This window comes from Somniosus microcephalus, chromosome 16 (genome assembly GCF_052327205.1).
Source record: "Somniosus microcephalus isolate GS21.2 chromosome 16, FLI_Smic_1.0, whole genome shotgun sequence".
NCBI lineage: Eukaryota > Metazoa > Chordata > Chondrichthyes > Squaliformes > Somniosidae > Somniosus > Somniosus microcephalus.
The window spans coordinates 109,554,931-109,627,019 of NC_141002.1; positions in this window are offsets into that span (position 1 = coordinate 109,554,931).

Consider the following 72,089-nt stretch of genomic DNA (forward strand, 5'->3'; position numbering starts at 1 on the left):
AGCGTTTCCTCTGCCCACCTGGGGCTCTCTTGCCGTGTCGGAGCTCCGAGTAGAGCACTTGTTTTGGGAGTCTTGTATCGGGCATGCGGACAATGTGACCCGTCCATCGGAACTGATCGAGCGTGATCAAAGCTTCGATGCTGCGGATGTTGGCCTGAGTGAGAACACTGACCTTGCTGCGCCTATCCTGCCAATGGATTTGCAGGCTCTTGCGGAGGCAGCGTTGGTGGTACCTCTTCAGTGCTTTGAGGTGCCTGCTGTACATGGTCCATGTCTCTGAGGCATACAGCAGGGCAGGTATCACTGCTGCCCTGTAGACCATGAGCTTAGTGCCGGGTTTGAGGTCCTGGTCTTCAAACACTCTCTTCCTCAGGCGTCCGAAGGCTGCACTGGCACACTGAAGGCGGTGTTGGACTTCGTCATCGACATCTGCCCTTGTTGACAGTAGGCTCCCGAGGTATGGAAAGTGGTCCACGTTGTCCAAGGCCTCGTCGTGGATTTTGATAATCGGGGGACAGTACTGTGTGGTGGGGGCAGGTTGGTAGAGGACCTTTGTCTTACGGATGTTTAGTGTACGCTCCAGTGAAGGTGTTGACGATGGTTTGGAGTTCGACCTCTGAGTGAGCGCAGACGCAAGCGTCGTCTGCATACTGTAATTCGACGACAGAGGATGAGATGACCTTGGATCTGGACTGGAGGCAACGGAGGTTGAACAGTTTCCCGTTTGTTCTGTAAATTAGCTCCACTCCAGCGGGAAGCTTACTGAGGGTGAAATGGAGCATTCCTCTTCCTTCTGTGAGCAGATGTTGTAAATCTGAAATTACAGCATAAAGTGTTAGAAATGCTCAGCAGGTCAGGCAGCATTTTGAGCTGAGACATGAACTCTGTTTCTCTCTCCACGGATATTGCCTGACCTGCTGAGTAGTTGCAGCATTTTCTGTCTTCTCAGAGTCCATCCTTTACCATCCAAGGCCTTGCAAGTGTCCGGCTGCACTCCCTACACACTTAAAACACCTTTAACATCTATTGCAACAAACCACTACTTCAGTAAAATTAAAAAAAACAGTCCGAAAGCTTAAATGCAAACTGACCTGAAAGATGTATGTGTCCCTTTAAAAGGTGCTGACAGTGCCTCTGTGAGTCTGCTTGCACGCTGGTGCTTAGGAGTCAGCAGCACTAGGGTCGCAGTGTACCGTGGCGACGTTAAGTCAGCGTTGCACGCCGACTGACATCACCACTCCGCTATTTTTTTTGCAGGACAATACTTCTTAACGGCAGCGCTACCAGGCCTGGGAAAATGGAAGATGCCGCGGGACCCACCACCAGCTGGTGAAAGAGCGGCAGCCGCCCTTTTCTGCCATGTTTTGCCAGTAACGGGTGACATTAAGCCCCCTAATTTTTAGCCCATAGAATCTTAGAGCACAGGGGGAGGCCATTTGGCCCATCGTGCCTGTGCCGGCTCTTTGAAAGATCTCTCCAATTAGCCCCACTCCCCTGCTCTTTCCCCATAACCCTGCATATTATTTCTCTTCAAGCACATGTCCAATTGTCTTTGAAAGTTCTTATGGAATCTGATTCCAACACCCTATCAGGTAGTGCGTTCCAAAGCTCGCAACCCTCTGCGTGAAAGAATTTCTCAATTCCCCTCTAGTTCTTTTGTCAACTACTTTAAATCTGTGACCTCTGGTTACCGACCCACTTGCCAGAGGAAACAGTTTCTCCCGACTTGCTCTATCAAAACCACTCGTAATATTGAACACCTCTATTAAATCTCCCCTTAGCCTTCTCTGCACCAAGGAGTACAATCCCAGCTTCTCCAATCTCTCCACATAACTGAACTCCCTCATCCCTGGAATCATCCTGGTAAACCTCCTCTGTACCCCCTCCAAGGCCTTGACATCCTTCCGAAAGCGTGACTTCCCTGTTATTGTATTTAATGCCCCTATTTGCAAAGCCAGGTAAACCACATGTTTCCTTAACTAGGGTGACCATATGTCCCCATTTTCCGGAGATAGTCCCCGGCTGAGGTACGGTGTCCCTGGGCAGTGAGTGTCCCCCCTGGGCAGTGATTGTCCCCCCTGGGCAGTGAGTGTATCCCCCTAGACAGTGAGTGTACCCCCCAGGCAGTGAGTGTACCCCTGGGCAGTGAGTGTACCCCAGTGAGTGTACCCCCCTGGGCAGTGAGTGTCTCCCCCCGGGCAGTGTGTGTACCCCTGGGCAGTGAGTGTACCCCTGGGTAGTGAGTGTACCCCTGGGCAGTGTGTGTACCCCTGGGCAGTGTGTGTACCCCCTGGGCAGTGAGTGTACCCCTGGGCAGTGTGTGTACCCCCTGGGCAGTGAGTGTCTCCCCCCGGGCAGTGTGTGTACCCCTGGGCAGTGTGTGTACCCCCTGGGCAGTGAGTGTCTCCCCCCGGGCAGTGTGTGTACCCCTGGGCAGTGTGTGTACCCCCTGGGCAGTGAGTGTACCCCTGGGCAGTGAGTGTACCCCTGGGCAGTGAGTGTACCCCTGGGCAGTGAGTGTACCCCCTGGGTAGTGAGTGTACCCCCTGGGCAGTGAGTGTACCCCCCGGGCAGTGAGTGTACCCCTGGGCAGTGAGTGTACCCCTGGGCAGTGAGTGTACCCCCTGGGTAGTGAGTGTACCCCCTGGGCAGTGAGTGTACCCCCCGGGCAGTGAGTGTAACCCTGGGCAGTGAGTGTACCCCCTGGGCAGTGAGTGTACCCCCCGGGCAGTGAGTGTACCCCCCGGGCAGTGAGTGTAACCCTGGGCAGTGAGTGTCCCCCTGGGCAGTGAGTGTACCCCCTGGGCAGTGAATGTCCCCCCTGGGCAGTGAGTGTCCCCCCTGGGCAGTGAGTGTACCCCCCGGGCAGTGAGTGTACCCCTGGGCAGTGAGTGTACCCCTGGGCAGTGAGTGTACCCCCTGGGTAGTGAGTGTACCCCCTGGGCAGTGAGTGTACCCCCCGGGCAGTGAGTGTAACCCTGGGCAGTGAGTGTACCCCCTGGGCAGTGAGTGTACCCCCCGGGCAGTGAGTGTACCCCCCGGGCAGTGAGTGTAACCCTGGGCAGTGAGTGTCCCCCTGGGCAGTGAGTGTACCCCCTGGGCAGTGAATGTCCCCCCTGGGCAGTGAGTGTCCCCCCTGGGCAGTGAGTGTATCCCCCTGGGCAGTGAGTGTATCCCCCTGGGCAGTGAGTGTACCCCTGGGCAGTGAGTGTCCCACTGGGCAGTGAGTGTACCCCCCGGGCAGTGAGTGTAACCCTGGGCAGTGAGTGTCCCCCCCGGGCAGTGAGTGTCCCCCTAGGCAGTGAGTGTCCCCCTGGGCAGTGAGTGTCCCCTTGGGCAGTGAGTGTACCCCCCAGATTATTATTTGAATGGCAATAAATTGGGAGAAGGGAAAGTGCAAAGAGACCTGGGTGTTCTCGTGCACCAGTCGCTGAAGGTAAGCATGCAGGTGCAGCAGGCGGTTAAGAAGGCAAATGGTATGTTGGCCTTCGTAGCGAGAGGGTTCAAGTACAGGAACAAGGATGTCTTGCTGCAGTTGTACAGGGCCTTGGTGAGACCGCACCTTGAGTATTGTGTGCAGTTCTGGTCGCCTTATTTGAGGAAGGATGTTCTTGCCATGGAAGGAGTGCAGCGAAGATTCACCAGGCTGATACCTGGGATGGCAGGAATGACGTATGAGGAGAGATTGTGTCGATTGGGCTTGTACTCACTGGAGTTTAGAAGATTGAGAGGGGATCTCATCGAAACCTATAAAATTCTGTCAGGCCTGGACAGACTAGATGCAGGAAGGATGTTCCCGATGGCTGGGGAGTCCAGAACTAGGGGTCATAGTCTAAGGATAAGGGGTAAGCCATTTAGGACTGAGATGAGGAGGAATTTCTTCACCCAGAGAGTGGTGAACCTGTGGAATTCTCTGCCACAGAGGGCGGTAGAGGCCAGTTCATTAAATATATTCAAGAAGGAGTTGGATATATTTCTTAAGGCTAAAGGGATCAAGGGATATGGGGAGAAGGCAGGGACAGGGTACTGAATTTGGATGATCAGCCATGATCTCATTGAATGGCGTAGCAGGCTCGAGGGGCCGAATGGCCTACTCCTGCTCCTATCTTCTATGTTTCTATGGCCTAGAAATTGGGTATAGCCCCGCTTGAGGCGTTAGAACTGGCGATGCGCAAAGTTTATAGCCAGATGAGAATTATCTGCGCCTGGTGCGATATTGGGTTGCTTCGCCCCCAAAGGGGATTGAGGCGCTAAATCAGCCGTTGCACGGTGCTCTTAAGGCGCAAAACATCAGGTGCTACTCAATATCGACGCGGACGGGCGCAGCGCAGGTGAACTCAATTACGGCAAAGCACGAGACCTACAGGCGCCGGCCGGCTCTTAAAGGGGTGGGTCAGTCAGACTGAGCTTCAACACCCAACGCTCTGCAGGCCTCAGATTCGGCGCTCGCCCTTGTCTGGCAGTACAAGGTGATCATTATGGAGAAGGTTAGGCAGAGAGCAGAGCGCTTCAGCACTGAGGCTCTGGACCACTTGGTGTCTGCAGTTGAACACCGTCGGGAGGTCCTGTACCCGGATAATGGCAAGAGGCCAAATCAGAAGGCTTACCGACGATCTTGGAGGGAGGTTGCTATGAGGGTGAACTCCAGCAGCATGGCGACCAGGACCCCTGTTCAGTGCAGGAAGAAATTCAACGACCTCACACGGGTCGTTAGGGTGAGTGATGGTTTACCAAACTTGTGCTTCCCTCCATCTGCAGCTGACTTCGGGCACCCTGCTGCAATAATGCGCCAATGGCCATCTGTCAGTATGCACCCATGGCCCTTTCTGGGCACACACATGGACAGATGTCTCAAGGCCTCATGTAAGGGCTCTTGCACCATGGGGGGCATGCGAGAAGGTCTCAAGGCCTCATGTAAGGGCTCTTGCACAATGGGGGCATGCGAGGAGGTCTCAAGGCCTCATGTAAGGGCTCTTGCACCATGGGGGGCATGCGAGAAGGTCTCAAGGCCTCATGTAAGGGCTCTTGCACAATGGGGGCATGCGAGGAGGTATGAAGGCCTCATGTAAGGGCTCTTGCACAATGGGGGGCATGCGAGGATGTCTCAAGGCCTCATGTAACAGAACCTCCCCTTCTTTCCCCTGCAGTCCAAGATGGCGCAGATTCGGAAGGAGCAGCGTCGAACCGGTGACGGACCTGCACAAGTGGTCACTCTAACGGATCTGGAGGAGAGAGTGCACCAAATACTTGGAGGACGTCTGTCTGGTCCTGTGACCACTGCATCTGCCGACCCCATTACCGACAGCGAGGGTAAGACTCTCACCTTTTTCACCTGTTGCCTTCCACTTGGTCCCCCCGCCAGCATGCATCCTCAGTGTGCAGCCATGTCAGAGCCTTGCGCCGACTGGCATGCCTTTCAGCAAACCTGTCCTTCTGCTAAAGCCACTCTTCCACTTCCCACTTTCAGATGAAGCAGCACCAACTCGGGCTCAACGCGCTGAAGCTGCCAGTGCCAGTGCCACCGGAGGCGAGGACCAGGAGGAATCCGGACTAGCCGCTGCAGAATCCGGGGAGCTGAGACATCTGCAGACTGGGGATAGTAGTCCCCTGGAGGGGAGGGGGGGTGGCTCTGAGGATGAACCAGTTGCCGGACCAAGCGGCATGGAGCAACGCAGGGGGGATAGGCAAGTTCGGCCACCGTCTCCCCGCAGGGCAAGGCAGGTCGTCATGACTGCTGCACAGAGTGCAGATGAGGTCCGTCGCCTGGCAGAGATGAGCAAACAGGCCCGGGTCAGACACACGGAGCTGATGGCTGCAGTGGAGAAGATGCCTGAGTCAATAGATTCATTGGCTAGGAGTATGCTGGACTTCGGGGCAACAATGGAGAGGACTCTGCAGGGCTTTGGCGCAACAATGGAGTGGTCTCTCCAGGTGTTCGGGGAAACAATGGACAGGTCTATCCAGGGCTTCAGGGCCACAATGGACAGGACTATCCAGGGCTTCAGCCCAACAATGGAGAGGACTGTCCACGGCTTTAAGTCGGCAATGGAAAGGACTGTTCAGGGCTTCGGACAATCCCTGGAAAGGTCTGTGCAGGGCTTGTCCGAGGCAGTGGAGTGGTCGGCTCCTGCCTTGTCCGAAGCCATGGGAAGAACTGTCCAGGCGTTCTCCGAAGCACTGGCACCTGGCACACAGGTCCTCACTGTTGCCACACAGTCACTTGCTGGGCTCCTCCACAGCCAGATTGACGCAACGCGATGTCTGACTGCAGCCACCCTCTCTGCATCAGATAGGATCACCCCGGGCCCTTCCACTCCCGTACAATGCCAGGAATCCGTGGAGCCTGCGATTGTGGCGGATGAGCCGAGCCGCTCCCCTCAGATAGCCAGTGTGTCGTCCGACCATGGTGCAGGTGTCCTCTCTCGTCAGGAGACCATTGCACATGCCAGCGCTGGGACGCCTGCATTGCAGCTGCCACCACCTGCAGCCCACACTGCTTCCAGCCATGCTCAAAGCAAGCATCCTGCGTCCGCACCCTCCAAGCCCAGAGGTCGGCCAGGCTGTACCTCAGGGGCTTCTGCGCATCCAGACAGTCAGCAAGCGTCCCCCAGCCTTGAGCCCGCCACTGGGGTGCAATTACGTAGGAGCAGCAGGGAGGGAAGGGGCCGGGCACGCAAGAGAAGTCGTTCTCCCTCAAGGGGCCAGTTGTAGAGGGAGGTGCTGAGACGTTTGTTTGTCCAAATTGAAGGACACCCTCAGCTGCTGTTATAGTTGCAGATTTTTGTTCAGTTTTGCGGCTTGGCCGAACAGGTCACATTTATTTTGTAAGTTATGGTTTCTGCTCACTTTACGTTGTTTAGCTGTAATGAAAGACTTTTGTGTCAATAAACAGAAGTTTCAATGTTGCTTGGTGCATGTGACTACTTTCAGTGATGCTGGCGTGCAGAGGCCCTCAAACATCCAAAGTGCGCATGAGGTAAGACTCTCATCATTCCGCCACAGGGGTGTCGAGACGAGTCCAGAGGAGCCTCTGACGTATGGACCTTCCACTTTCAGCAGCCCTTCCATCTTCCTCCTCCTCCTCCGCCTGCTCTTCCTCCTCCTCCTCCTGCTCATACTCCTCCTCCTCCTCCGCCTGCTTGTGCAGGGTCCGAGGGAAGGTAATGAATGGACGCGTTCGCCTATAAGGGCCTCTGTCACTTGCCGGATGCAACAGCGGACTGCAGCCTGAGCGTCAGTCGCATTGTCCCCAATGGCTGACTGAAAGGATCCGTTTGCATAAAAATGGAGGCCATCAGTCAGTGTAGCCATCCCGGACAGAGAGGTTCTGCAGCGTTCACGCGGCTGCAGATCCTGACCAAGCAGGTGGCACAGATCAGTAACAATGTCCCTCCAGATTCGGAGCCTTCGCAAACACTGCTCCTCCAAAATGTCAAGGCTTGTCTCCTGCTGCCTAAAGACCCTCGCAGCATCCTGTCGGATTGGACGACCTCGATTGCCCCTCCTCCTTCTGGCCAATCCCTGCCCTCTCTCCCGCCGTCTCTCTGCCCCTTCACAGTGTTGGGCGATGAGGCCGTCACCTTCCGAACAAGCTCCCATTCCGATGCCAGTTGGTCAAAAGGCTTTTAGGTGTAGTGCTGCAAGTGCTTCGGACAGGGTTGAGGGTCCCAAGTACTGTAAAGCTAAATTCCCAGAACTCCGCTCCACATTAGCTCGCCAACTCTCTCCAGCAGCGATCGCAATGAGCAGGCCAAGTGGCAGAAGATTCTGCACTAGAGCTGTCCCCTTTAAATAGCGCCGCCCTACTCCGAGAAGGGCCTGTTAGCCATCCCTCGAACTGTCACTAATAGCGCTGGGCGCTAAGGCTCTGGGCGCCACCCAATATGCGCTCAGGCGCTCCTAAAAGGCGTTGCACACTGAAATGACGTCATGAGCTGCTTGCGCTCGCAGGCGCGCGCAAACACTTAACGCAGGCGCTAAATGTATAGTCAATTTCTGAGTTGGCGCTATCTTCATAGCGTCCGCCCCAACATAGGGCTTCGCCCCAATTCTAGGTCTCTTTAGGCGCTCAGCGCCGGCGCTACCAACCCAATTTCTAGGCCTATGTTTCTATGTGTAATCCCCTGGGCAGTGAGTGTACCCCTGGGCAGGGAGTGTCCCCCCTGGGCATTGAGTGTCCCCCGGGCAGTGAGTGAGCCCCCTGGGCAGCGAGTGACCCCCCTGGGCAGAGGGTGTACCCCCTGGGCAGTGAGTGTCCCCCCTGGGCAGTGAGTGTCCCCCGTGGGCAGAGAGTGTCCCCCCTGGGCAAAGAGTGTACCCCCTGGGTAGTGAATGTACCCCCTGGGCAGTGAGTGTCCCCCCTGGGCAGTGAGTGTCCCCCCTGGGCAGTGAGTGTCCCCCGTGGGCAGAGAGTGTCCCCCCTGGGCAGAGAGTGTACCCCCTGGGTAGTGAATGTACCCCCTGGGCAGTGAGTGTCCCCCCTGGGCAGTGAGTGTCCCCCCCTGGGCAGTGAGTGAACCCCCCCGGGCAGTGAGTGTCCCCCTGGGCAGTGAGTGTCCCCCTGGGCAGTGAGTGTCCCCCCTGGGCAGAGAGTGTCCCCCTGGGCAGTGAGTGTCCCCCCCTGGGCAGTGAGTGTACCCCTGGGCAGTGAGTGAACCCCCCTGGGCAGTGAGTGTCCCCCCTGGGCAGAGAGTGTCCCCCTGGGCAGTGAGTGTACCCCCCTGGGCAGTGAGTGTCCCCCCCTGGGCAGTGAGTGTCCCCCTGGGGAGTGAGTGTCCCCCCTGGGCAGTGAGTGTACCCCAGGGCAGTGAGTGAACCCCCCGGGGCAGTGAGTGTCCCCCTGGGGAGTGAGTGTCCCCCCTGGGCAGTGAGTGTACCCCCCTGGGCAGTGAGTGTCCCCCTGGGCAGTGAGTGAACCCCTGGGCAGTGAGTGTCCCCCTGGGCAGTGAGTGTACCCCCTGGGCAGTGAGTGTACCCCCTGGGCAGTGAGTGTCCCCCCTGGGCAGTGAGTGTACCCCCCTGGGCAGTGAGTGTACCCCCCTGGGCAGTGAGTGAACCCCCCCGGGCGGTGAATGTCCCCCTGGGGAGTGAGTGTCCCCCCTGGGCAGTGAGTGTACCCCAGGGCAGTGAGTGAACCCCCCGGGGCAGTGAGTGTCCCCCTGGGGAGTGAGTGTCCCCCCTGGGCAGTGAGTGTACCCCCCTGGGCAGTGAGTGTACCCCCCTGGGCAGTGAGTGTACCCCTGGGCAGTGAGTGAACCCCCCCGGGCGGTGAGTGTCCCCCTGGGGAGTGAGTGTCCCCCCTGGGCAGTGAGTGTACTCCAGGGCAGTGAGTGAACCTCCCGGGGCAGTGAGTGTCCCCCTGGGGAGTGAGTGTCCCCCCTGGGCAGTGAGTGTACCCCTGGGCAGTGTGTGTACCCCCGGGCAGTGAGTGAGCCCCTGGGCAGTGAGTGTCCCCCCTGGGCAGTGAGTGTACCCCCTGGGCAGTGACTGTACCAATCTGGGCAGTGAGTGTAACCCCTGTGCCGTGAGTGCACACACTGGGCAGTGCGAGTAAACCCTGGGCAATGACTGTACCCCCCTGGACAGTGAGTGACATGAATCAACTGAGCGGCCTGAGGGTGGAGAGAGAGAGAGAGAGAGACTGGAGAGAGCGAGAGAGAGAGAGACTGGAGAGAGCGAGAGAGAGAAAGGCTGGAGAGGGCGAGAGAGAGAGAGACTGGAGAGGGGGACAGAGAGAGAGAGACTGGAGAGGGCAAGAGAGAGAGAGACTGGAGAGAGTGAGAGAGAGAGAGACTGGAGAGAGTGAGAGAGAGAGAGACTGGAGAGAGCGAGAGAGAGAGAGACTGGAGAGAGCGAGAGCGAGAGCGAGAGAGAGAAAGACTGGAGAGAGCGAGAGAGAGAGACTGGAGAGAGCGAGAGAGAGACTGGAGAGAGCGAGAGAGAGAGAGAGACTGGCGAGAGCGAGAGAGAGAGAGACTGGAGAGAGTGAGAGAGAGAGAGACTGCAGAGAGCGAGAAAGAGAGAGAGAGTGGAGAGAGACTGGAGAGAGAGAGAGACTGGAGAGAGAGAGAGAGAGACTGGAGAGAGAGAGAGCGAGAGACTGGAGAGAGAGAGAGCTAGAGAGAGAGAGAGCGAGAGACTGGAGAGAGTGAGAGGGAGAGAGACTGGAGAGAGCGAGAGAGAGAGAGACTGGAGAGAGCGAGAGAGAGACTGAGAGCGAGAGAGAGCGACACTGGAGAGAGTGAGAGAGAGAGTAGAGAGAGAGACTGGAGAGAGACTGGAGAGAGAGAGAGAGAGAGACTGGAGAGAGAGAGAAAGAGAGAGAGAGAGCGAGAGACTGGAGAGAGAGATCTAGCGAGAGAGAGTGAGAGACTGGAGAGAGAGTGAGCGAGCAAGACTGGAGAGAGAGAGAGAGAGAGAGTGGAGAGAGAGTGGTGAGAGAGAGTGAGACTGGAGAGAGAGACTGGAGAGAGAGAGAGAGGGAGACAGACTGGAGACAATCTACAGCACCCGGCCTCACCCTATATGAATCCAAGGTTAAATTCCTCCTCTATGCAGATGACCTGGTTCTGCTGTCACCAACTAAGGAGGGTCTACAGCAGAACCTGGATCTGCTAGAGTCATTCTGTCAGAGCTGGGCCCTGACAATAAACCCCAAAAAAACCAAAGTCCTTGTGTTCCAGCAAAGATCCAGACATCAGGGACCCAGAATAAATTTAACACTAGGAACAACTAAAATTGAACAAACCACTAACTACACATACTTGGGCTTAAAAATCAGTTCTATGGGAAATTTTCACCTGGCTGTGAATGAACTGAAAGAGAAAGCAAGAAGGGCTTTCTATACCATTAAAAAATCAATCAAATAGAAATTCCAATTAGCATTTGGCTCAAAATTTTTAAATCAGTAATTGAACCAATTGCACTCTATGGCAGTGAGGTGTGGGGATCGCTAACACAACAAGAATTCGCAAAATGGGACAAACACCCCATTGAGGTCCTACATGCAGAATTCTGTAAAAGTATCCTCTGGACCCAAAGGAAAACCATAAACAATGCATGCAGGGCAGAACTAGGCCAATATCCATTAATAATTACTATCGAAAAAACAGCCACCAAATTTTGGAAACACCTAAAAATGAGCAACCCCCACTGCTATCATTACGAAGCCCTGAAATGCCAAGAGAGGACCATAAAGAAGAATACCCTCAGTCAACTCGTCCTGGGACTCAGTGAAGTAACTACTAACACTACTAACAATAACCAGCCCCAGGACAGTGATATCGTAGCACAGAAAACTCGACCCAACACAATTGTCGCTAAGCAAAAGGAAAAATACCTGTCATATTGGGCAGAAACAACAAAAACCCAAAACAAACTCAATTGCTACTTGGCCCTAAACAGACAATACAACATGGCTGAATACCCAACCATGGTAAAGGATAGCAAACTGAGAAAAACCTTGACAATGTACAGACTTAGTGAACATAGCCTGGCCATCACAAAAGGCAGACACAGGCAGACCCGGCTGCCAAGAGAGGACAGGATATGCTATCACTGCAGTCAGGGAATGGTGGAGACAGAGATGCACTTCCTCACAGTTTGTGGAAAATATCAGGGCATCAGGGAGAATTTCTACCCAAAATTCACAAAAATATGCCCTGAATTCAGAAATTTGAATGACGACCAAAAACTCCCATACCTACCAGGGGAACAGAGAAATTGTGTAAACTTAGCGGCACACTATGTTACAGCTTGCCATAAACAGAGGGACAACCATTAAATATGAAAAAAAGAGTATATACAAATTATATGAATGTATATTTATACACTCAGGGATATATCTGTTTATACACTGTATGGATAGATCTGCTTTTATGTGTTCAACCATAAATGTTTTTCGATGCTTTGGCAACATAAGATGTACCTTGTCATGCCAATAAAGCGATTTGAATTGAATTGAATTGAATTGAGAGAGAGAGAGAAGAGAGACTGGAGAGGGAGAGAGAGAGAGAGACTGGAGAGAGCGAGAGAGAGAGAGACTGGAGAGAGTGAGAGAGAGAGAGAGAGAGACCGGAGAGAGCGAGAGAGAGAGACTGGAGCGAGCGAGAGAGAGAGAGACTGGAGGGAGCGAGAGAGAGGAGAGACTGGAGAGAGCGAGCGAGAGAGAGACTGGAAACAGCGAGAGAGAGAGACTGGAGAGAGCGAGAGAGAGAGAGACTGGAGAGAGAGAGAGACTGGAGAGAGCGAGAGAGAGAGAGACTGGAGAGAGCGAGAGAGAGAGAGACTGGAGAGAGTGAGAGAGAGAATGGAGAGAGCGAGAGAGAGAGAGAGAGACTGGAGAGAGCGAGAGAGAGAGAGAGAGACTGGAGAGAGAGAGAGAGACTGAAGAGAGCGAGAGAGAGACTGGAGAGAGGTGGAGAAAGAGACTGGAGAGAGAGCGAGCGAGAGAGAGACTGGAGACAGCGAGCCTGGAGAGAGCGAGCAAGAGAGAGTCTGGAGAGAGCGAGTGAGAGGCTGGAGAGAGCGAGTGAAAGAGAGACTGGAGAGAGCGAGAGAGAGAGAGACTGGAGAGAGCGAGAGAGAGAGAGACTGGAGAGACCGAGAGAGAGAGAGAGAATGGAGAGAATGAGAGAGAGAGAGACTGGAGAGACTGAGAGAAAGAGAGACTGGAGAGAGCGAGAGAGAGAGAGAGAGACTGGAGAGAGCGAGCGAGAGAGTGAGACTGGAGAGAGCGAGAGAGAGAGAGACTGGAGAGAGCGAGAGAGAGAGACTAGAGAGAGAGAGAGAGAGACTGGAGCGAGAGAGAGAGACTGGGGAGAGAGAGAGAGCGAGAGAGACTGGATAGAACGAGAGAGAGAGAGACTGGAGAGAGTGAGAGAGAGAGAGACTGGAGAGAGTGAGAGAGAGAGAGAGACTGGAGAGAGCGAGAGAGAGACTGGAGAGAGGTGGAGAAAGAGACTGGAGTGAGCGAGCCTGGAGAGAGCGAGCGAGAGAGAGTCTGGAGAGAGCGAGCGAGAGAGAGACTGGAGAGAGCGAGAGAGAGAGAGACTGGAGAGAGTGAGAGAGAGAGAGACTGGAGAGAGCGAGAGAGAGAGAGAGACAGGAGAGAGCGAGAGAGAGAGAGACTGGAGAGAGCGAGAGAGGGACTGGAGAGAGGTGGAGAAAGAGACTGGAGTGAGAGCGAGCGAGAGAGAGACTGGAGAGAGTGAGAGAGAGAGAGACTGGAGAGAGAGAGAGAGAGACTGGTGAGAGAGAGAGAGACTGGAGAGAGAGAGAGAGAGAGACTGGAGAGAGAGAGAGAGAGACTGGAGAGAGCGAGAGAGAGAGAGACTGGAGAGAGCGAGAGAGAGAGAGACTGGAGAGAGCGAGAGAGAGAGACTGGAGAGAGCGAGAGAAAGAGAGACTGGAGAGAGCGAGAGAGAGAGAGAGTCTGGAGAGAGCGAGAGAGAGAGAGAGACTGGAGAGAGCGAGAGAGAGCGAGACTGGAGAGAGCAAGAGAGAGAGACTGGAGAGAGTGAGAGAGAGAGAGAGTGGAGAGAGCGAGGGAGACAGAGAGACTGGAGAGAGCGAGAGAGACAGAGTTTGGAGAGAGCGAGAGAGAGACTGGCGAGATCGAGAGAGATAGAGAGACTGGAGAGAGGGAGAGAGAGAGAGACTGGAGAGAGCAAGAGAGAGAGAGACTGGAGAGAGCAAGAGAGAGAGACTGGAGAGAGCGAGAGAGAGAGAGACTGCAGAGAGCTGTAATGATCAATAACATGTCATTCTGGAGTGGTACACTAGATGGAGCCGTAGAGCTGTATAGAGCTGTATATTTAGTTGTATTTGTTTAAGACTACACTACTCACGATGCACTAGGCTACCCAGGAGGCAGTAGTCAAGATGGCTGCCGGCACACAGAAGCACACATGCTGCATCTCTACAGATGCTGTACCTAGAGAACGTGAACTGAATAAATGAGTAGCTAGAAGCTATCTGTGTTCATAATAAGAATGTTTAGTTATCAATGGACATAACATGGTACCAGGATTGGTGAAGATCTGCTAAAAAATTGTGAAACGTGACATGGAGTCTTTGAAGCCACCAGGAGGTTTGAATCTCATGGGAAATGTCGACTACAATTGGCGGACTTTCAAACAACAATTCGAACTGCATTGCTGCCATCGGGTTCGGTACAAAGCCAGATGCAAGGAAAGTAACGTTGCTGCTTACGGTTGCAGGCCCACAGGCGATAGAGGCATTTAATACATTTATATTTAATCCAGAAGAGAACAGAGAAAAATTAGACGATCTGCTAAAGAAATTTGATACACATTGTTCTCCCAAAACGAACGAAACCTATGAGGGGTATATTTTCTGTTCTCGGACACAGCAGCAAAATAAGGCTTTTGATAGCTTTGTGACTGATCTGAAACTGAAAGCACAGACATGTAATTTCCCTGAGCTGAAAGCATCCATGATTCGTGACCAGATTGTGTTTGGTATTCATGATAAAAAGGTCAGGGAATGTCTGTTGAGAGAAACCGAACTAACATTGGAAAATACTGTGACAATATGCCAAGCCAGCGAGCTAGCTCATAAGCATTTGAAGACTTTCAGTGAAATCAATAATGATGCGATTGTAGTAAGTGCTGCTGTCGGTGCTGTGTCCTACAAAGGGAAGAAACATGGGCAGAACAGAAATGAAAAGCAATCGGAGGAAGGAATTTTTAATTGTAAACGCTGTGGTTACAAACACTAGTTAAAACAATGCCCAGCGTTTGGAAAAATATGCACAAAATGTCATGGAAACAATCACTTTGCCAAACAATGCTTTTCAAAAGTAAAAACAAAGAAAGGGCAACAAGTCCAAGTCAATGTGATTGAGGACACTGATTTAAGTGAGACATTTTTGTACGAATGGTGTCATGTGACAATGTCAAAAATGATACAGAAAATGTGCAGCCCTCAGATATGGACAATGCTGAACATAAAATTAATGCAGTAAAAGAGGACAAATGGATGCTCCCACTGCAGGTAAATGGAGCATTAGTTACATTGAAACTAGACACTGGGGCAAAAGCAAACTTAATCAGTATGAGTGACATTAAAAATATGAAAGAAAAGCCCAAAATACAAAAAAAGTCAGTACTACTGAAGAACTATAATGGACAGAAAATAGAGAGCTTAGGTGTATGCAGACTTAAAGTGACAGTCAAAGACAAAGTGCATCATCTCATGTTTTCTGTTGTGGCTGAAGGACTTGATTCACTACTGGGTGACAAAGCTTGTGAGGACTTAAAACTGGTCAAGTGAGTATACCGTATAAACTGTGCCATAAACAGACCAGATGACTCAGTGGATTCTGTAGTAAATAATTTCCAGGATGTGTTCAAAGGATTTGGAGTTCTACCATTCACTTACAAGATCCAGCTAAAGGAGGATGCTCAGCCAGTGGTACATGCTCCACGGAGAGTTCCAGCACCCCTGCGTGACTGGCTCAATAAAGAACTGGACAGAATGACCACACTAGGAGTCATCAGGAAAGTCGAAGAGCCAACAGACTGGGTTAACTCCATGGTATGTGTAAAAAAAAAGAGCAATGATCTAAGAATATGCATGGATCCAAAGGACTTAAATGCAAACGTAAAACGTGAACACTACCAGATTCCCAAGCGAGAAGAAATCACCAGTGAAATGTCAGGTGCCAGATACTTTACAAAGCTCGATGCCTCAGAAGGATTTTGGCAACTAAAACTGGATGAAGAGAGCACCAAATACTGTACCTTCAACACACCATTTGGCAGGTATTGTTTCCTCAGAATGCCTTTCGGGATAATATCTGCATCTGAAATCTTTCATAGAGCAATGGCACACATAATTGAAGGACTGGAAGGAGTTCGGGTCTATGTTGATGACATTATCATCTGGGGCTCCACACTGAAAGAACACAATGAGAGACTGACTAAAGTGCTACAGAGCATACGCCGGAATGGACTGAAGCTCAACAAAGCCAAGTGTCAGTTTGGTGTCCAGGAAGTCACTTTCCTAGGAGATAATCTATCTGGTAAAGGAATAGAGCCAGATATGGAAAAAGTAAGCGCCATACTCAACATGCCCCGACCCACTGATAAAAAAGGAGTGCTATGCATCATGGGGATGATAAACTTCATTGGAAAGTTCATTCCTAACTTGTCAGCCAAGACAACCTGTCTGCGAGACCTGCTACATAGAACAAATGAGTTCGCATGGACAGAAAAACATGAACAAGAGTGGATGAACCTCAAAACAGTGCTGACAACCACACCTGTACTCACTTTCATGGACCCGACAAAGAGAATCAAAGTGTCAACGGATGCATCAAAGGATGGCTGAGGCACGGTCTTGCTACAAGCAGAGGGTGAAGATTGGAAGCCTGTTGCCTATGCCTCCAGGTCTATGACTGATACTGAGTGTCAATACGCCCAGATTGAAAAGGAATGTCTAGGCTTAGTAGTTGGATTAGAAAAGTTCCATGGCTACATATATGGACTTCCCACCTTCACAGTTGAGACAGACCACAGCCCACTGGTTGCCATCATAAAAAATAATCTGAATGAGATGTCTCCAAGGATTCAACGACTCATGGTGAAGCTGCAAAGATATGACTTTGAACTGATCTACACACCAGGCAAAGACATAGGGCCAGAAATTCAGTAGGCGTTGCGCCCAGTTTTCGCCCAAAGAGGGCTTTTGCGCCACTTGATGAGGTTGCGCCGATATTCAGCGCTGCGGTAATGGCGACGTTAGCCAGTAGCGCTGCGCTGCCGCCGATGACGTCATCGGTGTGCGCAGTGCCCCGCTACCGCCCCGATACCAGCCCGACCGCCATATTGAGTGCGGCCGCCTCTTCCGTAGCGGCCGCAAACAACGTTCAGAGACCGGGGCCGTCCTGCAGCCTTAGTGGGGCGAGTTAAGGTGGAGGTGCGGCCGGCCGCTTTTTCGGCGGCCGCCTGCCCGCACCTCCTTCCCCGGCCTCCTCCACCCCCCCCCCCGCGGCATTGCCGGCTGTTTTCCGGGAGCCCGGCACTTCTCCGTGGTGCCAGGCTCATTTGCCGGCACTAGCGAGCGGCGATCTCGCTGTTGCAGGCACCTCCCCCTTAAGAGAGGGAGGAAGGCCTGCAGTACCGCAGCCTGCCGCTCCGCAGCGGGTGGCGCTGCGGCAACTAGCGCGCCGAAATTCAGTTTCAGCGCCCCAAGCGGGGGCGGCCACACCCTTGAACAGCGGCCGTCTTCGACTTGGGGCACTGAAACTGAATATCCGACGGGCGCGAGTGGCTCCGCGCCCAGCGGTAACTTCTGGGCGCAAGCGAGCTGTCGGGGCCTAACTGAATTTCTAGCCCATAGTGTTAGCAGATGCACTATCCCGAGCACTCACAATGAGTCATGTGAGCTCTACTGAAGAAGACATGGATGTTCATGTGAGTATGGTCACTGTTGCGCTGCCCGTGTCAGACACAAAATCAAAGCAAATAGCAGAAGAAACAGTAAATGATACAGTATTACAAACAGTAATAGAGAACATTCATCATGGTTGGCCAAAAGGTTCCTGTCCAAAATATTTTCACATAAGGTCAGAATTGAGTGTCGCAAGTGGACTATTACTAAAACAGAACAGAATAGTCATTCCACAGGCTCTACGTCAAGACATGCTCAAAAGGATTCATGAGGGACACCTCGGAATTGAAAAATGCAAAAGGAGAGCAAGAGACACTGGCCTAGAAATTCACTAGCCTTAGCGCCGCTTTTGAGGCGCTAGAGGGACTAGCGCCAGAGTTATGGCCAGTTTAAAAATTCCCTGGGGCCCTAAATCGGCGTTGCACCGGTAGCGCTGCGCCGGCACCGATGACGTCATCGGTGTGCGCAGCGTCCCGGTTGCCGTGGTAACCCGCCCGAACTCCGAAATTGAGTTGCGGCCGCCTCGCCCGTGGCAGCCGCAAGCAACGTTCTGGCAGAGGTGCCTTACTTCAGTTTGCGCCGGCGCATTAAAGGCCCCGCGGCGGCCGGCCACTTTCCCGCCGGCCGCCTGCCCGCAGCTCCCTCCCCGGACTTCTACCCCCCACCCCCCCCCCCGGAACAGATGCAAGCCCGGCACTTGTCCGAGGTGCCGGGCTCATTTTTAAGCTGATTTGCGCGGGCCGCGGCCGGGTGCAGGCAGCTCCTCCTTAACGGGAGGAGGAGGCCTGCACGTCCCCAGCCTGCCGCACCGCATCGGGTGCCGCAGCGCCGGAATTGTGGCGCGAAACAGCAGTTAGCGCCGATGTACCGCCGCAAAGACCCTTCAGTAGCGCCGGCAGCCGTTTGGGCGCGGCGCCACTGAATTTTTGGCGCGCGCAGGGGACTTAGCGCCGGCACTAACTTCCGGCGCTAAAGCCCTGGCTAAGCCAAAACCCAATTTCTAGGCCACTGTTTATTGGCCTGGCATAAATAAGGACATTGAAAACATGATAGGCAAATGTGAGACATGTCAACCACCACCAGAACAATCTCATGAAAACACATCAGACTTACCCGTGTTAAGAAGATCCACACGTGACGTAAAAAAGCCTGATAGACTTAATCTTTGAGTACAAAGAAACATTATATTGAAAATGTATTGACAGTTGTGAAAATGTTTATGTTTATAGAGCACTAACAAAAGTGTTACTGATATAATCTTTATCGTTTTTCTTGAAAGTTGATTGATATTAATTTTGTTAACCTCAAAGAAAGGGGGGTGTAATGATCAATAACATGTCATTCTGGTGTGGTACACTAGATGGAGCCGTAGAGCTGTATAGAGCTGTATATTTAGTTCTATGTGTTTAAGACTACACTACCCACGATGCACTAGGCTACCCAGGAGGCAGTAGTTAAGATGGCTGCCTGCACACAGAAGCACACATGCTGAATCTCTACAGATGCTGTACCTAGAGAACGTGAACTGAATAAATGACTAGCTAGAAGCTAGCTGTGTTCATAATAAGAATGTCTAGTTATTAATGAACATAACAAGAGCGAGAGAGAGAGAGACTGGAGAGAGGTAGAGAAAGAGACTGGAGAGAGAGCGAGCGAGAGAGAGACTGGAGAGAGCGAGACTGGAGAGTGCAAGCGAAAGAGAGGCTAGAGCAAGCAAGCGAGCGAGAGACTGGAGAGAGCGAGCAAGAGAGGGACTGGAGAGAGCGAGAGAGAGAGAGACTGGAGAAAGCGAGAGAGAGAGAGACTGGAGAAAGCGAGAGAGAGAGAGACTGGAGAGAGCGAGAGAGAGAGAGACTGGAGAGAGCGAGAGAGAGAGACTGGAGAGAGCGAGAGAGAGAGAGACTGGAGAGAGCGAGAGAGTGAGAGAGAGTGGAGGGAGAGACTGGAGAGAGACTGGAGAGAGAGAGAGAGAGAGAGAGACTGGAGAGAGAGAGAGAGAGATGAGAGAGACTGGAGAGAGAGAGCTAGAGAGTGAGAGCGAGAGACTGGAGAGAGTGAGAGAGAGAGAGACTGGAGAGAGCGACAGAGGGGGAGACTGGAGAGAGAGAGAGACTGAAGAGAGAGAGAGAGACTGGAGAGAGCGAGAGAGAGAGTTGAGAGAGAGACTGGAGAGAGACTGGAGAGAGAGAGAGACTGGAGAGAGAGAGAGAGAGGGAGAGAGAGCGAGAGACTGGAGAGAGAGGGCTAGAGAAAGAGCGAGAGTCTGGAGAGAGAGCGAGTGAGCGAGACAGGAGAGAGTGAGAGAGAGAGAGTGGAGAGAGAGTGGAGAGCGAGAGAGAGTGGGGAGCGAGAGAGAGAGAGTGGAGAGAGAGAGAGAGAGTAGAGAGAGAGAGAGAGTGGAGAGAGAGAGAGAGTGGAGAGAGAGAGAGAGTGGAGAGAGAGAACAGGACCACCCCCAGCCAAGCAGAGGGAGAGGTGCTCAGGGCGTACGCAATACCACAGACAGAGACAATCCATTAAGAGACATAATGCAGACGATCAGCAGCATCTACTCCCGCCTTATGGATCAGAAAAAAATAAGGACTAGTTGTTAGAAAGAGTTGTAACCAATTATCCTCAGCATTTATAGACAATTGAAATGTTCTTTTTTCCCCATTTAGACACGACAAACACATATCACTATTTATCATATTTTAACCCATCACAGTAAAAGATCAATTTTAGCATGAAATCCTTATATATCTCAACCTGGAATATCCAAGGTCTACGCTCTTCTATGCTTGGCATGAAGAGTGGGACCCCAGAGTTCCTAGATGAAATTAAAGATCTGGATATTATCTTTTTACAGGAAACCTGGTGTAGAGGAGAAGGGCACACTGGCTGTCCCCATGGATACACAGAGCTGGTGGTCCCCTCCAATAAACTGCCAGGAGTAACCCAGGGCAGAGAATCTGGAGGCATACTGATTTGGCTCAAAGCAGAGCTTAGGAATTACATTAAATTTATAAAAAGGGCGAAAACCACTTATGGCTCAAAATTAAGAGGGGCATCATCTCTAGCAGGCAAGATGTTTTCATTTGCACACTCTATATCCCCCCGACAGAATCCCCGTACTTCAAAGAGGACACCTTCTCCAACATAGAGAGGGAGATTATCCAATTCCAGGCCCAGGGAAATCTGTTGACCTGTGGTGACCTCAACTCAAGAACTGGCGAAGAACCAGACTTCACCGATAATCAGGGGAATAATTACATATTTGGGAATAACCACTTTGATCTCCCTTTCCATCCACACAGGCACAACTGTGACAAACAGACAAATGCTAATGGAAAACAGCTCCTGCAGCTCTGTCGAAGCCTGGGTCTGTACATTGTCAATGGTAGGTTCATGGGAGACTACCTAGGAAGATCCACCTATTGCTCACCTCTTGGCTTCAGCACTGTAGACTATATGATTACGGATCTGGACCCATCCTCTTTCAAAGCATTCAAAGTCAAACCACAAACAACACTGTCAGATCACAGTCAAATTACCGCATATCTTAAAAGAACAGAAACAACCAACACAGAAACACAACCCAGTAAGCTGTACAACATTAAAAAATCCTACAGATGGGCCAAAAACAGCACGGAAAAATACCAGAAAGCAATTAACAATCAATCAACTCAAGCTCTCTTGGACACCTTTCTGGAAAATACACACACACAATGAAGAAGGCGTAAACCGGGCAGTGAATAACCTAAATAATATTTTTGATAATTTGGCATCAATGTCAAACTTGAAAGTTCGCAAGAATAAACCCAAAACAAAAAACTACGAAAAATGGTTTGACTCAGATTGCCAGAACATGAGGAAAAAACTCAGAAAATATCAAACCAAAAACACAGACAGCCAGAAAATGAGGAATTATGCCTTACTTATTGTCAGGCACTAACACAATACAAAAAAACACTCAGAACCAAGAAAGAGCAGTATATTAAGAATACACTCAGCTCAATTGAGGAATCCATTGATTCCAATTGTTTCTGGGACAACTGGAATACATTACACAAAAAACAACATGACGAATTGGCCATTCAAAACGGAGGCACATGGGAAAATCATTTTGAAAAATTATACCAGAAAACACACTAAGCCCAGAGCAATACCAAATATGCAAAAAACTGGAAAAGCTCGAATTGGCTGAAAAGATAACCAAAACCCGCTAGACCCCATAATAACTGGAAAAGAGCTAGTTGAAAAACTCAAGGACCTGCGACCAGGAAAAGCTTGCAGTGCAGACGGCATCCTAAGCGAGATGATTAAACACACGGACGATAAAATGAAATTGGCTATCCTAAAACTCTTCAACTTGGTTCTGAGTGTCGGTTACTTCCCTGAAATCTGGAACAAAGGAATCATAACGCCCATATACAAAAGTGGAGACAAAGCTGACCGAAATAACTATCGGGGCATCTGTGTAAACAGTAACCTGGGGAAGGTATTCTGTAGAATCATAAACCAAAGACTTATAAACTTCCTTGAGGAGCACAATGTCTTGAGCAAAAGCCAAATTGGATTCCTACCAAACTATAGAACATCAGATCATATCTTCACCCTACAGACCCTAATTGACAAACATGTTCATCAAAACAAAAGCAAAAATTATTGCCTGCTTTATAGATTTCCAGAAGGCTTTCGATTCCATTTGGCATGACGGTCTATTCTTGAAACTTATTGAAAGTGGTGTAGGGGGAAAAACATATTGTGGTAAACCACTGTTTGTATTCCACTGTGTACATGCCTGGACATGCCTCAGCTGACTCCTCCCACAAGTCCTAGTATAAAGGTGACTGCTCCCCAGCCCTTTGTATTTCTGGACCGGTCGACCACTCGAGGCAGACCTTCATTCTTTTGTTAATAAAAGCCTTTAGTTACTCTCTTAACTCTCAGTCTTTTATGAGTAATTGATAGCGCATCAATTTTATTAACAAAATTTTTATAATGGAGAAGATCCTCACACCAGCATTCCTGGACTTAGATCATCGGGAGGCGGACTCATCCACCAAGTTTACTCACTGGCTTAAGTGTTTCGAAAAATTCCTGACCGCCTCCGCAGCAATCAAATCGGACGAGGACAAACTGGATGTCCTGACCTCCAAAGTGAACCACCGAGTGTACTCGGTCATCCAAGACGCGACCTCGTACGCGGACGCTATCAAGCTCCTCAAGGACCAGTACACGCGCCCAGTGAACGAAGTGTACGCCAGGCACCTTCTGGGGAGTCGTAAACAACAACCTGGGGAATCGACCGTGGAATACCTTCAGGCACTGTCTGTGCTTGGCCGGGCCTGTGGTTGTAAGAATGTAAAGGCCGCCGTGTACACAGAGGAACTTATCTGGGACGCTTTTGTAGCGGGCCACAGATCCAATTACACCCGACAGCGACTGTTGGAGCAGAGTGACCTCGACCTCAACAAGGCCTCTGAACTCGCACTATCATTGGATGCAGCCTGCATGGATGCCTACTCCTCTGCACTGTGGACGCCGCGGGGAATGACAGTCTGGGACACGGTAGGACCGCCTCATAGTGCCGTGCCACTCCAGCCACACCCCAGCAACGGCCCAACTACCGCAGCAGTGTCCCAAGGCCAGACAGCAGTGCCCCAAGGCCAGAAATGCTACTTCTGTGGCCAGGCAAAACACCCCAGAGCGCGCTGCCCGGCGAAAAACGCGATCTGCTCGGGCTGCAGGAAGAAGGGACACTACGCTAACGTCTGCAGGGCCAAAGCCACCCCGAACCCCAGCAGCGCCGCGTGTGGGCCATGCGGGCCGCCATCTTGGGCCTCCCCGGCCATGTGCGAACCACCGGTACAGCAGCCATTTTGGATGCCTCCAGCCACATGGGGATCATGGACGCCGCCATCTTGGACGACAGCCGGAACGCAGCAGGCCCCCAACACTGCCTCATCTGATACCCGCAGCGACACACTGACCCCTACGCTGGCATCCGTTACACTGGACCAAGCGAGACCGCACCAGCTGGCCAGTTCCACAATGGACATTAAGGTGAATGGCCACGATACAATCTGCCTTTTTGACTCTGGGAGCACGGAGAGCTTCATCCACCCCGACACGGTGCGGCGTTGCTCTCTCCCAGTCCTGCCTGCGCACCAGCGGATTTCTATGGCCTCCGAGTCCCAGTCGGCGGACATTGGTGGCTACTGCGTAGTGACACTCGTAGTAGACGGGACCGTGTACGATCATTTTAAACTTCTGGTCCTGCCCGACCTCTGCGCTGCCGTCCTGCTGGGGTTAGATTTTCAGTGCCACCTTAAAAGTGTTACGATGGCGTACGGTGGACCCCTACCCCCACTCACAGTCCGCAGCCAGCAGCTCCCAAATTGCCCGCCGCGCACCAGGTGCAACCTCTCCACACTCAGAGTCACCCCCCCCCCCACTGTTTGCTAACCTCACCCCCGACTGTAAGCCCATCGCCACAAAGAGCAGGCGATACAGTGCCGGGGACAGGGTTTTCATTAAAACCGAAGTGGAGCGGCTCCTGAAGGAAGGGATTATTGAGGGCAGCACCAGCCCCTGGCGAGCCCAGGTTATGGTCGTTAAGACCGGCGAGAAGCAGCGCCTGGTCATCGACTACAGCCAGACAATAAATCGCTACACCCTGCTGGACGCCTACCCACTCCCCCGCATAGCTGATGTGGTCAACCAGATCGCGCAGTACCGCGTCTTCTCGACCATTGACCTGAAATCAGCGTACCACCAGCTCCCTATCCGCCCTGAGGACCGCCAGTATACTGCCTTTTAGGCAAACGGCCGCCTCTACCACTTCCTTAGGGTTCCCTTTGGCATCACCAACGGGGTCTCCGTCTTCCAAAGGGAGATGGACCGGATGGTAGATCAAAATGCGTTGCAGGCCACTTTCCCATATCTGGACAATGTGACCATCTGCGGCCGTGACTTGCAGGACCATGACACAAACCTCGAAAAATTCCTCCGCACCGCCCAACTCCTGAACCTGACATATAACAAGGAGAAGTGCATATTCCGCACAAACCGCCTCGCCATCCTTGGCTGTGTTGTGGAACACGGAGTCATCGGCCCTGACCCCGACCGGATGCGTCCCCTTATGGAACTCCCACTGCCCCACTGCCTCAAGGCCCTGAAGAGGTGCCTAGGGTTTTTCTCCTATTATGCCCAGTGGGTCCCCTACTATGCGGACAAGGCCCATCCGCTGATCAAGTCCACCTCTTTTCCCTTGACGGCAAGGAAGACATTGCCAAAGCCACCATGCACGCAGTGGACGAATCCATCCCCTTCCAGGTGGAAAGCGACGCGTCCGACTTTGCCCTGGCCGCTACCCTCAATCAGGCGGGGAGACCCATGGCCTTCTTTTCACGAACCCTCCAAGGCCCGGAGACCAGACACTCCGCTGTTGAGAAGGAGGACCAGGCGATTGTGGAGGCTGTGCGTCATTGGAGGCACTACCTGGCCGGAAAACGATTTACCCTGCTCACTGACCAACGTTCAGTTGCTTTCATGTTTAACAACAAGCAGAGGGGCAAAATCAAAAATGACAAGATCTTGAGGTGGAGAATCGAACTTTCCACCTACAATTACGAGATCTTGTACCGGCCCGGGAAGCTCAATGAACCCTCGGATGCGCTATCGCGTGGCACCTGCGCCAGCGCGCAGATCGATAGACTGCGGGCCCTCCACAATGACCTCTGCCACCCGGGGGTCACCAGGTTCTTCCACTTCATCAAGGTCCGCAACCTGCCTTACTCTATTGAGGAGGTCAGGACCATGACCAGGAACTGCCAAGTCTGCGCTGAGTGCAAACCGCACTTTTATAGACCAGACAGGGCCCACCTGATAAAAGCCACTCGCCCCTTCGAGCGCCTGAGCGTTGATTTTAAAGGGCCTCTCCCCTCCTCCGACCGCAATGTGTACTTCCTCAATATTATTGATGAGTACTCCCGTTTCCCGTTCGCCATCCCCTGCCCGGACATGACCAGTGCCACGGTCATTAAATGTCTGAACGACCTCTTCACCCTGTTCGGTTTCCCCAGCTATATCCATAGCGACCGGGGCTCATCGTTTATGAGCGACGAACTCCGTCAGTACCTGCTAACTAGGGGTATTGCCACAAGCAGGACCACCAGTTACAACCCCCGGGGGAACGGACAGGTGGAAAGAGAAAATGCAACAGTTTGGAAGGCCGCCCTGCTAGCCTTAAAGTCTAGGGGCCTTCCAACCTCCCGCTGGCAGGATGTGCTCCCCGATGCACTCCACTCTATTCGGTCACTGCTCTGCACTGCCACTAACGCCACCCCTCATGAGAAAATGTTTGTCTTCCCAAGGAAGTCCACATCGGGGACATCGCTACCGCCATGGCTGACGTCCCCAGGGCCGGTCCTACTGAGAAGGCACGTGAGGACCCATAAAACGGACCCCCTGGTCGAGAGGGTCGACCTCCTCCACGCCAACCCCCAGTATGCTTACATTGCATACCCAGACGGGCGGGAGGACACAGTCTCCATAAGAGACCTTGCACCCTCGGGGGCAGCAGTAACCCACTACTCACTACCACCCCCCCCCCCACGATCCGATATCCAGCCCCAGCAGACGGCAGGCCTGGGCCCCGCGACCCGCTCGACATCTACGAGGACGACACGCCTGTGCCACAGCACACGCAGGACTCGACGCCAGAAGCTCCACTACCCCTGCCGTCGCCACGCCGATCACAGCGGCAGACAAGACCTCCGGAGAGACTCCAATACACTAACTTTTAATACACTTCACCCCGCCGGACTCAATTTTAAACAAGGGGTGAATGTGGTAAACCACTGTTTGTATTCCACTGTGTACATGCCTGGACATGCCTCGGCTGACTCCTCCCACAAGTCCTAGTATAAAGGTGACTGCTCCCCAGCCCTTTGTATTTCTGGACCGGTCGACCACTCGAGGCAGACCTTCATTCTTTTGTTAATAAAAGCCTTTAGTTACTCTCTTAACTCTCAGTCTTTTATGAGTAATTGATAGCGCATCACATATGATGTAATTAAATCAATGTATACAAACAATAAATGTGCAGTTAAAATTGGAGACAAACAAACAAAATACTTCCCACAGGGGCGTGGTGTGACGCAGGGCTCGCCCATCTCACCGACACTCTTTAATATTTACATAAATGAATTGGGGAAACTACTTGAACAATCTACAGCACCCGGCCTCACCCTATATGAATCCAAGGTTAAATTCCTCCTCTATGCAGATGACCTGGTTCTGCTGTCACCAACTAAGGAGGGTCTACAGCAGAACCTGGATCTGCTAGAGTTGTTCTGTCAAACCTGGGCCCTGACAATAAACCCCCAAAAAACCAAAGTCCTTGTGTTCCAGCAAAGATCCAGACATCAGGGACCCAAAATAAATTTCACACTAGGAACAACTAAAATTGAACAAACCATTAACTACACATACTTGGGCTTCAAAATCAGTTCTACGGGAAATTTTCATCTGGCTGTGAATGAACTGAAAGAGAAAGCTAGAAGGGCTTTCAATGCCATTAAAAAATCAATCCAAATAGAAATCCCAATTAGCATTCGGCTCAAAATTTTTAAATCAGTAATTGAACCAATTGCACTCTATGGCAGCGAGGTGTGGGGACCGCTATCACAACAAGAATTTGCAAAATGGGACAAACATCCAATTGAGATCCTACATGCAGAATTCTGTAAAAGTATCCTCTGGAATCAAAGGAAAACCGTAAACAATGCATGCAGGGCAGAACTAGGCCAATATCCATTAATAATTACTATCGAAAAAAGAGCCACCAAATTTTGGAAACACCTAAAAATGAGCAACCCCCACTGCTATCATTACGAAGCCCTGAAATGCCAAGAGAGGACCATAAAGAAGAATACCCTCAGTCAACTAGTCCTGGGACTCAGTGAAGTAACTACTAACACTACTAACAATAATCAGCCCCAGGACAGTGACATCGTAGCACAGAGAATTCGACCCAACACAATTGTCACTAAGCAAAAGCAAAAACATCTGCCATATTGGGCAGAAACAACAAAAACCCAAAACAAACTCAATTGCTACTTGGCCCTAAACAGGCAATGCAACATGGCTGAATACCTGACCATGGTAAAGTATAGCAAACTGAGAAAAACCTTGACAATGTACAGACTTAGTGAACATAGCCTGGCCATTGAAAAAGGCAGACACAGACAGACCCGTCTGCCAAGAGAGGAGAGGATATGCTCTCACTGCAGTCAGGGAGTGGTGGAGACAGAGATGCACTTCCTCACAGCTTGTGGAAAATATCAGGGCATCAGGGAGAATTTCTACCCAAAATTCACAAAAATATGCCCTGAATTCAGAAATTTGAATGACGACCAAAAACTCCCATACCTACTAGGGGAACAGAGAAATTGTGTAACCTTAGCGACACACTATGTTACAGCTTGCCATAAACAGAGGGACAACCAGTAAACCTAAGAAAAGAGTATATATAAATAATGCGAATGTATATTTATACACTCAGGGATATATCTGTTTATACACTGTATGAATAGATCTGCGTTTATATGTTCAACCATAAATGTATTTTGATGCTTTGGCAACATAAGATGTACCTTATCATGCCAATAAAGCGATTTGAATTTGAATTTGAATTTGAATTTGAGACTGGAGAGGGAGAGAGAGACTGGAGAGAGAGAGAGAGAAGAGAGTGGAGAGAGAGATAGAGAGAGTGGAGAGAGAGAGAGTGGAGAGAGAGAGAGAGTGAAGAGAGAGAGAGAGTGGAGAGAGAGAGATGGAGTGGAGAGAGAGAGAGAGAGAGAGAGTGGAGAGAGAGAGAGAGCAGCATCTACTCCCGACTTATGGACCAGAAAAAATAAGGACTAGTTGTTAGAAAAATTTGTAACCAATTATCCTCAGCATTTATAGACAATTGAAATGTTCTTTTTTCCCCATTTAGACACGACAAACACATTTTACTATTTATCATATTTTAACCGATCACAGAAAAAAAAACAAATCAAGTTTAGCATGAAATCTTTATATATATCAACCTGGAATATCCAAGGTCTACGCTCTTCTACGCTTGGCATGAAGAGTGAGACCCCAGAGTTCCTAGATGAGATTAAAAATCTAGACATTATCTTTCTACAGGAAACCTGGTGTAGAGGAGAAGGACACACTGGCTGTCCCAGTGGGTACACAGAGCTGGTGGTCCCCTCCAATAAATTGCCAGGAGTAACCCAGGGCAGAGAATCTGGAGGCATACTGATTTGGATCAAAGCAGAACTTAGGAGTTGCATTGAATTTGTGGAAAAGGGCGAAAACCACTTATGGCTAAAAATTAAGAGGGGCATCATCTCCAGCAGGAGAGGTATTTTCATTTGCACACTCTATATCCCCCCGACAGATTCCCTGTACTTCAAAGAGGACACCTTCTCCAACATAGAGAGGGAGATTATCCAATTCCAGGCCAAGGGAAATGTGTTGATATGTGGGGACCTCAACTCAAGAGCGGGAGAAGAACCAGACTTCACCAACAATCACGGGAATAATTACATATTTGGGAATAACCATTTTGATCTCCCTTCCCATCCACACAGGCATAACTGCGACAAACAGACAAATACTAACGGAAAACAGCTACTGCAGCTCTGTCGAAGCCTGGGTCTGTACATTGTCAATGGTAGGTTATTGGGAGACTTCCTAGGAAGACCCACCTATTGCTCACCTCTTGGCTTCAGCACTGTAGACTATATGATTACAGATCTAGACCCATCCTCTTTCAGAACATTCACCGTCAAACCGCAAACAACATTGTCAGACCACAGTCAAATTACTGCATATCTTGAAAGGACAGAAACAACCAACACAGAAACACAACCCAGTAAACTGTACAACATTAAAAAATCCTACAGATGGGCCAAAAACAGCACGGAAATATACCAGAAAGCAATTAGCAACCAAACAACTCAAGCTCTCTTGGACACCTTTCTGGAAAATACATACACACACAATAAAGAAGGCGTAAACCGGGCAGTGAATAAACTAAATAATATTTTTGATAATCTGGCATCAATGTCCAACTTGAAAGTTCGAAAGAACAAACCCAAAACAAAAAACTACGAAAAATGGTTTGACTCCGATTGCCAGGACATGAGGAAAAAACTCAGAAAAATATCAAACCAAAAACACAGACAACCAGAAAACGAGGAATTACACCTTGCTTATTGTCAGGCACTAACACAATACAAACGCACACTCAGAACCAAGAAAGAGCAGTATATTAAGAATACACTCATCTCCATTGAGGAATCCATTAATTCCAATTGTTTCTGGGACAACTGGAATACATTACACAAAAAACAACACGATGAATTGGACATTCTAAACGGTGACACATGGGAAAACCATTTTGAAAAATTATACCAGAAAAACACACAAAGCCCAGAGCAATACCAAATATGCAAAAAACTGGCAAAGCTAGAATCTGCCATAAAAGATAACCAAAACCCGATAGACACCATAATATCTGAAAAAGAGCTAATTGAAAAACTCAAGGACCTGCGACCAGGAAAGGCTTGCGGGGCAGACGGCATCCTGAGCGAGATGATTAAACACACGGACGATAAAATGAGATTGGCTATACTGAAACTCTTCAACTTGGTTCTGAGTGTTGGTTACTTCCCTGATATCTGGAACAAAGGACTCATAACGCCCGTATACAAAAGTGGGGATAAAGGAGACCCAAATAACTATCGAGGCATCTGTGTAAACAGTAACATGGGAAAGGTTTTCTGTAGTATCATAAACAAAAGACTTATAAACTTCCTTGAGGAGCACAATGTCTTGAGTAAAAGCCAAATTGGATTCCTGCCAAACTATAGAACATCAGATCATATCTTCACCCTACAGACCCTAATTGACAAACACGTCCATCAAAACAAAAGCAAAATCTACGCATGCTTTATAGATTTCCAGAAGGCTTTCGATTCCATCTGGCACGACGGTCTATTCCTGAAACTTATCGAAAGCGGGGTAGGGGGAAAAACATATGATGTAATTAAATCAATGTATACAAACAACAAATGTGCAGTTAAAATTGGAGACAAACAAACAAAATACTTCCCACAGGGGCGGGGGGTGACGCAGGGCTCGCCAATCTCACCGACACTCTTTAATATTTACATAAATGAATTAGCAAAACTACTTGAACAATCTACAGCACCCGGCCTCACCCTATATGAATCCAAGGTTAAATTCCTCCTCTATGCAGACGACCTGGTTCTACTGTCACCAACTAAGGAGGGTCTACAGCAGAACCTGGATCTGCTGGAATCAGTCTGTCAGACCTGGGCCCTGACAATAAACCTCCAAAAAACCAAAGTCCTTGTGTTCCAACAAAGATCCAGACATCAGGGACCCAAAATAAATCTCACACTAGGAAATACTAAAATCGAACAAACCACTAACTACACATACTTGGGCATAAAAATCAGCTCTACGGGAAATTTCAAACTGGCTGTGAATGAACTGAAAGAGAAAGCAAGAAGGGCTTTCTACGCCATTAAAAGATCAATCCAAATAGAAATCCCAATTAGCATTTGGCTCAAAATTTTCAAATCAGTAATTGAACCAATTGCACTCTATGGCAGTGAAGTGTGGGGACTGCTAACACAACAAGAATTTGCAAAATGGGACAAACACCCAATTGAGATCCTACATGCAGAATTCTGTAAAAGTATCCTCCGGACTCAAAGGAAAACCGTAAACAATGCATACAGGGCAGAACTAGGCCAATTTCCACTAATAATTACTATCCAAAAAAGAGCCACCAAATTTTGGAAACACCTAAAAATGAGCAACCCCCACTGCTATCATTACGAAGCCTTGAAATGCCAAGAGAGGACCATAAAGAATAACTCCCTCAGTCAACTAGTCCTGGGACTCAGTGAAGCAACCACTAACACTACTAACAATAACCAGCCCCAGGACAGTGACATCGTAGCAGAGAGAATTCGACCCAACACAATTGTCACTAAACAAAAGGAAAAATATCTGTCATATTGGGCAGAAACAACAAAAACCCAAAGCAAACTCAATTGCTACTTGACCCTAAACAGACAATACAACATGGCTGAGTACCTGACCATGGTAAAGGATAACAAACTGAGAAAAACCTTGACAAGGTACAGACTTAGCGAACATAGCCTAGCGATCGAAAAAGGCAGACACAGGCAGACCAGGCTGCCAAGAGAGGACAGGATATGCTCTCACTGCAGTCAGGGAGTAGTGGAGACAGAGATGCACTTCCTCACAGCCTGTGGAAAATATCAGGGCATCAGGGAGAATTTCTATCAAAAATTCTCACAAATATGCCCTGAATTCAGAAATCTGAATGACAACCAAAAACTCCCATACCTACTGGGGGAGGAGAGAAGCTGTGTAGCACTGGCGGCACACTATGTTACAGCTTGCCATGAACAGAGGGACAACCAGTAAACTAAGAAAAGAGTATATATAAATAATGCGAATGTATATTTATACACTCAGGGATATACCTGTTTATACACTGTATGAATAGAACTGCGTTTATGTGTTCAACCATAAATGTATTTTGATGCTTTGGCAACATAAGATGTACCTTATCATGCCAATAAAGCGATTTGAATTGAATTGAATTGAATTGAATTGAGAGAGCAAGACTGGAGAGAACGAGAGAGAGAGAGAGACTGGAGAGAGCGAGAGAGAGAGAGACTGGAGAGAGCAAGAGAGACAGAGACTGGAGAGAGCGAGAGAGAGAGAGACTGGAGAGAGCGAGAGAGAGAGAGACTGGAGAGAGCGAGAGAGAGAGAGACTGGAGAGGGAGGAGCTAGAGAGAGAGAGCGAGAGACTGGACAGAGAGAGAGACTGGAGACAGCGCAAGAGAGACAGACTGGAGAGAGCGAGAGAGAGAGAGAGATTGGCGAGAGAGAGAGAGAGATAGACTGGAGAGAGCGAGAGCGAGAAAGACTGGAGAGAGCGAGAGAGAGAGAGAGTGTGGAGAGAGCGAGAGAGGGAGAGAGAGTGGAGAGAGAGACTGGAGAGAGAGAGAGAGAAAAAGACTGGAGAGAGAGAGAGAGAGAGAGACTGGAGAGAGTGAGCGAGAGAGAGACTGGAGAGAGCAAGAGAGAGAGAGACTGGAGAGAGCGAGAGAGAGAGAGACTGGAGAGAGCGAGAGAGAGAGAGACTGGGGAGAGCGAGAGAGAGAGAGACTGGAGAGAGCGAGAGAGAGAGACTGGAGAGAGTGAGAGAGAGAGAGACTGGAGAGAGCGAGAGAGAGAGAGACTGGAGAGAACAAGAGAGAGAGAGACTGGAGAGAGCAGGAGAGAGAGAGACTGGAGAGAGCGAGAGAGAGAGAGACTGGAGAGAGCGAGAGAGAGAGAGACTGGAGAGAGCGAGAGAGAGAGAGACTGGAGAGGGATGAGCTAGAGAGAGAGAGCGAGAGACTGGACAGAGAGAGAGACTGGAGACAGCGCAAGAGAGACAGACTGGAGAGAGCGAGAGAGAGAGAGAGATTGGCGAGAGAGAGAGAGAGATAGACTGGAGAGAGCGAGAGCGAGAAAGACTGGAGAGAGCGAGAGAGAGAGAGAGAGTGTGGAGAGAGCGAGAGAGGGAGAGAGAGTGGAGAGAGAGACTGGAGAGAGAGAGAGAGAAAAAGACTGGAGAGAGAGAGAGAGAGAGAGAGGCTGGAGAGAGTGAGCGAGAGAGAGACTGGAGAGAGCAAGAGAGAGAGAGACTGGAGAGAGCGAGAGAGAGAGAGACTGGAGAGAGCGAGAGAGAGAGAGACTGGGGAGAGCGAGAGAGAGAGAGACTGGAGAGAGCGAGAGAGAGAGACTGGAGAGAATGAGAGAGAGAGAGACTGGAGAGAGCGAGAGAGAGAGAGACTGGAGAGAACAAGAGAGAGAGAGACTGGAGAGAGCAGGAGAGAGAGAAACTGGAGAGAGCGAGCGAGAGAGTGACTGGAGAGGGAGACTGGAGAGAGAGAGAGAGAGAGAGAGACTGGAGAGTGAGAGAGAGAGGGAGAGACTGGAGAGTGAAAGAGAGAGAGAGAGAGTGAGAGACTGGATAGAGAGAACTAGGGAGAGATAGCGAGAGACTGGAGCGAGCAAGAGAGAGAGAGACTGGAGAGAGAGAGAGAGAGAGAGAGAGAGACTGGAGAGAGTGAGAGAGAAGAGAGAGGGCGAGAGTGGAGAGAGAGTGAGTGGAGAGAGAGAGAGAGTGGAGAGAGAGAGAGTGGAGAGAGAGAGAGTGGAGAGAGAGTGGAGAGAGAGAGAGTGGCGAGAGAGGGGAGAGAGAGAGAGAGAGAGAGAGCGTGGAGAGAGAGAGAGTGGAGAGAGAGAGAGAGTGGAGAGAGAGAGAGACTGGAGAGAGAGAGAGAGAGTGGAGAGAGAGAGAGCGTGGAGAGAGAGAGAGTGGCAGACTACCTCACGACCATCAGAGACACAAAACAGAGACAGACCCTCACCAGGTACAGACTAAGCGACCACCAACTGGAAATTGAAAAAGGCAGATACAAGAAATCCTGGCAGCCTAGAGAGAATAGAATATGCGATCAATGTCTGGCCGGCGAGGTTGAAACAGAGATGCATTTCCTCCTAAAATGCGAAAAATTCAACACATCAAGAAACATATTATTCAACAAGCTAAGCCAAACAACCCCAGATTTCAAGGAATTGGATGACCTGTCAAAATTGAGATTAGTCCTAGGAGAAGGAGACAGACCATACCTTGGGGCCAAATATGTAACAACATGTCACAACCTGAGGACTGTTTAAAATTAAGACTGTTTAAAATTAATATTAAACGTACCAAATGAAGTACAAAGACTGTTTAAAATTAATATTGTTTAAAAGTAATATTGTATGTACCCAACAAATGTCAAATCGATTGACACCTACAGAATGTTGGAAAACTGTACCTTTTTGCTATGTAAGCTTTGGCAATATGGTTCTCTGTAAACTTTCATGCCAATAAAGCATTTGAATTGGAATTGGAATTGGATTGGGAGTGAGAGAGAGAGAGAGATTGGGAGTGAGAGAGAGAGAGCGATTGGAGTGTGAGAGAGAGAGAGATTGGGAGTGTGAGAGAGAGATTGGGAGTGTGAGAGAGAGAGAGAGATTGGAGTGTGAGAGAGAGAGAGATTGGGAGTGTGAGAGAGAGAGAGATTGGGAGTGTGAGAGAGATTCGGAGTGTGAGAGAGATTGGGAGTGTGAGAGAGATTGGGAGTGTATATAAACTGGCAGACTACCTCACGACCATCAGAGACACAAAACAGAGACAGACCCTCACCAGGTACAGACTAAGCAACCACCAACTGGAAATTGAAAAAGGCAGATACAAGAAATCCTGGCAGCCTAGAGAGAATAGAATATGCGATCAATGTCTGGCTGGCGAGGTTGAAACAGAAATGCATTTCCTCCTAAAATGCGAAAAATTCAACACATCAAGAAACATATTATTCAACAAGCTAAGCCAAACAACCCCAGATTTCAAGGAATTGGATGATCTGTCAAAATTGAGATTAGTCCTAGGAGAAGGAGACAGACCATACCTTGGGGCCAAATATGTAACAACATGTCACAACCTGAGGACTGTTTAAAAGTAAGAATGTTTAAAATTAATATTGAACGTACCAAATGAAGTAGAAAGACTGTTTAAAATTAATATTGTTTAAAAGTAATATTGTATGTACCCAACAAATGTCAAATCGATTGACACCTCCAGAATGTTGGAAAACTGTACCTTTTTGCTATGTAAGCTTTGGCAATATGGTTCTCTGTAAACTTTCATGCCAATAAAGCATTTGAACTGAACTGAACTGAACTGAGTGGAGAGAGAGAGAGTGGAGAGAGAGAGAGAGAGTGGAGAGAGAGAGAGAGAGTGGAGAGAGAGAGAGTGGAGAGAGAGAGAGACTGGAGAGAGAGAGAGAGTGGAGAGAGAGAGAGAGAGAGTGGAGAGGGAGAGGGACTGGAGAGAGAGAGAGAGAGTGGAGAGAGAGAGAGACTGGAGAGAGAGAGAGAGAGAGGAGAGAGAGAGAGAGAGAGACTGGAGAGAGAGAGAGAGAAAGAGAGACTGGAGAGAGTGAGAGACTGGAGAGAGAGAGGGTGACTGGAGTGATGGAGAGAGTGGAGAGAGAGAGAGTGGAGAGAGAGAGAGAGTGGAGAGAGAGAGAGAGTGGAGAGCGAGAGAGACTGGAGAGCGAGAGAGACTGGAGAGAGCGAGCGAGAGAGAGACTGGAGAGAGCAAGAGAGAGAGAGACTGGAGAGAGCGAGAGAGAGAGAGACTGGAGAGAGCCAGAGAGAGAGAGAATGGAGAGAGAGACTGGAGAGAGAGAGAGAGAGAGAGAGAGTGAGAGACTGGATAGAGAGAACTAGGGAGAGCTAGCGAGAGACTGGAGAGAGCGAGAGAGAGAGAGAGACTGGAGAGAGCCAGAGAGAGAGAGAGAGAATGGAGAGAGAGACTGGAGAGAGAGAGAGAGAGAGAGAGAGAGTGAGAGACTGGATAGAGAGAACTAGGGAGAGCTAGCGAGAGACTGGAGAGAGCGAGAGAGAGACTGGAGAGAGTGAGAGAGAGAGAGACTGGAGAGAGCGAGAGAGAGAGAGTAGAGAGAGAGAGAGTGGAGAGAGAGGGGAGAGAGAGAGAGAGAGTGGAGATAGGGAGAGGGTGGAGAAGGCGAGAGAGCGGAGAGAGAGAGTGGAGAGAGAGAGAGAGGGGAGAGGGAGAGAGAGTGGAGAGAGAGAGAGAGTGGAGAGAGAGAGAGTGTGGAGAGAGAGAGAGTGGAGAGAGAGCGAGAGTGGAGAGAGAGAGTGGAGAGAGAGAGATATTGGAGAGAGAGCGAGAGAGTGGAGAGAGAGAGTGGAGAGAGAGAGTGGAGAGAGAGAGAGAGACTGGAGAGAGAGAGAGAGAAAGAGAGACTGGAGAGAGTGAGAGACTGGAGAGAGAGAGGGTGACTGGAGAGATGGAGAGAGAGACTGGAGAGAGAGAGACTGGAGAGAGCGAGTGAAAGAGAGACTGGAGAGAGCGAGCGAGAGAGAGAGACTGGAGAGAGACTGGAGAGAGAGAGAGAGAGAGAGAAACATAGAAACATAGAGATAGGAACAGGAGTAGGCCGTTCGGCCCTTCGAGCCTGCTCCGCCATTCAATGAGATCATGGCTGATCTTTGTCTGAGATCATAGCTGATCTCACCAGTTCAGTACCCCGTCCCCGCCTTTTCTCCGTAACCCTTAATCCCCTTAGCCTTCAGAAATATATCCAATTCTCTCTTGAAAATATTTATTGAATTAGCCTTCACAGCCCTCTGTGGCAGGGAATTCCACAGGCTCACCACTCTTTGAGTGAAGAAATTCTTCCTCATCTCTGTTTTAAATGATTTGCCCGCTATTTTTAGACTGTGGCCCCTGGTTCTGTGCTCCCCTGCCATTGGAAACATTCTCTCTGAATTCAGCCTGTCCAGGCCTGCCATAATTTTATATGTTTCGATGAGATCCCCTCTCAATCTTCTAAACTCCAGTGAGTACAAGCCCAAACTATTCAATCTCTCCTCGTAGGTCATTCCCGCCATTCCAGGTATCAGCCTGGTGAATCGCCGCTGCACTCTTTCCATGGCAAGAACATCCTTCCGCAGATGGGGCGACCAAAACTGTACACAATACTCCAGATGCGGTCTCACCAGCACCTTGTACAGCTGTAGTAAGGTATCCCTATTCCTATACTCAAACCCCCTTGATATGAAGGCCAACATACCATTTGCCTTCTTAATCGCCTGTTGCACCTGCATGCTCTCCTTCAGTGACTGGTGCACAAGAACACCCAGGTCCCTCTGCACTTCCCCATCTCCCAATCTATTGCCATTTAGATAATAATCCACCCTCCTGTTTTTACCCCCAAAGTGGATAACCTCGCATTTATCCACATTATAGTGCATCTGCCACGTATCCGCCCATTCCCCCAACCTGTCCAAATCGCACTGTAGCCTCCTGACATCCTCATCAGAGCCCACCCCTCCTCCTAGTTTAGTGTCGTCAGCGAATTTGGAAATATTGCATCCAATTCCCTGATCCAGATCATTTATATATATTGTGAACAGCTGGGGTCCCAGGACAGATCCTTGCGGCACCCCGCTGGTCACTGCCTGCCACTCCGAAAACGAGCCGTTTATTCCAACTCTCTGTTTTCTATCCGCCAGCCAGTTCTCTATCCACGTTAATACTTTGCCCCCAATCCCATGAGCCTTAATTTTGCATGATAATCTTTTGTGTGGAACCTTATCGAAGGCTTTCTGGAAGTCAAGGTACACCACATCCACTGGCTCTCCCCCATCTATTTTACCAGTTACTTCCTCAAAAAATTCCAGCAGATTAGTCAAACACGATTTACCCTTTGTAAATCCATGTTGACTCTGTCCGATCCTTTCCCCATTTGTCAAGTGCTCCGCTATTTTATCCTTAATAATGGACTCTAGCATTTTGCCCACAACCGATGTAAGGCTTACTGGTCTATAATTCCCTGCTTTCTCTCTACCCCCCTTTTTAAATATTGGGGTAACATTAGCTACCCTCCAATCCACGGGTACTGTTCCCGAGTCAATGGAGTTCCGGAAGATGATCCTTAGAGCATCTGCTATCTCCAGGGCCACCTCCTTAAGTACCCTAGGATGTAGTTTATCAGGCCCCGGGGATTTGTCGGCCTTCAGTCCCCTCAACTTACCCAACACCATATCCCTAGAGATACTAATTTCTGTCAGCTCCTCCCTCTCATTAGTCCCTATGTTTGTCGATATTCCTGGGAGGTTATTTGTGTCCTCCTTTGTGAATACAGAACCAAAGTATGAGTTTAATTGGTCTGCCATTTCCTTATTCTCCATTATATATTCTCCCGAATCGGACTGCAAGGGACCGACTTGGGATTTTACCAGTCTTTTCCTCCTGATATACCGATAAAAGCTTTTGCAGTCTGTCTTTATGTTTGCTGCAAGTTTACTTTCGTATTCTATTTTCCCCTTCCTGATTAATCCCTTTGTCCTCTTTTGCTGTATCCTGTACTGCCCCCAATCTTCCGGTCTGGTGCTTTTTTTTGCCAGTTGATATGCCCTTTTTTTTGATTTTATGCTGTCCCTAATTTCCCTCGTTATCCATGGTTGAGTCACCTTTTTAGGTTTATTTTTATGCCAAACCGGTATAAACATGTTCTGCAATTCTTCCATTCTATCTTTGAATGCTTGCCATTGTCTATCCACTGTCAATCCCCCCAGAAACACCACCCAATCAATCTTACCCAATTCCCGTCTCATACCCTCGTAATTCCCTTTATTTAAGTTCTGGACCTTAGTCTCTGATTCAATTTCCTCACTCTCCATCTCGACTGAGAGCTCGATCATATTATGATCGCTCTGACCCAAGGGGCCTCGTACAAGAAGATTGCTGATAAGTCCCTTCTCATTGCACAATACCCAGTCTAAAATGGCCTGATCTCGAGTCGGCTCCTCGACATATTGGTCCAGATAACCGTCCCGAAAACATTCCAGGAATTCCTCCTCCTCAGAATTTTTACTAATTTGGGTAGTCCAATCAATATGTAAATTAAAGTCACCCATGATGACAGCTGTGCTCTTATCGCACGCTTCTCTAATTTCCCTTTTTATGCCTTCCCTCACCTCCATATTACTATTTGGAGGCCTATATATCACACCCACTAACGTTTTCCTCCCCTTGCTATTTCTCATTTCTACCCATACAGATTCCGTTTCATCCGAGTTAACATCCTTCCTTTCCATTGCATTAATCCCCTCCTTTACCAGCAATGCTACCCCACCTCCCCTACCTTTTTGCCGATCCTTCCTAAATATTGTATATCCCTGGATGTTAAGTTCCCAGCCTTGCCCACCCTGCAGCCACGTTTCTGTAATCCCAATCAAATCATACTTGTTTACCTCTATTTCCACAACTAATTCATCCACCTTGTTCCTAATGCTTCTAGCATTAAGATACAAAGCCTTCAGGCTTGCTTTTTTCACACTCTCATTATGAATTAGTTTGGCCCTTTGTGTTTCTCTCCTTTGCTTATTGCTTCTCACCTTTCTACCATCTATTTCTAACTTCATATGACTTCCCTCTTTTCCACTACCTAGGTTCCCATCCCCCTGCCAAATTAGTTTAAATCCTCCCGAACCGCCCTAGAAAATATTACCCCGAGGACATCGGCTCCCTCACAGTTCAGGTGTAGACCGTCCCCTTGGTACAGGTCACTCCTCCCCAAGAACTGGTTCCAATGCCTCAAGAATTTAAATCCCTCTCCCTTGCACCACTGCTCAAGCCACGTATTTAGCTTATCTATCTTACTCTCTCTAAACTTATTAGCTCGTGGCACTGGTAGCAATCCAGAGATTACTACCTTTGAGGTCCTACTTTTCAATTTAGCTCCTAACTCCCTAAATTCAGCTTGTAGGACCTCCTCCCTCTTTTTACCTACATCGTTGGTACCTACATGTACCACGACAACTGGCTGATCCCCCTCCCCCTTCAGAATGCTCTGCACCCGCTCCGAGACATCCTTGACCCTTGCACCAGGGAGGCAACATACCATCTTGGAGTCTCGGTCTCGGCCACAGAAACTCCTATCTATCCCCCTTACAATTGAATCCCCTATCACTATAGCCCTATCCCTCTTTTTCCCGCCCTTCTGTGCAGCAGAGCCAGTCATGGTGCCCTGAACCTGGCTGCTGGTGCCTTCCCCTGATAAGTCATCTCCCCCAACAGTACCCAAAACGGTAAACCTGTTTTGGAGGGAGATGACCGCAGGTGACTCCTGCACTACCTTCCTGCCTTTACCCTGCCTTTTGGTCACCCATTTACTGTCTGAGCTAGCCTTTACCTGCGGTGTGACCAACTCACTGAATGTGCTATCCACAACATCCTCAGCATCGCGTATGCTCCAGAGTGAGTCCATTCGCAGCTCCAGCGCCGCCATGCGGTCCGCTAGGAGCTGCAGCTGGACACACTTCCTGCACACATAGTTGTCAGGGACAGTGTCCCTGATTTCCCACATGGCACAGGAGAAGCATGACACGGGTCCGAGCTGCCCTTCCATGACTTAACCCTTACAATACCCTTTTATTTACTACGATTTAGCTTAATTATTGAATTCTACTTAGAATACGTTTGTGAAAGTGGAGAGACCGAGAGAGAGAGAGACTGGAGAGAGCGAGAGAGAGAGAGACTGGAGAGAGCGAGAGAGAGAGAGACTGGAGAGAGCAAGAGAGAGAGAGACTGGAGAGAGCGAGAGAGAGAGAGACTGGAGAGAGCGAGAGAGAGAGTGACTGGAGAGAGCGAGAGAGAGAGAGAGAATGGAAAAGGAGACTGGAGAGAGGCTGGAGAGCGAGATAGAGAGACTGGAGAGAGAGAGAGAGAGAGACAGAGACTGGAGCGAGCGAGCGAGAGCGAGAGAGTGAAGAGAGAGACTGGAGAGAGACTGGAGAGAGAGAGAGAGAGAGACTGGAGAGAGAGAGAGAGAGAGGGGGAGAGGGAGCAAGGGACTGGAGAGAGAGAGAGCTAGAGAGAGAGCGAGAGATTGGAGAGAGAGTGAGTGAGCGAGATTGGAGAGAGTGAGACAGAGAGAGAGTGGAGAGAGAGTGCTTCACCTCTTGGCATCAGCACCATAGACTATATGATTACAGATCTGGACCCATCCTCTTTCAGAGCATTCACAGTCAAACCACTAACACCACTGTCACATCACAGCCAAATTACTGCGTATCTTAAAAGGACAGAAACAACCAACACAGAAACACAGCCCAGTAAGCTGTACAACATTAAAAAATCCTACAGATGGGCCCAAAACAGTACGGAAAAACACCAGAAAGCAATTAGCAGCCAATCAACTCAATCCCTCTTGGACAAGTTCCTGGAATACACATACACTCACAATAAAGAAGGCGTAAACCAGGCAGTGAATAACCTAAATAATATTTTTGATAATTTGGCAACAATGTCGAACTTGATATCTCGCAAGAGTAAACCCAAAACACAAAACCACGAAAAATGGTTTGATTCAGACTGTCATAACATGAGGAAAAAACTCAGAAAAATATCAAACCAAAGACACAGACAACCAGAAAATGAGGAGCTATGCCTTGCTTATTGTCAGGCACTAACACAATATAAAAACACACTCAGAGCCAAGAAAGAACAGTATATTAAGAATAAACTCAGCTCCATTGAGGAATCTATCGATTCTAATTGTTTCTGGGACAACTGGAATACATTACACAAAAAGCAATGCGAAGAATTGCCCATTCAAAATGGAGACATATGGGAAAACCATTTTGAAAAATTATACCAGAAAAACAAACTAAGCCCAGAGCAAGAACTAATATGCAAAGAATTGGAAAAGCTCGAACTGGCCATAAAAGACCAACAAAACCCATTAGGCCACCCAATAACTGAAAAAGAGCTACTTGAAAAATTCAAGGACCTGCGACCAAGAAAAGCTTCCGGTGCAGATGGCATCCTAAACGAGATGATTAAACACACTGACGATAAAATGAAATTGGCTATCCTAAAACTCTTCAACTTGGCTCTGAGTGTCGGTTACTTCCCTGATATCTGGAACAAAGGACTCATACAAAAGTGGAGACAAAGTTGACCCAAATAACTATCGAGGCATCTGTGTGAACAGTAACCTGGGGAAGATATTCTGTAGTATCATAAACCAAAGACTTATAAATTTCCTTGAGGAGCACGATGTCTTGAGTAAAAGCCAAATAGAATTCTTACCAAATTATAGAACATCGGACCATATTTTCACCCTACACACCCTAATTGACAAACATGTTCACCAAAATAAAAGCAAAATTTTTGCCTGCTTTATAGATTTCCAGAAGGCTTTCGATTCTATTTGGCACGACGGTCTATTCTTGAAAGTTATGGAAAATGGGGTAGGGGGAGAAACATATGATGTAATTAAATCAATGTATACAAACAATAAATGTGCAGTTAAAATTGGAGACAAACAAACAAAATATTTCTCACAGGGGTGTGGAGTGGCACAGGGCTCGCCTGTCTCACCGACCCTCTTTAATATTTACATAAATGAATTGGCAAAACTACTTGAACAATCTACAGCACCTGGCCTCACCCTATATGACTCCAAGGTTAAATTCCTCCTCTATGCAGATGACCTGGTTCTGCTCTCACCAACTGAGGAGGGTCTACAGCGGAACCTGGATCTGCTAGAGTCGTTCTGTCAGACCTGGGCCCTGACAATAAACCCCCCAAAAAAGAAAGTTCTGGTGTTCCAGCAAAGATCCAGATATCAGGGACACAGAATAAACTTCACACTAGGAGCAACTAAAATCAAACAAACTGCAAATTACACATACCTAGGCCTAAAAATCAGTTCTACGGGAAACTTTCATTTGGCTGTGAATGAACTGAAAGAGAAAGCAAGAAGGGCTTTCTATGCCATTAAGAAGTCAACCCAAATAGAAATTCCAATTGTCATTTGGCTCAAAATTTTAAAATCAGTAATTGAACCAATTGCACTCTATGGCAGTGAGGTGTGGGGTCCGCTAACACAACAAGAATTTGCAAAATGGGACAAACACCCAATTGAAATCCTGCATGCAGAATTCTGTAAATGTATCCTCCGGACTCAGAGGAAAACCACAAACAATGCACGCAGGGCAGAACTAGGCCAATATCCACTACTAATTAATATCCAAAAACGAGCCATCAAATTTTGGAAACACCTAAAAATGAGCAACCCCCACTGCTATCATTACGATGCCTTGAAATGCCAAGAGATGATCATAGAGAAGAGCCCCTCAGTCAACTAGTCCTGGGACTCAGTGAAGTAACTACCAACACTAATAATAACCAGCCCCAGGACAGTGACACCCTAGCACAGAGAATTCAACCCAACACAATTATCACTAAACAAAAGGAAAAATATTTGACCTATTGGACAGAAACGACAAAAACCCAAAACAAACTCGAGTGCTATTTGGCCCTAAACAGACAATACACCATGGCTGAATACCTGACCATGGTAAAGGATAGCAAACTGAGAAAAATCTTGACAATGTACAGACTTAGCGAACATAGCCTGGCCATCGAAAAAGGCAGACACAGGCAGACCCGGCTGCCCAGAGAGGACAGGATATGCTCTCACTGCAGTCAGGGAGTGGTAGAGACAGAGATGCACTTCCTCACAACTTGTCTAAAATATCAGGACATGAGGGAGAATTTCTACCCAAAATTCACAAAAATATGCCCTGAATTCAAAAATTTGAATGACCTCCAAAAACTCCCATATCTATTGGGGGAACAGAGAAAATGTGTAACTATAGCGGCAAACTATGTCACAGCTTGCCACAAGCAGAGGGACAACCAGTGACACATTAAATCTAAGAAAAGATTATATGCATATTATATGTACATATATCTATGTATACATGGGTATACTTGTCTATACACTGTATGTCTAGATCGGTGTTTATCTGGTCAATCATACATGTATTTCTGTGCTTTGGCAACATAAGATGTATCCTGTCATGCCAATAAAGCAATTTGAATTGAATTGAATTGAGTGGAGAGAGAGAGAGAGTGTGGAGAGTGAGAGAGTGGAGATTGAGAGAGAGAGTGGAGAGAGAGAGTGGAGAGAGAGAGAGAGAGAGAGGAGAGAGAGAGTGGAGAGAGAGAGAGTGGAGAGAGAGAGAGAGAGTAGAGAGAGAGAGAGAGAGTGGAGAGAGAGAGAGAGAGTGGAGAGAGAGAGTGGAGAGAGAGAGAGAGTGGAGAGAGAGAGTGGAGCGAGAGTGAGAGAGTGGCGTGAGAGAGAGTGGAGAGAGAGAGAGAGAGAGAGACTGGAGAGAGAGAGAGAGAGAGCACTTCCTCACAACTTGTGGAAACTATTAGGACATAAGGGGCAATTTCTACCCAAAATTCATAAAAATATGCCTTGAATTCAAAAATTTGAATGACCACCAAAAACTCCCATATCTATTAGGGGAACAGAGAAATTGCATAACTTTAGCGGCAAACTATGTTACAGCTTGCCATAAGCAGAGGATCAACCATTAAATCTCAGAAAAGATTATATGCTTATTATGTGTGTGTATATTTATATATACAGGGATATATCTGTCTATACACTGTGGCCTAGAAATTCAGTTAAGGCCCGCCAGCAGGCTAACGCCCAAAAGTTAGCGCTGCGCGTGGAGCCACGTGCGCCTGCCGGAAATTCAGTTTCAGCGCCCCAACTCGAAGGCGGCTGCTATTCAACGGTTTCGGCGCCCCCGCTTGGGGCGCTGAAACTGAATATCGGCACGGTAGGTGCCGCAGCGCCACCCGCTGCGGAGCGGCAGGCTGCGGTACTGCAGGCCTCCTCCTTCTCTTAAGGGGGAGGTGCCTGCAACAGCGAGATCGCCGCTGGATTGTGCCGGCAAATGAGCCCGGCACCACGGAGAAGTGCCGGGCTCGCGGAAAGCAGCCGGCAATGCCGCGGGGGGGGTGGTGTGGAGGAGGCCGGGGAAGGAGGTGTGGGCAGGCGGCCGCCGAAAAAGCGGCCGGCCGCACCTCCACCTTAAAGCGCCCCAGTAGCACAGCAGTACGGCCCCGTTTTTCCAGCGCTGTTTGCGGCCGCTGCAGAAGAGGCGGCCGCAACTAAATATGGGGTTTGGGCCGGAAGCGGGGCGGAACCGGGGCACTGCGCACACCGATGACGTCATCGGTGTCGGCGCAGCGCTACCGGCTACCGCCGCCATTACCGCAGAGCTGAATATCAGCGCACCCTCTTACACTGGCACAGAAACCCTATTTGGGCGGTAACTGGGCGCAAAGCCCACTGAATTTCTAGGCCTGTATGTCTAGATCTGCGTTTACGTGTTCAATCATACATGTTTTTCTGTGCTTTGGCAACATAAGATGTACCTTGTCATCATGCCAATAAAGCAATTTAAATTGAATTGAATTGACTGGAGAGAGACAGAGAGAGAGACTGGAGAGAGAGAGAGAGAGAGACTGGAGTGAGAGAGAGAGACTGGAGAGATGGAGAGAGAGACTGGAAAGAGAGAGACTGGAGAGAGCGAGCGAGAGGGAGACCGGAGAGAGCGAGCGATAGAGAGACTGGAGAGAGCAAGCGGGAGAGAGACTGGAGAGAGCGAGAGAGAGAGAGACTGGAGAGAGCGAGAGAGAGAGACTGGAGAGAGCGAGAGAGAGAGAGAAACTGGAGAGAGCGAGAGGAAGAGAGACTGGAGAGAGCGAGAGAGAGAGAGACTGGAGAGAGCGAGAGAGAGAGAGACTGGAGAGAGCGAGAGAGAGAGACTGGAGAGAGCGAGAGAGAGAGAGAAACTGGAGAGAGCGAGAGAGAGAGAGAGAGACTGGAGAGAGCGAGAGAGAGAGTGACTGGACAGAGTGAGAGAGAGAGAGACTGGAGAGAGCGAGAGAGAGAGGGACTGGAGAGAGCGAGAGACAGAGAGAGAGTGGAGGGAGAGACTGGAGAGAGACTGGAGAGAGAGAGAGAGAGAGAGAGACTGGAGAGAGAGAGAGAGAGAGACTGGAGAGAGAGAGAGAGAGAGAAAGCAAGAGACAGGAGAGAGAGAGCTAGAGAGAGAGAGCGAGAGACTGGAGAGAGCGAGAAAGAGAGTGACTGGAGAGAGTGAGAGAGAGAGAGACTGGAGAGAGCGAGAGTGAGAGAGACTGGAGAGAGCGAGAGAGAGAGAGAGAGACTGGAGAGAGCGAGAGAGAGAGTGACTGGACAGAGTGAGAGAGAGAGAGACTGGAGAGAGCGAGAGAGAGAGAGGGACTGGAGAGAGCGAGAGACAGAGAGAGAGTGGAGGGAGAGACTGGAGAGAGACTGGAGAGAGAGAGAGAGAGAGACTGGAGAGAGAGAGAGAGAGAGACTGGAGAGAGAGAGAGAGAGAAAGCAAGAGACAGGAGAGAGAGAGCTAGAGAGAGAGAGCGAGAGACTGGAGAGAGCGAGAGAGAGAGTGACTGGAGAGAGTGAGAGAGAGAGAGACTGGAGAGAGCGAGAGAGAGAGAGAGACTGGAGAGAGCGAGAGACAGAGAGAGAGTGGAGAGTGTATTGATTTCTTTGTGGGTTCAATGATGAGACATTTATGAAAGAGAATTGTAAAGTCTGTGGGTTGTACGGTTAATAACGACACAGACTTCAGGAGTAACAAACAAACAGGTCTTTACTATTCGAAGGTCAGGGCGAATCTGCCCCAGCAATCCGGTCACAACACTTATATACTGGTGTGGTCACTATCGGTATTACAGTATACAGAAGCCAAACAAATAGTGCCACACCTAAAGTAGTTCTCTTAAAGGTGAACGGTTACATTCAATAGTTCCCTTAAAGGTAGACGGGTACATACACTACAATCCTCCCTTTTTAGCTTATTACTTACAGAGTCCCCGATAAACATACATATCTTCAACTTCCTATAAAACAAATTACAGATATAATCTCGGTGGAGTCAATGTCATATAAAACAATTTACAGATATAATCTCGGTGGGAACAGTTCACAGGTTCAGTCTCTGCGGGAACAGTTCATAGATTCAGTCTCTGATCTTGACTCGTTCCGAACAACATTTCTTTGGTGTAGCCGGTTCACCTGGCTAGCGTGACTCCTCCATAGCCTTTTTCTTGACGTAACAGCTTGAACTTTCGTCCTGTTGAACCAGCAGTGCGGACTTTTACAACCAACTGGCTGTCTTGACATTTTCCAGTTTTTCAACTAATTTAGCTCCTTTCGTAGTGTCCCGCCTGAGATGGTAGAAGTGCTAATATTTTAGACAGTTATTATCTTCTGCTTCTTCTTTTTCTTTTCTGCCTTTTTGAAACTCTCGGAGCTCCTTTCTCGGCTGCCAGCTGTAGCGCCACCAACTCTCTACGTTCCTTAGACCTTAAGTGCTTCATCCGGATTTCAGCACTTTGGGAGTTTTCATCACAAGCTGGGCAGACCACATCCTCGTAATATTCAGTGTCACTCAACAGGTCATGGTAATATTCGGGTTCGTCCTGAGTTAGGCCAGCGAGAGAGCCTTCTTCTTCCTCCTCACCCGTCTGTACGTTAGCTGACGGTGGTTCCTTCCCTAGACATCTTTCTTGAAAAGACTTCCTCATGCATTCATATTCATCCCGCTCTTCCTGGGTTATCTGCCATTCCTTCACGACGGACCTCATTTGTGAGTTCAATACCTTCCCTTCCATCGGGAATTGCGTTATCAGGCTATTTACTCCTTCTACTGAAGTAACAGTTTCCACATTCTTCTGTTCACCTCGACATGATTCAACGTACTTTTGGCATCCTTGTAAAATTTGTGTTGCCACCTCAGCTATCTCCGTGACTTTTGAGAGCTCCGAACTCGTTCCCCCTGAAGATTGAAGCTCGTGTTCAGATTGTTCCCCTTGCAGAGTCTTGTCCTTCAGCATATGAAGGAGTTGGCTGACCGTTAACTCTTCCCTGGGAACACGGTGGATCAGAGTCTTCTCCATTTCATCCACCTTTTCCTCCAATACTTCCACCTTCTGTTCCTCTTGAACTTTGGCTTTCAGCGCTCGGAAAAGTTGCGCCCTGATGCTCTCTAGTTCATGTTTAGGGGCCATTCTTACAGTCTCTGAGTTTCTTACAGTTTCCTTTTCTTCCACTGAAAGGATTCCCAGTTGAATCTGTTCTTCAAGTTGTTGAACCTCGGTCATTGCCGCCTCATATTTGTCTTGGGTGTCCTTCAATGTTTTTATGAGTTCTTGGACATCCTGTCTTTCATGCCCTGCCATGTTTTTCACCTCTAATTTCTCATCTATGGATGGAACTTCTACCGATGAGTCTGTCTTGGCCTTGAGCTCATCAAGAATTTCCTGCAGCCTTTGGACTTCTTGCTCATGTTCAACCTTTAGTTGTTCATATGCTTCTACTGAAACTAGCTTTTCGGAGGTTGCCGAGTTAACCCCCTCCAGAATTGTAGCCTGGGCCTGTTCATATTGTTCTTTCAACTTCTCACACTCTGCTTGTAAGGAGTCGTAGAGAAGAACTGGAATAAAATCCTGGCTTCCTGAAGATTCCTCTTCCTTTGGTTCGTTCTGTAAATATTCTAGTTCCTGAACAGCATCAGGGGAATGTGATTGGTATTTGGCCACGATGGCTCTATGGTCGCTCTCTGCTTGAGCTAGCTGTCTCTGTTGTCTTTCCAGGTTCTCCCATTCGGTGTCCCAGAACTTTTCCATATTTTTCATCTCTTGTACGAGACGGTCACTCAATTGTTCTAATTGCTGTCATACTTTGACATAAGTTTGCGTCCGAGCTTGGTGTTCTTCCATCGTGGATGAATCCTTTGCTTGAACAGGCTCAGAATTCTCTGTCAACCTGGAGTTCTGCTCTGCAGCTTTATTCTTCTTGGTACCATAAGTCCTTCTGCATGTCTTCGTTTTCTTCCCCATCATCGGCAAGTCCCTTTTAGCCTTGTCTTCCATATTCGAATTGGTCTTATCATCATCCATTTCAGAATCTGAGCTAATAGCTTGCACCGAGTCCTCCCTCATTATGGCTTTTAGGTAATGCCATTCCATGTCTATTTTCTTAATCCACTCCCATCCTAGAAGTGGTGGTCCTCCCTCAGGCAATACGTACAAGTTCATTCTTGGGTGTTCTTTACCCCTATCTCTCACCTTGACTCTTATTTTCCCCACGGGGTATACGTTATGCCCCGTGTATGTCTGTAATACGAACTTGGTATTTCTTAAAGGTATGTGAGAGAATAGCCGGTGGTAGTCCCTTCGGTTGATGACTGATAGAGCTGATCCAGTGTCCAGCTCCATTCTTACTTGGACTCCAGCTATTTTTAGTATGACCCAGATGGTCTGTAGATCCGTTTCTTTACCCACATTGTGGATTCTCAGACTACCCAGCTCCTGGTTGTTTGGGTCTGAGTCTGAATTCTGTTCGTCTGAACTCTTCTCAGCCACCTTGTGTACCTTGTTGTACTTTTCTTGTGGTGGCTTCCTTTGATTGTTGGTCTTTTTCCCGGACCGGCATACCTTCGCGATGTGACCCAGTTTGCCACATTTCCTACACTCTTGGTTCTTAAACCAGCATTGATTCTGGTCATGCGTTGTCTTCCCACAACGGTAGCATTTTGTTGTGCTTGAAGTAATTTGGTCCACCCCGAGTGCCGCCGCCTTTAGTTGCATTTCCGCCGTTCCTTTCGCTGCGGCTTCGTGCGATGCAGCTATAAGGACAGCCCTGTCCAGTGTGAGGTCGTTCTCTTCCAGTAGTCGCTTCTGCGTCCCTTCTTTGGACAATCCGCATACGAACTTGTCCCGCAGCGCTTCTGTCAGATTTCCTCCGAACTGGCAGTATTTCGCTAGCCTACGCAGTTCGACCAAGTATTCCGCATTGCTTTCGTCTTTCCTCTGCGTTCTTGCGTAGAATTTGAATCGTTCAGCCAACATCAATGGTGTGGGGTTCAAGTGGTCCTTCAGCACAGCCACAATCTCTTCGAAGGTCTGATCCGCTGGTTTATTTGGTGCTATTAGATGCTTCAAGAGCCCGTATGTTTTTGCCCCCATTGAGTTTAGCAATGTTATCGCCTTGTCGTCTTCCTCTATTTTGTTGGCTTCGCAATAGATCTCTATGCGTTCCACGTACGTGGCCCAGTCTTCTATTTCAGAATTAAAGTCATTAATATTCCCTCGCTTAGGCATCTTTCTTCCCTTGGGAGCAGCACCAGTATTTCTTATTTATTTATTTGTTTCTAAGATGGCGGTTTTCCCGCGAAATCGGCGGTTTCCCGCTCTTTCCTTCTCTCCCCGCCCACTTCAATGGCGGTATGTCAGTTAAGATGGCGGTTTTCCCGCGAAAATGGCGGTTTCCCGCTCTTCCTTTCTCTCCCCGCCCACTTCAATGGTGGTTTCCCGCTTTTGTCGTCTCCTCCGCCTAACGGCGGCTTCCCGCGTTTCTTCCTGGTGGAAGGGGTACGCTTTCCCCACAGCGGACAGGTTCAGCCGCTGGGCTGGCTCTCGCACAGCTCCCCTTACTCGGCTCTGTCTTTTCCTCCCGCCCGCACGGCTCTACCGGCGCTGGGTACACCCCGTTAACGGAGGACTGTTCAGCCGCTGGACTGGCTCTCGCGCAGTCTCTCTCTCCGTACCCGGCTCTGTCGCTCTCTCTCCCGCACGTTCGGTTCTACCGGCCCTGGGTACCCCGTTGGTGGAGAACAGTTCAGCCGCTGGACTGGCTCTCGCACAGTCTCTCTCCCCTTGTTCGGCTCTGTCTCTCCCTCTCCTGCACGTTCGGTTCTACCGGCTCTGGTTACCCCGTTGGTGGAGGACAGCTCAGCCGCTGGACTGGCTCTCGCACAGTCTCTCTCCCCTTGCTCGGCTCTGTCTCTCTCTCCCACCCGCACAGTTCCTGTTCGCCTCCCAGCCCTCTCGCAGACCGGTGTTTCCCTCCCCGGCTGCGGCTGGGTTTCTCTTCCCGCGCCTACTCCCAGTCTCAGCGCTTCGTGGCTTCGGTCGCTGCCCGGCTTTTCCCGCCGATCGAGGTCCGACTGTCTCACGACGCCGTTGGACCCGACTTTCTGACCGGCTCCGTTCCCCCTCGACCATGGTCGAGTGCACAGCCCGTATCCTCCGGATATTCTCTACACCTTCCCCTACTCACAGTCTCCGCGGCCGCCTTGTTTCCAGCTGATCGGCTCACTCCGCACCGTGGTAGAAGGGTAGTCAGTGCCTGTTGTTGCTGGAAGCTTTTGTTGCTAAAGTCTTCCTCCTTCCTCCTGCTGCAGCCTCGTGTTTTCTTTCAGCAGCACGACGAGGGCGGTTGCCTCTCTTTGACACTCTTCGTTGCTTTGGTAGTCTTGCCACAGGGTACGATCGGACTCGTCGCCACTGTAAAGTCTGTGGGTTGTATGGTTAATAACGACACAGACTTCAGGAGTAACAAACAAACAGGTCTTTACTATTCGAAGGTCAGGGCGAATCTGCCCCAGCAATCCGGTCACAACACTTATATACTGGTGTGGTCACTATCGGTATTACAGTATACAGAAGCCAAACAAATAGTGCCACACCTAAAGTAGTTCTCTTAAAGGTGAACGGTTACATTCAATAGTTCCCTTAAAGGTAGATGGGTACATACACTACAAGAATGAGTTTTAATCTAAAGTCTGTTCAACTCTTTATACAGCTTTTCAGGAGACACGATGCTGTGATGCATCTAGAACGAAACTGAAACTAAACTAAACTGCCTTGCTTGTCTCGGTCACATGACCTCTGCTGGTCAGGCATAAGTAATCAATCAGGCAACTATGCTGGTAAGACATGATAATCAAACAGGCAAATAACATCACTATTTGCTGATATCATTACAGAGAGAGAGACTGGAGAGAGACTAGAGAGAGAGAGAGAGAGAGACTGGAGAGAGAGAGAGAGAGAGAGACTCGAGAGAGAGAGAGAGAGTAAGAGACAGGAGAGAGAGAGCTAGAGAGAGAGAGCGAGAGACTGGAGAGAGCGAGAGAGAGAGAGAGACTGGAGAGAGCGAGAGAGAGAGAGAGAGAGTGGAGAGGGAGACTGGAGAGAGACTGGAGAGAGAGAGAGACTGGAGAGAGAGAGAGAGAGAGAGTGAGAGAGAGCGAGAGACTGGAGAGAGAGAGCTAGAGAGAGAGCGAGCGACTGGAGAGAGTGCGAGTGAGCGAGACTGGAGAGAGTGAGAGAGAGAGAGAGTGCAGAGAGAGAGAGAGTGGAGAGAGTGAGAGTGGAGAGAGAGAGTGGAGAGGGAGAGTGTGGAGAGAGAGAGAGAGTGGAGAGAGAGACAAAGAGAGAGTGGAGAGAGAGAGAGACTGGAGAGAGAGAGAGTGGAGAGAGAGAGAGTGGAGAGAGAGAGAGTGGAGAGAGAGTGAGTGGAGAGAGTGAGAGAGAGTGGAGAGAGAGAGAGTGGAGCGAGAGAGTGGAGAGAGAGAGTGGAGAGAGAGAGATAGAGTGGAGAGAGAGAAAGAGAGAGAGTGGAGAGAGAGAGGCTGGAGAGAGAGAGAGAGAGAGTGGAGAGAGAGAGAGTAGAGAGAAAGTGGAGAGAGAGAGAGAGTGGAGAGAGTGAAGAGAGAGAGAGTGGAGAGAGAGAGAGAGAGTGGAGAGAGAGGGAGAGAGGGAGAGACTGGAGAGAGATAGAGAGACTGGAGAGAGAGAGAGAGAGAGAGACTGGAGAGGGAGAAAGAGCAGAGAGAGAACGAGAGAAGGGAGAGAGCGAGAGTGGAGAGAGAGAGAGTGGAGAGAGAGAGAGAGAGAGACTGGAGAGGGAGAAAGAGCAGAGAGAGAACGAGAGAAGGGAGAGAGCGAGAGTGGAGAGAGAGAGAGTGGAGAGAGAGAGAGAGTGGGGAGAGAGAGAGTGGAGAGAGAGAGAGAGAGTGGAGAGAGAGAGAGAGTGGAGAGAGAGAGAGAACTGGAATACATTACACAAAAAGCAACGTGAAGAATTGCCCATTCAAAATGGAGACATATGGGAAAACCATTTTGAAAAATTATACCAGAAAAACACACTAAGCCCAGAGCAAGATCTAATATGCAAAGAATTGGAAAAGCTCGAACTGGCCATAAAAGACCAACAAAACCCATTAGACCACCCAATAACTGAAAAAGAGCTATTTGAAAAGCTCAAGGACCTGCGACCAAGAAAAGCTTGCGGTGCAGATGGCATCCTAAACGAGACGATTAAACACACGGACGATAAAATGAAATTGGCTAGCCTAAAACTCTTCAACTTGGCTCTGAGTGTCGGTTACTTCCCTGATATCTGGAACAAGGGACTCATAATGCCCATATACAAAAGTGGAGACAAAGTTGACCCAAATAACTATCGAGGCATCTGTGTGAACAGTAACCTGGGGAAGATATTCTGTAGTATCATAAACCAAAGACTTATAAATTTCCTTGAGGCGCACGATGTCTTGAGTAAAAGCCAAATAGGATTCTTACCAAATTATAGAACATCGGACCATATTTGCACCCTACACAACCTAATTGACAAACATGTCCACCAAAACAAAAGCAAAATTTTTGCCTGCTTTATAGATTTCCAGAAGGCTTTCGATTCTATTTGGCACAACGGTCTATTCTTGAAACTTATTGAAAGTGGGGTAGGGGGAGAAACATATGATGTAATTAAATCAATGTATACAAACAATAAATGTGCAGTTAAAATTGGAGACAAACAAACAAAATATTTCTCACAGGGGCGTGGAGTGGCACAGGGCTCGCCTATCTCACCGACACTCTTTAATATTTACATAAATGAATTGGCAAAACTACTTGAACAATCTACAGAACCTGGCCTCGCCCTATATGACGCCAAGGTTAAATTCCTCCTATATGCAGATGACCTGGTTGTGCTTTCACCAACTGAGGAGGGTCTACAGCGGAACCTGGATCTGCTAGAGTCGTTCTGTCAGACCTGGGCCCTGACAATAAACCCCAAAAAAAACAAAGTTCCGATGTTCCAGCAAAGATCAAGACATCAGAGACCCAGAATAAACTTCACAATAGGAGCAACTAAAATCGAACAAACTACAAATTACACATACCTAGGCCTAAAATTCAGTTCTATGGGAAACTTTCATTTGGCTGTGAATGAACTGAAGGAGAAAGCAAGAAGAGCTTTCTATGCCATTAAGAATTCAATGCAAATAGAAATTCCAATTGTCATTTGGCTCAAAATTTTTAAATCAGTAATTGAACCAATTGCACTCTATGGCAGTGAGGTGTGGGGTCCACGAACACAACAAGAATTCGCAAAATGGGACAAACACCCAATTGAAATCCTGCATGCAGAATTCTGTAAAAGTTTCCTCCGAACTCAGAGGAAAACCACAAACAATGCATGCAGGGCAGAACTAGGCCAATATCCACTACTAATTAATATCCAAAAACAAGCCATCAAAATTTGGAAACACCTAAAAATGAGCAACCCCCACTGCTATCATTACGATGCCTTGAAATGCCAAGAAATTATCATAGCGAAGAGTCCCCTCAGTCAACTAGTTCTGGGTCTCAGTGAAGTAACTACCAACATTAATAATAATAACCAGCCCCAGGACAGTGACACCCTAGCACAGAGAATTCAACCCAACACAATTATTACTAAAAAAAAGGAAAAATATTTGGCCTTTTGGACAGAAATGACAAAAACCCAAAACAAACTCGATTGCTATTTGGCCCTAAACAGACAATACACCATGGCTGAATAGCTGCCCATGGTAAAGGATAGCAAACTGAGAAAAACCTTGAAAATGTACAGACTTAGTGAACATAGCCTGGCCATCGAAAAAGGCAGACACAGGCAGACCTGGCTTACAAGAGAGGACAGGATATGCTCTCACTACAGTCAGGGAGTGGTGGAGACAGAGATGCACTTCCTCACAACTTGCAGAAACTATCAGGACATGAGGGAGAATTTCTACCCAAAATTCACAAAAATATGCCCTGAATTCAAAAATTTGAATGACCTCCAAAAACTCCCATATCTATTGGGGGAACAGAGAATATGTGTAACTATAACGGCAAACTATGTTACAGCTTGCCACAAGCAGAGGGACAACCAGTGACACATTAAATCTAAGAAAAGATTCTATGCATTTTATATGTGTATATATCTATGTATGCATGGGTATACTTGCCTATACACTGTATGTCTAGATCGGTGTTTATGTGGTCAATCATACATGTATTTCTGTGCTTTGGCAACATAAGATGTATCTTGTCATGCCAATAAAGCAATTTGAATTGAATTGAAAATTGAGTGGAGAGAGAGAGAGAGAGTAGAGAGAGAGAGAGCGGAGAGAGAGAGAGGGAGTGGAGAGAGTGTGGATTGAGAGAGAGAGTGGAGAGAGAGAGAGAGAGTGGAGAGAGAGAGAGTGGAGAGAGAGAGAGAGTGGAGAGAGAGAGAGAGGGAATAGACAGATAGAGAGAGAGGGAATAGACAGATAGAGAGAGAGGGAATAGACAGATAGAGAGAGAGGGAATAGACAGATAGAGAGAGAGGGAATAGACAGATAGAGAGAGGGAATAGACAGATCGATAGAGGGAATAGACAGATAGAGAGCGAAAAAAGACAGAGAGAGAGCGAGAAAAGACAGAGAGAGAGAGAGAGAATAGACAGAGAGAGAGAGAATAGACAGAGAGAGAGAATAGACAGAGAGAGAGAATAGACAGAGAGACAGAGGGAAAATAGACAGATAGAGAGAGGGAATAGACAGAGAGAGATTAAATAGACAGATAGATAGAGAATAGACAGATAGAGAGAGAATAGAGAGAGAGAATAGACAGATAGAGAGAGGGAATAGACAGCTAGAGAGAGGGAATAGACAGCTGGAGAGAGGGAATAGACAGCTAGAGAGAGGGAATAGACAGCTGGAGAGAGGGAACAGACAGCTAGAGAGAGGGAACAGACAGCTAGAGAGAGGGAACAGACAGCTAGAGAGAGGGAATAGACAGCTGGAGAGAGGGAATAGACAGCTAGAGAGAGGGAATAGACAGCTAGAGAGAGGGAATAGACAGCTAGAGAGAGGGAAAAGACAGCTAGAGAGAGGGAATAGACAGCTGGAGAGAGGGAATAGACAGCTAGAGAGAGGGAATGGACAGCTAGAGAGAGGGAATAGACAGCTAGAGAGAGGGAATAGACAGCTAGAGAGAGGGAAAAGACAGCTAGAGAGAGGGAATAGACAGCTGGAGAGAGGGAATAGACAGCTAGAGAGAGGGAATAGACAGCTAGAGAGAGGGAAAAGACAGCTAGAGAGAGGGAATAGACAGCTGGAGAGAGGGAATAGACAGCTAGAGAGAGGGAATGGACAGCTAGAGAGAGGGAATAGACAGCTAGAGAGAGGGAATAGACAGCTAGAGAGAGGGAATAGACAGCTGGAGAGAGGGAACAGACAGCTAGAGAGAGGGAACAGACAGCTAGAGAGAGGGAACAGACAGCTAGAGAGAGGGAATAGACAGCTGGAGAGAGGGAATAGACAGCTAGAGAGAGGGAATAGACAACTAGAGAGAGGGAATAGACAGCTAGAGAGAGGGAAAAGACAGCTAGAGAGAGGGAATAGACAGCTGGAGAGAGGGAATAGACAGCTAGAGAGAGGGAATGGACAGCTAGAGAGAGGGAATAGACAGCTAGAGAGAGGGAATAGACAGCTAGAGAGAGGGAAAAGACAGCTAGAGAGAGGGAATAGACAGCTGGAGAGAGGGAATAGACAGCTAGAGAGAGGGAATGGACAGCTAGAGTGAGGGAATAGACAGCTAGAGAGAGGGAATAGACAGCTGGAGAGAGGGAATAGACAGCTGGAGAGAGGGAATAGACAGCTGGAGAGAGGGAATAGACAGCTGGTGAGAGGGAATAGACAGCTGGAGAGAGGGAATAGACAGCTGGAGAGAGGGAATAGACAGCTAGAGAGAGAGAATAGACTGACAGAGAGAATAGACTGATAGAGAGAGAGGGAATAGATAGATAGAGAGAGAGAATACAAAGACAAAGGTAATAGACAGATAGAGAGGGAGAGGGAATAGACAGATAGCGAGAGAGGGAATAGACAGATAGCGAGAGAGGGAATAGACAGATAGAGAGAGAGAGAATAGACACCTACAGAATCTTGGAAACCTGTACTTTTTTGTTATGTAAGCTTTGGCAATATGGTTCCCTGTAAACTTTCATGCCAATAAAGCATTTGAATTTGAAAAAGAAAAAATTTGTGTGGAGAGAGAGAGAGTGGAGAGGGAGAGCGAGAGAGTGGAGAGAGAGAGAGTGGAGAGAGAGAGAGAAAGTGGAGAGAGAGAGAGTGTGGAGAGAGAGAGAGCGAGAGTGGAAAGAGAGAGAGAGTGGAGAGAGAGTGAGACTGGAGAGAGAGAGAGAGAGTGGAGAGAGAGAGAGAGTGGAGAGAGAGAGAGAGAGTGGAAAGTGAGAGAGAGTGGAGAGAGAGAGAGAGAGTGGAGAGAGAGAGAGTGGAGAGAGAGAGAGAGTGGCAGACTACCTCACGACCATCAGAGACACAAAACAGAGACAGACCCTCACCAAGTACAGACTAAGCGACCACCAACTGGAAATTGAAAAAGGCAGATACAAGAAATCCTGGCAGCCTAGAGAGAATAGAATATGCGATCAATGTCTGGCCGGCGAGGTTGAAACAGAAATGCATTTCCTCCTAAAATGCGAAAAATTCAACACATCAAGAAACATATTATTCAACAAGCTAAGCCAAACAACCCCAGATTTCAAGGAATTGGATGACCTGTCAAAATTGAGATTAGTCCTGGGAGAAGGAGACAGACCATACCTTGGGGCCAAATATGTAACAACATGTCACAACCTGAGGACTGTTTAAAATTAAGACTGTTTAAAATTAATATTGAACGTACCAAATGAAGTACAAAGACTGTTTAAAATTAATATTGTTTAAAAGTAACATTGTATGTACCCAACAAATGTCAAATCGATTGACACCTACAGAATGTTTGAAAATGTACCTTTTTGATATGTAAGCTTTGGCAATATGGTTCTCTGTAAACTTTCATGCCAATAAAGCATTTGAATTGAATTGAATTGAAATTGAATTGAATTGAATTGAGTGGAGAGAGAGAGAGAGAGTGGAGAGGGAGAGAGTGGTGAGAGAGAGAACTGAAAAAGAGCTATTTGAAAAACTCAAGGACCTGCGACCAGGAAAAGCTTGCGGTTCAGATGGCATCCTAAGCGAAATGATTAAACACACGGACGATAAAATGAAATTGGCTATCCTAAAACTCTTCAACTTGGTTCTGAGTGTCGGTTACTTCCCTGATATCTGGAACAAAGGACTCATAACGCCCATATACAAAAGTGGAGACAAAGTTGACCCAAATAACTATCGAGGCATCTGTGTAAACAGTAACCTGGGGAAGGTATTCTGTAGTATCATAAACAAAAGACTTATAAACTTCCTTGAGGAGCACAATGTCTTGAGTAAAAGCCAAATTGGATTCCTACCAAGCTATAGAACATCGGATCATATCTTCACCCTACACACCCTAATTGACAAACATGTTCATCAAAACAAAAGCAAAATTTTTGCCTGCTTTGTAGATTTCCAGAGGCTTTCGATTCCATTTGGCATGACGGTCTATTCTTGAAACTTATTGAAGGTGGTGTAGGGGGAAAACATATGATGTAATTAAATCAATGTATGCAAACAATAAATGTGCAGTTAAAATTGGAGACAAACAAACAAAATACTTCCCACAGGGGAGTGGTGTGACACAGGGCTCGCCCATCTCACCGACACTCTTTAATATTTACATAAATGAATTGGCAAAACTACTTGAACAATCTACAGCACCCGGCCTCACCCTATATGAATCCAAGGTTAAATTCCTCCTCTATGCAGATGACCTGGTTCTGCTGTCACCAACTAAGGAGGGTCTACAGCAGAACCTGGATCTGCTAGAGCCGTTCTGTCAGACCTGGGCCCTGACAATAAACCCCCAAAAAACCAAAGTTCTTGTGTTCCAGCAAAGATCCAGACATCAGGGACCCAGAATAAATTTCACACTAGGAACAACTAAAATTGAACAAACCACTAACTACACATACTTGGGCTTAAAAATCAGTTCTACGGGAATTTTCATCTGGCTGTGAATGAACTGAAACAGAAAGCAAGAAGGGCTTCCTATGCCATTAAAAAATCAATCCAAATAGAAATCCCAATTGGCATTTGGCTCAAAATTTTAAAACCAGTAATTGAACCAATTGCACTCTATGGCAGTGAAGTGTGGGGACCGCTAACAGAACAAGAATTTGCAAAATGGGACAAACATCCAATTGAGATCCTACATGCATAATTCAGTAAAAGTATCCTCCGGACTCAAAGGAAAACCACAAACAATGCATGCAGGGCAGAACTAGGCCAATATCCACTATTAATTACTATCCAAAAAAGAGCCAACCAATTTTGGAAACACCTAAAAATGAGCAACCCCCACTGCTATCATTACGAAGCCCTGAAATGCCAAGAGAGGATCATAAAGAAGAATACCCTCAGTCAACTAGTCCTGGGACTCAGTGAAGTAAATACTAACACTACTAACCAGCCCCAGGACAGTGACATCGTAGCACAGAGAATTCGACCCAACGCAATTGTCACTAAGCAAAAGGAAAAATATCTGTAATATTGGGCAGAAACAACAAGAACCCAAAACAAACTCAATTGCTACTTGGCCCTAAACAGACAATATAACATGGCTGAATACCTGACCACGGTAAAAGATAGCAAATTGAGAAAAACCTTGACTATGTACAGACTTAGTGAGCATAGCCTGGCTATCGAAAAAGGCAGACACAGACAAACCTGGCTGACAAGAGAGGACAGGATATGCTCTCACTGCAGTCAGGGAGTGGTGGGGACAGAGATGCACTTCCTCACAGCTTGTGGAAAATATCAGGGCATAAGGGGGAATTTCTACCCAAAATTCCCCAAAATATGCCCTGAATTCAAAAATTTGAATGACGACCAAAAACTCCCATACCTATTAGAGGAACAGAGAAATTGTGTAACCTTAGCGGCACACTATGTTACAGCTTGCCATAAACAGAGGGACAACCATTAAATCTAAGAATAGAGTATATACAAATTATATGAATGTATATTTATACACTCAGGGATATATCTGTTTATACACTGTATGGATAGATCTGCGTTTATGTGTTCAACCATAAATGTTTTTTCGATGCTTTGGCAATATAAGATGTACCTTGTCACGCCAATAAAGCGATTTGAATTGAATTGAATTGAATTGAGTGGAGAGAGAGGGGAGAGAGAGAGAGAATGGCGAGAGAGAGATTGGAGAGTGAGAGTGTAGAGAGAGAGAGAGAGTGGAGAGAGAGCGAGAGAGTGGAGAGAGAGAGAGAGTGGAGAGAGAGAGAAAGTGGAGAGAGAGAGAGTGTGGAGAGAGAGAGAGAGAGTGGAGAGAGAGAGACTAGAGAGAGAGAGAGATTGGAGAGAGAGAGAGAGACTGGGGAGAGAGAGAGAGAGAGAGAGAGAGACTGGAGAGAGAGAGAGAGATAAAATGAAATTGGCTATCCTAAAACTCTTCAACTTGGTTCTGAGTGTCGGTTACTTCCCTGATATCTGGAACAAAGGACTCATAACGCCCATATACAAAAGTGGAGACAAAGCTGACCCAAATAATTATTGAGGCATCTGTGTGAACAGTAACCTGGGGAAGGTATTCTGTAGTATCATAAACCAAAGACTTATAAACTTCCTTGAGGAGCACAATGTCTTGAGTAAAAGCCAAATTGGGTTCTTACAAAATTATAGAACATTTATCTTCACCCTACACACCCTAATTGACAAACATGTCCACCAAAACAAAAGCAAAATTTTTGCCTGCTTTATAGATTTCCAGAAGATTTTTGACTCTATTTCGCACAACGGTCTATTCTTAAAACTTATTGAAAGTGGTGTAGGGGGAAAAACATATGATGTAATTAAATCAATGTATACAAACAATAAATGTGCAGTTAAAATTGGAGACAAACAAACAAAATATTTCACACAGGGGCATGGCTCGCCCATCTCACCGACCCTCTTTAATATTTACATAAGTGAATTGGCAAAACTACTTGAACAATCTACAGCACCTGGCCTCGCCCTATATGACTCCAACATTAAATTTCTCCTCAATGACCTGGGTCTGCTCTCACCAACAGAGGAGGGTCTACAGCAGAACCTGGATCTGCTAGAGTCGTTCTGTCAGACCTGGGCCCTGACAATAAACACCCAAAAAACCAAAGTTTTGTGTTCCAGCAAAGATCCGGACATCAGGGACCCAGAATAAACTTCACACTAGGAGCAACTAAAATTGAACAAACAACAAATGACACATACTTAGGCTTAAAAATCAGTTCTACAGGAAATTTTCATTTGCCTGTGAATGAACTGAAAGAGAAAGCAAGAAGGGCTTTCTATGCCATTAAAAAGTCAATCCAAATAGAAATTCCAAATGACGTTTGACTCAAAATTTTTAAAGCAGTAATTGAACCAATTGCACTCTATGACAGTGAGATGTGCGGCCCACTAACACAACAAGAATTTGCAAAATGGGACAAATGCCCAATTGAGGTCCTACATGCAGAATTCTGTAAAAGTATCCACCGGACTCAGAGGAAAACCGCAAACAATGCATGCAGCGCAGAGCTAGGCCAATATCCACTAATAATTAATATCCAAAAAAGAGCCATCAAATTTTGGAAACACCTAAAATGAGCAACCCCCACAGCTATCATTACGAAGCCCTGAAATGCCAAGAGATGATCATAGAGAAGAGTCCCCTCAGTCAACTAGTCCTGGGACTTAGTGAAGTAACTATTAACACTGCTAATAATAATCAGCTCCAGGATAGTGACATCCTAGCACAGAGAATTCGACCCAACACAATTGTCAATAAACAAAAGGAAAAATATTTGACCTATTGGACAGAAACGGCAAAAACCCAAAAGAAACTCGATTGCTATTTGGCCCTAAACAGACAATACACCACAGCTGAATACCTGATCATGGTAAAAGAGAGCAAACTGAGAAAAACCTTGACAATGTACAGACTTAGTGAGCATAGCCTGGCCATCGAAAAAGGCAGACACAGGCAGACCTGGCTGCCAAGAGAGGACAGGATATGCTCTCACTGCAGTCAGGGAGTGGTGGAGACAGAGATGCACTTCCTCACAACTTGTGGAAACTATCAGGACATAAGGGGGAATTTCTACCCAAAATTCATAAAATATGCCCTGAATTCAAAAATTTGAATGACCACCAAAAACTCCCATATCTATTAGGGGAACAGAGAAATTGCATAACTTTAGCGGCAAACTATGTTACAGCTTGCCAAAAGCAGAGGGACAACCATTAAATTTAAGAAAAGACTATATGCATATTATATGGGTGTATATTTATATATACAGGGATATATCTTTCTATACACTGTGTCTAGATCTGCGTTCACGTGTTCAATCACACATGTTTTTCTGTGCTTTGGCAACATGTGATGTACCTTGTCATCATGCCAATAAAGCAATTTGAATTGAATTGAATAGAGAGGGAGAGAGAGACTGGAGAGAGAGAGAGAGAGAGAGAGACTGGAGAGAGAGAGAGACTGGAGAAAGAGAGAGAGAGAGAGACTGGAGAGAGAGAGACTGGAGCGATGGAGAGGGAGAGAGACTGGAGAGAGAGAGAGTGAGCGAGACTGGAGAGAGAGAGAGCGAGTGAGACTGGAGAGAGAGAGAGCGAGCGAGACTGGAGAGAGCGAGCGAGACTGGAGAGAGTGAGCGAGGCTGGAGAGAGCGAGCGAGAGAGAGACTGGAGAGAGTGAGCAAGAGAGAGACTGGAGAGAGTGAGCAAGAGAGAGAATGGAGAGAGTGAGAGAGAGAAAGGCTGGAGAGAGCGAGCGAGAGAGAGAGACTGGAGAGAGCGAGCGAGAGAGAGACTGGAGAGAGCGAGAGAGAGAGAGACTGGAGAGAGCGAGAGAGAGAGATTGGAGAGAGTGAGAGAGAGAGAGACTGGAGAGAGCGAGAGAGAGAGAGAGACTGGAGAGAGCGAGAGATAGAAAGACTGGAGAGAGCGAGAGAGAGAGAGAATGGAGAGAGCTAGACTGGAGAGAGCGAGAGAGAGACTGGAGAGAGCTGGAGAGAGAGACTGGAGAGAGCGAGAGAGAGAGAGAGACTGGAGAGAGCGAGAGAGTGAGAGAGACTGGAGAGAGTGAGAGAGACTGGAGAGAGCGAAAGAGAGATAGACTGGAGAGAGCTAGACTGGAGAGAGCGAGCGAGAGACTGGAGAGAGCTGGAGAGAGAGACTGGAGAGAGCGAGAGAGAGAGCGAGACTGGGGAGAGCGAGAGAGAGAGAGAGAGACTGGAGAGAGAGAGAGACTGGAGAGAGCAAGAGAGAGACTGGAGAGAGCAAGAGAGAAAGAGGCTGGAGAGAGCGAGAGAGAGAGAGACTGGAGAGAGCAAGAGAGAGAGAGATTGGAGAGAGCGAGAGAGAGAGAGACTGGAGAGAGCGAGAGAGAGAGAGAGACTGGAGAGAGCGAGAGAGAGAGAGACTGGAGAGAGCGAGAGAGAGAGAGACTGGAGCGAGCGAGAGAGAGAGAGACTGGAGAGAGCGAGAGAGAGAGACTGGAGAGAGAGAGAGAGAGAGACTGGAGAGAGCGAGAGCGGGAGAGAGAGAGAGAGAGACTGGAGAGAGAGAGAGAGACTGGAGAGAAAAAGGGAGAGACTGGAGAGATGGAGAGGGAGAGGGACTGGAGAAAGAGAGAGCGAGCGAGACTGGAGAGAGAGAGCGAGCGAGACTGGACTGGAGAGAGACTGGAGAGAGCGAGGGAGAGAGAGAATGGAGAGAGCGAGAGAGACCGGAGAGAGCGAGAGAGAGAGAGACTGGAGAGAGCGAGAGAGAGAGAGACTGGAGAGAGCTAGACTGGAGAGAGCGAGAGAGAGACTGGAGAGAGCTGGAGAGAGCTATAGAACATCAGATCATATCTTCACCCTACAGACCCTAATTGACAAACATGTTCATCAAAACAAAAGCAAAATTTTTGCCTGCTTTATAGATTTCCAGAAGGCTTTCGATTCCATCTGGCACGACGGTCTATTCTTGAAACTTATTGAAAGTGGTGTAGGGGGAAAAACATATGATGTAATTAAATCAATGTATACAAACAATAAATGTGCAGTTAAAATTGGAGACAAACAAACAAAATACTTCCCACAGGGGCGTGGTGTGACGCAGGGCTCGCCCATCTCACCGACACTCTTTAATATTTACATAAATGAGTTGGCAAAACTACTTGAACAATCTACAGCACCCGGCCTCACCCTATATGAATCCAAGGTTAAATTCCTCCTCTATGCAGATGACCTGGTTCTGCTGTCACCAACTAAGGAGGGTCTACAGCAGAACCTGGATCTGCTGGAGTCATTCTGTCAGACCTGGGCCCTGACAATAAACCCCCAAAAAACCAAAGTCCTTGGCCTAGAAATTCAGTTGGTTGCGCCAGCCGGTAGCGCCTTAGGAGGAGTAGATGTCGGGCGCTAGGCGGCTAGCGGCCGGGCGCAGCGCGATCTGCGCCTCGCCCCAACTTCAGTCAAGATTTAGCGGCGGCGCAAAGTCTTTGCGCGCGCTCAGCTGCGCGCGCAGATCATGATGTCATTTCCTCGTGCAACGCCCTATGTGCGCCCCAAACCGGAAATTCAGTCGCTTCGCCCCATTGTGCGCTTGGCGCCCCTAGCGACTGTTACAGTGGAACGGTGCTCAGACGATGCGGGGCGCGGGGGGCGCAAATTAAAGGGCACTCCTCCTGCACTAGAAAAGGCTGCGATTTCGCAGCACTCCTTCTTGAGTGACGGATCTTTGCAGAGAGACCAAGATAGAGAGCTTTCTGCTTTGGCTCAACACTCGGACCGGTACTTGTCGCTTCAGGCCACAGCTTTCCACTTGTCTTTGCCTTCATTGACATCTCATTGTTTGCCTGCATATTATGGGGGCTGCAATGGGTGTAAACGCTGGCTTTCTCAATTACATCCAAAGGGCTCACAGACGCCGTGAGAGAGTGGCAGCCCTGGCTAGACGGAGAGGGGGCAACAGGCATCGGCAAAGGAGGCCTTACCCACCCAGGGTATACCGCCAGCAGTTCTCCTATCTCAACATGTCTGACGAGCAGTGTGTTCGGAGGCTGCGATTCCGAAGGGAGGTGGTCACAGAGATCTGCCACCTGCTTGGCGGTGATCTGCTGCCACAGCTGAGGAGCAGGACGTGTCTGTCGGTGGCAGTGAAGGTGACGGTGGCTCTCAACTTCTATGCCACCGGCTCCTCCTAATCCGCTACTGGGGACATTGCCAACATCTCCCAGTTCGCCGTGCATTGCTGCATCCGCCAGGTCACCAATGCCCTTTTCGAAAGGAGACGTCAGTTCATCTCCTTCTCCATGGCCCTTGCCAAGCAGCAACAGCATGCAATGGGCTTTGCAGCATTCGCAGGCTTCCCCATGGTGCAGGGCGCCATTGACTGCACGCATGTGGCTTTGCGGGCACCTCTGGAGAATGCCGAGGATTACCGCAACCGGAAGGGCTACCATTCGCTGAACGTCCAGCTGGTGTGTGACCACAGGCAGCTCATCCTAGCTGTCAATGCCCGCTTTCCAGGCAGCAGCCACGATGCCTTCATCCTGCGCCAGACTTCTGTGGCAGACATGTTCCAGGCCCAGCCTCACCCACGAGGATGGCTTATCGGGGACAAAGGCTATCCTTTGTGTACCTGGCTGATGACCCCGCTCCGTGCGCCCAGTAACCCTGCTGAAGAGGGATACAACGATAGCCATCAAGCGACCAGGAACATCATCGAACAAACAATTGGCGTCCTGAAGCAACGGTTCTGCTGTCTGGATCGTTCCGGTGGAGCCCTACAATATTCGCCGGAGCGAGTCTCCCATTTCGTGGTCGTTTGCTGCATGCTGCACAACCTGGCTATCTGCAGGACTCAGCCACTGCCACCAGAGATTGGAGGACCACCTGAGGAGGAGGAGGAGGAGGAGGAGGAGGACCAGCACAGGAGGGAGGCAGAAAGTGCAAGGGCCGCCCGTCGCCGGCTTATTGAAAGTCAGTTCTAGGCCCCCTCTCAGGGAATGGCTTGTGCCAATGTCACCAGATGAATGTAGCCGCTCCACAAGCCCTCAGCCGAGCAGGGCAACCAGGACTTGACAAAAAAACAATGCACACTGCAATTTAACAACAATAACTTATTCCAAACCTCTGCCCTTCCCACATTACATGCTCATGTGGAGAAGCCCCCTCCAAAAACACAAAACTACCAGTCTCGGCCTTACAAAAAGAAAGAAAGACACCAGTCTCGGCCTTACAATAACACAACTGCACCAGTCTCGGCCTTACAAAAAGAAAGAAAGACACCAGTCTCGGCCTTACAATAACACAACTGCACCAGTCTCGGCCTTACAAAAAGAAAGAAAGACACCAGTCTCCGCCTTACAAAAACACAACAGGCATTTGAGCATACGTTCTACTTTTTGCCCTGCAAGGGCGATGCCTTTCGCATCCTTGCCTGGCCCCTGCCCGCCCTGCAGCTCCTCCTCAATGGGAGCCCAGTGGCTGCAGCAAGGCTGGGGGAAGGCTGCTGAGGGGCAGATGGCGTGACGGCAGATGCCCTTGGAGGTCGGCCTGCACCAGCTCTGGCCTTGGAGTGGCCGGCTGCTGACTGCTCCAACTCTGGCTGGGCGGCAGCAGTCTGTCCAGCGGCTTGTGGCAGCTGCAATGGTGGAGTGGCAGTGTCAGCTGCAGGAATGGTGCCAACCTGGCAGATCACAGGTGCTCGCTGGTCGCCTGATACAGTGGCACTCGCACGGGCCAGCACTGCAGCATGCGCAGCAAACAGCTGAAGGACAGACTGCTGGGCTGCTGCTGCACGGCGGGTGCCCTGGCGATGCCTGGCTGATCCAGCGAGGGTGGCAGCAGTTAGTGCCCGTGTGGCCCTGGTCTGTGTCCGCATGACAACAGCCAGTGAATGGACGGCACGACTGAGCACTTGGTTGGAAGCCGCCTGTGCTGCCGCGAAGTCCTGCAGACTCCTGGCCTGTGCTGCACTGAATTGATCCAGACTCCTGGCCTGTGCTGCTCCAAATTGCTGCACACTCCTTGACAAAGACTCAATGGAGTCAGGCATCCTTGCCACTGCAGCCATGAGCTCATTGTGCCTGCGCTCAGCCTCGACGGTCATTTCCTCTAGGAGCCGCACCTCCTCTGCGCTCACTGTCGCAGGACTGGAGGCCACACTGACCCTCTGGGGAGAAGTCCGCCGAGCTTCCCCACCCCTCCCACGTTGCTGCAGGCCGCTGGGCCCCGGAGCTTGACTCTCCTCCGACCCTTCCCCCCCGGCTCCCCTCCAGGGAAGACGTGTCCCCTTCATCGCCATGGGCTGGCGCCGCTGAGGGTGGCACTGATGGGCCGGCTTCCTCTTCCTCCTCCTCTAATTCAGAAGCGCTGACAGTGGCAGCTTGAGGGGCCGCCTCCTCACCTGGCGATTCACCATCTGAAAGCAGGAAGGCACAAGAGTAGCTTTAGAGTGAGGACAGGGTGGCAGCGAGGGAGGCATGAGTGCTGCCATTCACTGCATTGGTCGGACAGTGGCAAAGGATGCTGATCTGAGGCGCAAGTGGAACGAGAGAGGTCAAAAAGGTGACGCCCTTACCATTGGTGCCCAGAACAGGGTCGGCATCTCCACTGGTGACGGGGCCAATCAGCCGGCCTGCCATAATGCGCTCCACATGCTGGTCGAGGTCAGAGAGCTGTTTGAGGTCAGGACGGCCTCCCCCGGTGTCAGTTCGGTTGCGCCGGTTGTGTGCCACCTTGGCCTGCAAGAGAAAGGACGGCCTCTAAGTACAGTGTGAAGCCCTGATCTTGTCTGCAATGCCTCCCATGGTGGACTGGCCCTGACAGTGTGAAGCCCTGATCTTGCCTGCACTGCCTCCCATGCTCGAATAGCTTGTACAGTGTGTAGCCCTGATCTTGCCTGCACTGCCTCCCATGGTCGAATAGCTTGTACAGTGTGTAGCCCTGACCTTGCCTGCACTGCCTCCCATGGTCGAATAGCTTGTACAGTGTGTAAAGTGCTGAATGTGCAAGTGATTTTCATGCCAGTCCCATAGCTGCTGGATGAGGGCTGGCCATTAGGGCTTTCAGGCCCCTTTGCCCATAAAGTGAGGTGCACATGCAGGGATGAGGAGGACACTGGAAAGGGTACTTACCCTGACAACCCGAGTGAGGTCGTTGAACTTTTTCCGGCATTGAACAGGAGTCCTGGCAACCACGCTGTTGGAAGACACCCTGTTGGAGACCTCCCTCCAGGCTTTCTGGTAGGCGCTGGGCAGCGGCCTCTTGCCACCCTCTGGGAACAGAACATGGCGCCTGCGCTCCACTCCGCCAACCAGCAGCCTCGGGTCACCGTCGCTGAAGTGCTGCGCTCTCTCCCTGGCCTTCTCCATAGCCCTGGGCGTTGTGCAGGTGAAGCTGAAGTGGTCAGGCCTAGGTTGAGGGCTGCAGTGTGCAGGGCGTGGCAGGCAAACAAATCGACCCTCCCCCTTTAAGAGCTGACCGGCGCCAGTGTGTCTGCCGTCAATCAAGAACTCGCTGCACCGGCACTGCGCCCGGCCTCGGGGGTATCGCTCAGCACCGCCGGCTTAGCGCCTAAAGATAGTCGTGCATCGCCTGTTTTAGCGCAGCGGCAACCTCTTGGGGCGATGCGAATGAATATCGGCGAAGGGGGCACAACTTTGCGCCGGGCGCAAACTTTAGCGGCCGCCCGACTTTACCGTCCCAAAAGTGGCTATACTGAATTTCTAGGCCCTTGTGTTCCAGCAAAGATCCAGACATCAGGGACCCAGAATAAATTTCACACTAGGAACAACTAAAATCGAACAAACCACTAACTACACATACTTGGGCATAAAAATCAGCTCTACGGGAAATTTTCATCTGGCTGTGAATGAACTGAAAGAGAAAGCTAGAAGGGCTTTCTATGCCATTAAAAGATCAATCCAAATAGAAATCCCAATTAGCATTTGGCTCAAAATGTTTAAATCAGTAATTGAACCAATTGCACTCTAGGGCAGTGAGGTGTGGGGACCGCTAACACAACAAGAATTTGCAAAATGGGACAAACACCCAATTGAGATCCTACATGCAGAATTCTGTAAAAGTATCCTCCGGACTCAAAGGAAAACCGTAAACAATGCATGCAGGGCAGAACTAGGCCAATATCCACTAATAATTACTATCCAAAAAAGAGCCACCAAATTTTGGAAACACCTAAAAATGAGCAACCCCCACTGTTATCATTACGAAGCCTTGAAATGCCAGGAGAGGACCATAAAGAAGAATACCCTCAGTCAACTAGTCCTGGGACTCAGTGAAGCAACCACTAACACTACTAACAATAACCAGCCCCAGGACAGTGACATCGTAGCACAGAGAATTCGACCCAACACAATTGTCACTAAGCAAAAGGAAAAATATCTGTCATATTGGGCAGAAACAACAAAAACCCAAAACAAACTCAATTGCTACTTGGCCCTAAACAGACAATACAACATGGCTGAATACCTGACCATGGTAAAGGATAGCAAACTGAGAAAAACCTTGACAAGGTACAGACTTAGTGAACATAGCCTGGCGATCGAAAAAGGCAGACACAGACAGACCCAGCTGCCAAGAGAGGACAGGATATGCTCTCACTGCAGTCAGGGAGTGGTGGAGACAGAGATGCACTTCCTCACAGCTTGTGGAAAATATCAGGGCATCAGGGAGAATTTCTACCCAAAATTCTCACAAATATGCCCTGAATTCAGAAATTTGAATGATGACCAAAAACTCCCATACCTACTAGGGGAACAGAGAAACTGTGTAACCTTAGTGGCACACTATGTTACAGCTTGCCATAAACAGAGGGACAACCAGTAAACCTAAGAAAAGAGTATATACAAATTATACGAATGTATATTTATACACTCAGGGATATATCTGTTTATACACTGTATGAATAGATCTGCGTTTATGTGTTCAACCATGTGGTGTATGTAGCCGTTCCACCTTTAAGAGAACTATTTTAAGAGATGCACTACTTTATCTTGGCTGCTGTATACTGTAATACCCATGGTGACCACACCGGTATATAAGTGCTGTGTAATGATTTATTGGGCAGTTCAGCCTGACCTTCGACTAGTAAAGACCTGTTGAATTTATTCTTGTGGTCTGTGTGCAGTGATTCTTATTAACAATAACTAGAACACACAGACTTAACAGTGGCGACGATGACGATCTTACCCTGCGGCAGAGATATATCCAAGGCAGTTTAACGGGCGTCGAGAAGAGGCATCCGCCCCCATCATCCTGCTGAGAAAAGACTCGGGTCTGAAGAGCAAGGAAGAATCCTGACACGAAGCCTTCCATCAGCAACAGGCAGTGATCATCCCTTCTACCACGGTGGTGGGTAAGCCGATCAGCGACGAGCAGCAAGTCGGCCACGTTGGCTGTGAAGTAGGGGAGGGAAAAACAGAGGATATAAGGGCGGAGAACTCGACCACGGCCGGGGAAAAGAGCCGGACAGAAGTCGGGGCCAGAGGCGCTGAGACTGGGGCAGCGTAAGGCACGGGAGCCGCGGTGAATGCAAACGCAGCCGGTGTAAAAGACCGGGCTGCAAGCGGGCTGGGAGACGCAACAGCGTCGAGAGAGAGCTCGACCGCGACCGGGGAAAAAGGCCGGGCAGCTACCGAGGCCGCGAGGCGCGGGAGAAAAGATTTTTTTTTTTTTTAAAAACCGCGGAGAACTCAGCCGCAGCCGGGGGAAAGGACCGGACTGCAAGAGGGGCTGGGAGGCATGATTTGAGAACCGCTGGGGAGGGCGAATGCAGCAATATGGCAATCGCCATTGCAGCCAGCGGGGGAGAAAGGCAAACGCGGGAAGCCGCCATTTTCTTAGGCGGGGGAAGAAGACAAGCGCGGGAAACCGCCATTTAAAAAAAAAGAAAAGAAAAATTTCTTTTTGTTTCTCAAGAAGATTGCGAGGATGCCTAAGCGTGGTAACATCAACGATTTCGATGCCAATGTTGAAGATTGTGCCACGTATGTAGAATGCATAGAGATTTATTGTAAGGCAAATAAAATATCAGATGAAGATAAAGCACTAACCTTACTAAACTCAATGGGTGCGAAGACATACGGGCTATTGAAGCATCTTCTATCACCAGCTAAACCGGCGGATCAGGCTTTCGCTAATATTGTTGCTGTCCTGAGAAATCATTTGAACCCCACACCGCTGATGTTAGCGGAACGATTTAAATTTTATGCGAGAACGCAACTGAAAGAGGAAAGCAACGCGGAGTATTTAATTGAACTGCGTAAGCTAGCGAAATACTGTCAGTTTGGGGAAAGACTGACAGAGGCACTGAGAGACAAATTTGTGTGTGGATTGTCGAAAGACGGAACACAAAAGCGGCTGCTTGAAGAGAATGATCTTACACTTGATAAGGCTGTCACTATTGCAGCATCGCACGAAGCCGCAGCAAGAGGCACTGCGGAAATGCAGCTGAAGGCAGTGGTACTCAACGTAGATCAAATGGCTTTGGGTACAGCGAAATGTTATCGTTGTGGAAAGACAACACACGATCAGAACCAATGCTGGTTTAAAAATCAGGAATGTAGAAAATGTGGCAAGCTTGGTCACATAGCTAAAGTATGCCGGTCAGGAAAGAAGACCAGCAACAAAAAGTCACCGCAGGAAAAGTGCAGAAAGGTACATAAGGTAGCTGAGAAGAGTTCGGATGAACAGAGTTCAGATTCAGACTCCAACAGCAAGGAACTGGGTAGTCTGAGAATTCACAATGTGAGTAAGGAAGCTGACCTACAAACTATCTGGGTCACACTTCAGATAGCAGGAGTCCAAGTGAAGATGCAATTGGACACCGGATCAGCGTTGACGGTCATGAATAAGCAAGATTACAAAAGGTTATTCACACATATTCCCCTACGGGATACGGAGATAGTATTGCAGA